Source organism: Protopterus annectens, chromosome 3.part1, assembly GCF_019279795.1.
Source record: "Protopterus annectens isolate FY-2018-M chromosome 3.part1, PAN1.0, whole genome shotgun sequence".
NCBI lineage: Eukaryota > Metazoa > Chordata > Ceratodontiformes > Protopteridae > Protopterus > Protopterus annectens.
In genome coordinates this window covers 560,832,525-560,904,613 of record NC_056732.1, presented here as the reverse complement: position 1 = coordinate 560,904,613, position 72,089 = coordinate 560,832,525, and positions in this window count along the sequence as shown.

Sequence of the window (72,089 nt, the reverse complement as noted above, 5' to 3'; positions counted from 1 at the left end):
AAAAGGGACCCAAAGAGGGAACGACACTAGGGAAAATAGCCAGGGATGTGCAGGAAGGGTGTAGGGAAGGTCCATTGCTACCCATTTCTTCTACAGCAACAGCTGTGCATATACACTGAATTTGGAGGTACGTTTGGACACTCAAACCCCTGGGAGAGGGATGAGGACAACAATATTAAGGTGTGATGCCAATTAGACCATATTACATGTGTCCAATGGACATGTGTGCAAAATGGACAGCTATGTATGGGGTGAGATTTTTTTGTGGGAACAGATTGCATTTTTTTTTTCAGATGAAAGTGGGATGTTGGGGAGGTAGGTTGGGTAGGTTAACAGGCAAAACAAACAAGATGCATACAGGGGCAGTAAATGACACATATGGGGGGTAAACACCTTGATGGGGAGGGGTGTTGGGATATCAGAAGCCCACAAGCCCCCTAATGGTAACAGTGGGACTGAGGTCCCCACCTATTGGCAATCACCACTGCACCTTCACAGCCCCAAAGGTGGCTGTGCTGGGGGCTGAGTCGCAGAGCCAGGCTGACTTTCTAATCATGACACACATTCCTTGAGCTGGCATAGAAGATCACCAAACTGCTGGTTGATCTCTCTACGCACAATGACCCCGACCTGGCGACGGGTGACAGGTGCCTGTCTGTGCCCACTCCTGGGAGGGGCGAGCCCTATCCCCTGAGGTAGTTCCACCTGAATGTGGTGCAGGAACAATGGACAGGGAGGTTCTGGGTTTGGCTCCAGACATGGTGGTGCCCGGTGCCACGGCCAGCTGAGGTGGGACAGGTGGGTCCGCTGGGACCGGCCTTCCCAAGCATGCTATAGTGTTTAGATTTCATCATCATTTGTGGGTTAGTAATAGTCAACACATTCCAGGGTTAGGTATAACAGCATGCATAGATATTCCCATTAACCCAGACACCAGATACTGAACAGTTGCATAGCCAACAGAACACATGCATACATGGGACCACAGTGGTAATAAGAACAGCATGCAGGTACATTGATGGCACCATGCCACCAATGTTGGAATAATTCAATATAGCACATGCATGGGAGCCTTCAAAATATTTATCAAACAATTGGACATTAGCAGAACATTGGTGTCATTACATACCGGTTGGGGTGGGTATGTTGATTATTGTTGGAGATATGGTGGGGGGGGAGAAAGATGTAAATTAGCAACTAGTATATTCCTGTAGTCCACATTACTTTCCTAGTCAGTGCTGTTATCTGTACCTTACAAGTCTTAATACACTACCTTATAGCCTTAGTTTGGACAGTGATATGGCTGTCATCACCATTGCACATGAACCGGTTTTACCTGCAGTATACACCTAGCTGTAGAGGGAATGTTTGTTAACACTAACTAACTGTTTGCACACATACTCCCGGATTCCGGGTTGTTGTTTTGCACATAGCTACCCAACTCTTTCTGCACAGACTGTGGCCATGTGTTGACCACATGCTGGTGTGCCAGGACATATCTAGAATATTGCCCTCTTCTACCTTTAGTGACCTGACACACACATATACATGCTCTCCTACACAGTTATATTATGTAGCACAGTGTGGGTGACAGAGACCAGTGATACTTTATTATTCAGATAAACTGCAAAACTCACAATTCCCTACAATACCAGAGTGAACAGTACCAGTACAGGTTATAATGGTCTGTATTTCTCAGCATAGTGTTCATATCTAATGTAGCTGTGGGAGCAATTTTTGTTAGCACTACCTGACTGTTGCCACACAAAAGTTCCAGATTACACATTAGTATTATACACATACCTCTCAGTCTGTTACTGTACACACTCTGGTCACTGCTTGACAACATGGGAGCTAGGACATACTTGAACTATTACTCTCCTAACAGTTTTGGGGGTTGCTACAGTGACAGGTGTGTTCTCATGATGTTTGACAATCACTTGTATTCCCTGTTTGCTGGCTAAACATCTGGGATCATCCCACAGACTTACCAGGGGGACAGGGGAACAGGCAGCAGATATGGGCACATATACTGAACATTCTGGCCTCATCTGTACAGTTGTGGGGTATGAATCTGTATGCAGCCTAATTCCACTCCCAGGATTCAGACCATGGCTGTGTCTGCTACAACTTAAACACTGTCCATCATAGTTGTGTCTGCTATATAGATATTGCTGTATATCTCCTATCTGCTTTCTGTCTTATTAATCCCCTGTGCTTCTGCATCCTGACCTTGTATTACAACACTCATATACAGATTTCTTAGACAGTTATGTGTTGTAGGACAGTGTGGGTGACAGTGATGTGTAATACCTGCATATCATTCTTGTATTTCTGGGCACAGTGTTGGTATCTGACAGACCTGTGGGAGGAATGTTCCCACACACAGTACCAGATTCTACATTACTATTATGCACATGTATCTCACTCTGTTACTGTCCACACTCTGGCCAAAGCTTGACAGGTTGGGGTGTAAATGGGACATACGTGGCCTCTTAGTCACATAAGGTATTGGGGAGTTGCTAGTGTGCCAACTTTGTTCTCATAGCTGTGTGCCAATCAGTTGTATTTTCTGTTTGCTGCCTTATACGTCTAGGATCATCCCACTAATTTCCCAGGGGGGACAAGTTGATAGGCAACAGATAAGGGCCACTTTACTAGACATTCTGGACATATCTGTACAGTTTTGGAGTATGATTCTGTATGCAGATTGCTACCATTGGCAGGATTTGAACCATGGCTGTGTGTGTTAAAAAACAACAGTTCACATCTCAGTTGCATGTACTATTCAGATTTTGTTGTCTGTATTTTCCCTGTTTACTGTCTATGTGTCTCTCAGTTGTACTAAATGACCTCTGGGGATTACACCCGTCATACAGGGATTCCTACACATTCAATTTATGGTGCAGAGTGTGGGTGATAGTACTTAATACTACAGTACTATTACATTACTGCATATCTACATTATCGTATGATAGCAGGATATACACATACAGTCCAGCAGTTAGACCTGTTTTGTCAGGCTATTACAGTTTTATTGACTTACAAACATTATAAGACTCTTCCTGACATATTCTCTAGTGTATGCAATACTTGCCTTGAACAATACATGTTTTATACAAGCAATTAATTTACTACTACTTTTATTTTTATTTCCTATGACAGTAAATGCATGCGTATTACTGACCTGCCTTGTGTCGCAACCTTGTCAGGCGACTGATGTGGGCCTCCTGGTTCACGGCCCACTCCACTGCAGCTGTGGAGGACATAAGTGGAATATTTAGCCATACCTCTCCATGATATACCTGAGCTGGCAATTATTACACACATACTGGGGTGATACTTACACACAACTGGAACATCCCCTGCTGCTCTTGCCTCCTGGAGCCATTCCTCCAATAGGTCCCCCTTGCACTGCTTCAGGTCAGCATAGTGGTGCCTGACCTGCTCACCAGTTCGGGGTATGCCAGTGGCACTGGTGAGGTTGCGGGAGAGACTGTCCCAGGCCTCTGACTTATATTGGGAGCCCTGGTACTGACCCTGCAGCAGTCTCTGTACATGGTCTTTAACTTGGAGTCCTGCCATGACCTTGGACTCCTGGATGCACCAGCGCTGCACCCAGAAGCGCACTCCTTCTCCCCTTACTGCCATAGTGCCTGCAAGGGGAAGCTACAACCAGTTATGAGATGTATTCCTGCCTCTTGGGTTTAAGTAGGGCCAATTTTCCACACTTTTCCTTGAGTGGCCAGTTTTGAAAAGGCTAAACTATGGGCAATCCTGCTTAACAAAGGTTGGCATTGTTTAAAGGGGTATAACACTGGGCACATTGAGTTAGCTGGCCTACACATTGCTAACACCTCCTAAGCTGGCCTGTGCAATGCTTAGCATTGCTTACATTAGACCTTGCATTATTTTTTCTTTTTGGCATTGATTCTTATTCATTACATCTTATATATCTGCCTGGTATCCATGATTAATGTGTAAGTACACTGTGTGGGGTCCTTGTGTTTTATTGGGGACTTCAACACTCTGTTACAATTACACCTCACTTCTGGGCTTACTGCTGTACTCCAGTACACATATTTATGTTATCTAGTTGGTTATGGAACATATGACTATATACTGATTCCTGTCACAGGTTCAGTTTGGTTTTACTATGGTGAGGACTTGTTTGCTGATACCTCATTCTTCTGTAGTTCTGTGATGGCTTGGTGGTTAACTACTGTGACTATAGTGTATAGGGTCCTGGGTTCGAGACCTACATGGTTGTTTATTTTGTTGATGGCCAGAACAAGGGCCGTTGGATACAGAGTGATTAAGGCACTTTTGAGCAGTTGTAAGTGGGCTTGCACGACGCCAAGCACTGCTAACCTGCTGTTACATCTGCTTACAGAGAGTTAGCTTATAAATTGCTTAACCAGTGTAGGCATTGGTTACCGCTACGCAAATGGCCTTAAGCCCACTTACTAATGCTTAAATATGCTTACTACTGCTTATTTGTGCTTAAATCTGCTTACTAGTGCCTTATTCATTATGACACTGACACCTCACATGTGCATTTACTGCAGTACTCCAGTTCATGCAAATATGTTATTTAGTGGGTTATGCAACATAAATATTACTCATAACATGCTTTGCCATGGAAAATGGAATGTGCTGCAGTGGGACTTGAACCGGGAATGCCTGCTCTGCCAACTACACTATTGCCATACTGCTTAATTTGCATATATCTTCCTTGTTATCTGCTTCAACCATTTAAGTTGTATTAACCGTAGCTAAGTGATGGGCACAATTGCACACCTACGGTTAGCTTTAATCGAATTTAAAAAAAAAATTAAGGGTTTCTTCATTTTATTTATGTATACTGTTGCTGTTGTACACAAGGGGGACTGTTGGTGGGGATATGCAGTCACCTGTCAGCGGTCTTGTTCATTTCATACCCTTTTTGCTGTTCTTCCTTGCAGGGGCATGTTTATTCTGAGAGCTCTGCTCCCAGACACGCCCCATGCACTCTTACATGCTCCGTGTAAGCCTAGGAGCTCAGGCAGTGCACCTCATTATTATGCATGGCACACTGCTGTCCTGTTCCTAAATGGCCACCTCCGTGCAGGACTAAGCTAGCTCAGCATGTAGGAATAGTAAATCCGGGGGAATGTCTGTGAAAGGCATTATTGTCATCTTTAGTTTTAATAGCATAATTGTGTTTTCTAACACGCTTATTCAAATTTCTCGTTGCTATGCCTATATAGAAGGCAGAACACCCAGAACACAAAGCAATATAAACTATATTACTAGTAGAACAATTAAATCTACCAGGAATACTAATTATATGCTGTAAATGATCTAAATTAACAAAAGGCCCTCGTATGCATACCTGCATGTATTACAACTATGACACTTATACGTGCCTTTAGATGTATCTGTCTTAGGAAGTGGTATTGAGGCATCATCCATTTCTAACATTCCTTTTATACTATTACTTTTTTAAAAATGCTCTTCCCAAAGCAGTGTATAATTCACTATTACCTGTGATCATTTTTCAATTATTTTGAATTGTAGACATAATTTTCCTACTATCCACAGTCATATCTATTACACATCTGGGGTAACTTCCATCTGATCATCACTGTTAGTTGTATTTTTGGCAGTCAATCCTTTTTCTAAAATAGGAGGCAAATCTCCTAACCGCCTATTCTTAATGTCAGTATAAAGCAAGGTGAAGTAGTAGAAGGTGTTTGCATTGTCCTTACCTATGTATTCAGTATTGAAGGACATAAATACATAAACATTTACTTTATGTTAAAGCATTCCAGTATGTATTCACATATGCAGGACTGGTTCAACAACTACCTCAATTAAAGGACATACAGCAACAAATATGGCAAACAGTACTATGTCAAGCACACAGCTGATAAAGAGCGCACCAAGGATCCCTTTGCCCCTTCTCTTTATTGTCTGAGTAAAAGGGATAAGCCTGAATGAGGCAAATTTCAGAGAGTGCCGAAAGCAGGTAATGTTACTATCCTAATCATAATGCAGTAGAGACCAAACTAAAAACTATCCAACATCTATAATGCAGTGCAGATTAAGCCATACAAAGGATTCTCCACCTTTCAATGCTGTATCACAGAATCACTTATATCCTTAACTTATAAGTAAGACAAACCTATAGTTCTGTAACCTGTACTGTTTCATTCAGCAATCAGCAACCTCTTTAAAAGAGCTCCAACTGATAAAACAGACTGTGCTAACAAATTAAAATAGCTAGGAATTATAATAGATAACACAACTACAAACAAGAATAATAATTAAACAGCGGCTTGATTGTTTAAATTGAGTGGCAAAGCATTCTTATAACTTTTATTAGATATCCCATTCTCACAAATGCAACCATATCCAGTGCAATAAACTGCCAGTGTCTAAACTGTTTGTAGAAGGCTTCTTTTCAAGGAGACATAATCGGTTTCCCATTAGTTTGTCAGGATATTTTCACCTCACAAAGCTGATGCATGGTTATTTGGTGATGTTAAGATGTGCCAGAAGGATGACGTAAAAACAGGCAGCACTAATTACTTTGCCTCCTCATTTTTCTGTTTACATGAATGAATGGATTTTTATAATTTACTTTATATGGGCCATTTTTAAATCAGTCCATTCCTAATAGCCACTACGCATTGAATGACTCAGATTTTACTATTCCTACAATCCTGAGGTTTAGTAATACAGAACTATTTTACAGAAAGATAATGCTGATTGTTATGAGTCACTCTATAGATATAAAATTATGAAATATCCAACAGAAATGTAACCTTCCACAAGCAGTGTGACGTATCTCTAATGTATTTATTTATTTATTGAACAACAAAATGAGATATACTTAATTGTATGGTAATATACTTGGATATGGTCACTGAAGATGATGCAAGGAACTGTATTTTGATGGTTTTGTTAAATTCAAAACTGTTCCTCTCACTGATGGAAGTTTATAGTTAAATGATGTAAATTTCAAGTTATTGAGTGGTTTTCTGTTATTGATTTTTCCCTTATTTTCCAAATCACATTCCTCTTTTTTGTATACATTGGAAGAAGCATGAACTTTAAAGGGGAGTCTTTCAGTTGAAAATAATGATTTTTTTGTGACGCCCAGTATGGCAAAGTGTTCATCTGAAAACCACTTTGCCTTTCCTCACTTTTATTTAAACATAATAGCCATTGTTTAGGGATTGGGGGTGGGTCCCCAGGTGATGAGAGCAAGACCTTTGCCCTTCCTTGAAAAGAAGCATTTGAGTTGAGGGTAAATGTAGTTTTCAGCAGAAATGCTTTTGGTGAGTCAACATTGTTCCCTTTAGAACACCCATCCAAATTAAATAGAGCAGTATTATTAAAATGCATTCCAAGATATAATAAAAACTCCTATGACAATAAAATATGTTCCTAGCCATAAAAAAAAAACTACTGTCACAATAAATTATACAACAAATGAATATTTGTTGTTTTTGTACTGTGAGAATGAGATATCTAATAAATATGATAAGTTACCCCTAGCTATTTTCTTAAGCAATTACAAAAAGATTTTAAAAAAATCACGTCGATAAACAAACTATCACATGCTTTACCTAGTACAGATGATTCTTAAATTGCATTGCATATAGACTTGGGTCAGCGAACATTATAATATTTATGCTTTATGTTCTAAACAGCATATGATTCCATGACATAAAGACTGATGTGAAGTTGTCCTGTCTCATCTTCATTCTATAAATGATGGGTTCAGAACCGATCCTTGATTTCGACTCGGCTGCTTACTAAAGCTTGAGATCTGAAACTAGCTTGTGGCTCCATCCCTATCCCATGATGCTGCAGTGCTTTCCTCAGATCTTGTTTGCTGCTGAAACAGATCGGATCTATGACTACCTCGGGCTGAGTAAAAAATTGTTTTTTCTTTTGTCAAACTTGTTATAGTTAGCTAAATGTTCTGGTTTTCCTAGTTAGATTGTGTGCTTAGTGTGTTTACGTATTATTATAATAGTTGTTAGTCATTGCATAGTTAGAGTGTGTTTTTTTCAGGCCGTTGTGTTTAGGCCTTTATTTTGATAGATAAGCTCTTTCAGTAGTTATTTAGATATATATTACTAGAAGTTGTGTTCTTCCGTGTGTTTTTTGAGGGTCGTTTGTACTTAACCCTCATATCCCTACTCTCTCTTTATTGGCTTGCAGTATGTTGTATAGAACTGTATATTAGCTTAGTAGTTTTATATATATATATATATATATATATATATATATATATATATATATATATATATACATTTAAATTTGTTTTGTTTTCGGATATCTAGCTTCACGTTACCAATAATTGTAAGGCTACCTGAAGTGTTGCGTGTGTGTGTGACCTTTTGATTTTGCTCTAAGGCTTGTTTAAGTTATAAAACCTTCCTTTGAGTTCGCTTCCGTTTAAGTTAGAGGGTGTCTTAGTGTGTGTGTGTGTGTGTGTGTGTGTGTGTGTGTGTGTGTGTGTGTGTGTGTGTATGTGTGTGTGTAGAGCATTATTACCATAATGTCAAAGCAAAAAAAGGGGAAACCATCTGGTTTCAAAACATGTCCTAAGTGTTCCCAAAAAATGTCCATCATGGATGGACATACAGACTGAGTTTATTGTTGAGGAGCAATCCATCTGCAGGAAATATGCTCTATATGTCATTCTTTTAGCTCTAGGGTTTTACAAGAGAGTAAGAATAAGTTGATTTTGAGAGGCTTAATTAAATCCTCTTTTGAAGAAGCATTGGACAAGACTCAAAGTTCACCCAAACCTCATGCAAAGAGGTTGTCTCCTTCTTCTTCTTGAACATCATCAGAGACATTGACAAAACAGCCCAGGATGTCTCCAACGACCTCTAAAAAATCTGATGAAGACAGACCTACCATTTCAGTTCCAATGGTCTTTACAGTCCAGAGCCGCTATGAGCATTGGAGCCGGTCTCCCCAACTCGTAGTTCTCCTCTGCTCCAATCAGTGGCATCGGCTCCATCTTCCAGATCCTCCAAGAGCTTATCAGAATTTGATGAGGATTGTGTGGTGCAGAGGTTACTGCAGACAGCTGCGCTTGCTAAATTGTTGTCAGGACCCACTCAGGTAAGCTTGGATATGACGGTGTCCATTCCTCTAGGTTCCATTCCTCCTCTGACTCCAGTTCAAGTTTTGGAGCCAGAAAGCTTGGCACTAACAGTGATGAAACCGATGGAACCGAGATCTTCTAAAGATTTTTTGATTCCAATCGCTCTGACTACTTCAGAGCCCTCCAACATATCTTGTAGCTGACACTCACCTGTCAGGTCTGGGGGGGGGGGGAGTCAGACTGAAACTCTTTCAGCTCCGACTCTACCCCTTGGAGCCTCGGCTCGAGTAAGCTCAGCTCCTACCTCGGCTTCGGAGCCAACCCCCATGGTACCAGGGGGATCATCAGATTCTTTGGAACCTGGGATTGTCTTGGGTCATGGGATGGGGGGGCCTTCGCAGCCACAAGGAGAGCTCTGTCCCCACGGAGGTCATCTGTACTGTGGCAACCAAGCATTCCATCCCAAAAAGCACTGGTATCTGTCTCTGCACAGGCAATTACCCAACAGCATAGAGATTCTGAACCTCAGAACGCCCCATTGGGTAAGACCCTTTCTTCCAAAACCTCTCCGGAATGCCCCACCGAAAAGGTTCCCTGGAAGAAAACATGCAATATGAAGCATATAGACTCCCCAGATGAGTCTATTACATCAGACATGGACCTCGAGGAATCAGAAGGGTCCCCATGGCCACCCTCTGAAGATGTATCTTTTGAGGACATCTTGGAAATCCTTAGACAGAGAGGTGGCTGGAAGCCCATTATCCCTTCTGATGAGGAGTCCATGTACCTGAAGGCTTTTGGGTCTCAACCTTCAGCCACCCGGGTGTCTCCACCTTTCAGTGAAATGATGGAATTAGTGTCTCAAAAGGTGTGGGATTCTCCAGATACAGTGCAGCCTGTCCCTTGGAGGCCAAACAAATTTATTACTGCATCTGATAACAAAACCTTTCTAACTAAAGGAGTACCTGTAGATGCTATGGTGGTGGCGGTGGCCATGAAGAAGGAATTATCTGAGACTTCAACATCTGTCCATCACCCGAATAAGGAGTCAAGGACCATGGACAGGTACGAGAAGCCCATGTTTTCCTCAGCGGCCTTCACCCTTAGGTCCCTGAACTACCTCATGCATTTTACAAGACTTCAGAGAGATCTCCTGAAAGAGCTAGGAGATACTCTACAGGGTACAGTAGCTGCAGGGGTAGCAGACAAGGTTTCCTCACAGCTTGCCATCCTAAATTCAGTGGTCAACTCATCCATGAGGCTCTTATCTTATGCAGCCGATGGAGTGAGCAGGTCACTTGTGTAATTTTGTGGAGCCCTTTAAGTCATACTTTGTCAACACCCTATTTGATGGCTTGTCCTTGTTTGGGCCTAAAGTAAAGGAAACACCTGATGTGAACAAGAACAAAAGACTCTCGCTGCTGTAGGAGTCCATTTTTCCACACCTTCTAGACCCTATTCCAAGGGCCAAAAGGGAGGAAAAATGTGGTTCCAAAAATCCCAGAGGGCCTTTCAGGACACACAGGGTGAACCTTCCTTCAGGGGCAGAGGAGGAGGTAATAATGGAAGATGCTGTCCACGCAGCAGAGGGGGTTTGCAGAACCAGTGTGACTGCAGTTCTTACTTCAGTAAACATTTTCAGCGCTCATGAAAGGAGGCCCAAGGCCCATATGTACATCTCTGGAGGCAGTCAGGGGTCATCTTTCTTTGTATCGACATGCCTGGCTAAGCATAACAGCAGACAAATGGGTACAAAGCATTATATCCAGAGGCTACTCAATCCCCTTTTCAATGCCACCTTTACAAACACAATAAATCCCGGACATTCCACCCAGTCACAGGGATCAAGCAACTATAGAAATTCAAAAGTTGCTAGAAAAAAAGTCATCCAATCAGTCACCACAGACCAGATAGGATCCAGAATTTACTAAAGATTTTTTTTAGTTCCAAAGAAAACAGGGGACTGGAGACCCGTATTGGATCTCATCAAACTAAACAAGTCAGTAAAGAAGACGAAGTTCTGGATGGTCACGTTGCAGTCAATACTTCCTTTTTTAGAGAGACAACTGGATGTGCTCGATGGATGTGCTCGATAGACCTCCAGGATGCGTATTACCATATCAAAATGGGCAGACCATCCAGGAGCTATCTGCACTTCCGGCTGGGAGCCAGTCATTACCAATTCTGAGCTCTGCCCTTTGGTCTCACTACAGCCCCCAGAGTGTTCACCAAATGCATGGCACTAGTCACGGCTCACCTGAGGCATCAGGGATTCTAGGTGTTTTCATATCTAGACGACTGTCTCCTAACCACCACCACCACCAAGCACCTACTTATTCAAATGAAGGACAATACCTTGGAACTATGTGCTCAACTTGGCATTGTAGTGAATTACAAAAAAATCTGCCTTATTGCCATCACAACATATCAACTTTATAGGCACAGAAATAGACACAACAAACATGATGGTCAGGTTGCCTCCAGAAAGGGTCTAAACTCTTCGTCTCCAAATCCAGGACCTCCTCTTCAAGCCCAAAGTACAAGCAAGGACAGTCCTAAAAGTGTTGAGCACTATGGCATCAGCAATAATGGTGATTCCCCTAGCGAGATTACACATGAGAATCCTCCAGTGGATGCTGTTTACTCAATGGTCCATGCAAGAGCTACCCATGTACCATTTGATAACTCTGATGGAAACCTGCAAGAAAGATCTTTATTGGTGGCTTCATTCAGATCAAGTAATGATGGGCCATCCCATAGTTCCCCATGTTTCGTTAGCTACAGTGACCACGTACGCTTCCCAGATAGGGTGGGGGGGGCATTATCAGGGAAGAACAGCTTAAGGCACTTGACAGGACCACAAGGCTCATTAGCACATCAATGTAATAGAGATGAGAGCAGTGCTCATGGCTTTATTAGCATTCCAGGACTCTTTTCTGATTGGTACAATTGCAATACAAGCAGACAATACGTCAGTAGTGTGGTACATAAATAAACAAGGAGGAACTGGATCTTACCTACTCTGTCGAGAGGCCCTGAGAGTATGGCATTGCATGATGTCCTCCCAGCATTTTCTGATAGCAATGTACATCCTGGGGAAATCCAACATGATAACAAACTAACTAAACAGAGCCATTCTGATGCCACACGAGTGGTCCCTGAAGAAAGAAGTAGCGGAAAGGATATTCTGCAGATGGGGTCAGTCTTGCTGTGACCTATTCATCACAGCCACAAATGCAAAATGCAGCAGCTACTTTTCCCTGATCCTCCCTCCGGAGGAGTCTTCGAGGGATGCACTTGTACACGATTGGCTCCTGGGGCTCCTTTACACATTTCCACCCTTTCCTTTACTACCCAAAGTTCTCCAGAAAGCTAGCAGTCTGGGAAGGACCCTAATTCTAATAGCTCCATTCTAGCCTTGTCAAGTATGGTTCCCCTTCCTGAAGCCTCATCTCCTGGAAGAACCATGGATTCTGGGCCCAGTACCAGACCTACTGACACACCCATCGGGAACTTCCATCCATCTCTTCACTCTCTAACATTGACAGCATGGCTGCTTCAATTCCCAATATAGCCAGGCTACACAACTTTACTCCAGAGGTTCACCACATATTAATTTCTTCTCATAAGATTTCTATGAGGAAACTATACCACAGAAAATGGAAAAAAGATCCTCAATCTGGGCTTCACAGCACCTCACTGACCCGTATTCAGCACCCTTAGCTTTCATTTTAGAATTCCTAGCTAAGCTTTTTAATGAGGGAGCTACTGCAGCAATGGTACAGGTCCAGCTGGCAGCAATATCCAAGTTTCATATTAGGAACGAAGGTGTAAACATCATGTCTCATAAACACTCTAAAGATTTCCTGAGAGGAACTAATTTGCTAAGACCACCAATACGACCACCTTTGCCATCGTGGAATCTTAATTTTGTTCTTTTTCACACAATCCTACCGCCCTTTGAACCAGCATCATCTTGCGACCTGAAATTTCTATCTTGGAAGACACTTTTTCTTGTGTCAGAGTTACAAGCAGTAACAATCAAACCTCCCTACATGGGTTTTCATAACAGTAGAGTGTCATTACGTATGACCCCTTCCTTTCTACCCAAGGTATGCTCAGAGGTCAATGTAAATCAGTCAGTAGAACTACCAGTATTCTTCACTAAGTATGGCAATAAGGCAGAATACATGCTTCCCCAACTTGATGTTCACAGTTACGTTTCTACTTGCATAGAACAAAAACACATAGGAAATCGGACCAAATTTTTGTCTCTCTTTCTGAAAACAAAAAAGGTTTAGCAGTAACAAAGACAACTTTACCCAGAAAGTTGTCAGATTGTATTTCATTTATTTATCAGTCAGCAGAGAGACATTTGCCAAATAAAGCAAGGGCGCATTCCACTAGATCCATCTCAACTTCTCAGGTCTTTAAAGCAAGATTGCCGTTACATACCATTTGTGCAGCAGCAACATGGGCAAGACCTCACACCTTTATCACTCATTACAAAGTAGACTTGGCCTCCAGGGACAGAACCTCCTTTGGGTCCACTGTATTGAAGAATATCCTCCTGTGATCCACCCAGGAAAGATGGTGCTAGGGATGCTGTCCCATCAGTATAGAATGAAGACGAGACAGGACAACTTCACATAAAGAAGTTATGTACTCTCCATAATGTTCCATGTGAGTTGTCCATCTCATCTTCATTCTTATGTCCCACCCTCCAACCCCCATCCTGTTAGCTCCTGGAGGATCAAGTAAGTCTTAGTGTTAAGTGATATACTTTGGTCCTTCTCCAGGTTTGTAAATTTGATATATATGTACATCTGTGTGCAGTTATAGAGTAGAATATAAATTTGCCAACAAACAATATCTGAGGAAAGCACTGCAGCATCATGGGATAGGGATGGAGCCACAAGCTAGTTTCGGATATCGAGCTTTAGTAAGCGGCCGAGTCAGAACCGATCTTCCGAACCCATCAGTATAGAATGAAGACAAGATGGACAACTCACATGAAATGTTATGGTGAGTACATAACTTCCTTTTTTCAAAGTTGTCAATAGTACTTTACAGCAAACATTACCTTTTTCATTTAAACTACAACTGACAAAGAGATAGAAGAAAATGCCTGTCTTGTTCTCTCCTTAGATGACCTCTCATTATACTTTTTCCCCTAATTGTATTAGTTATTGTATATAGGTAGACTCTATAATTGACTATTGTGTTCTGTAATATTTCTGGAAGGCTTTATGCTGCAATTTTAGTTGGGCTGACAGATTGGAGCATACAGCTTTCCTTGTGTTAACTGTGACTAGACATAGTTGGCTGGTAATATTCTGTGAGGAAATAAATATGTTATCAGTCACACAGGCCTTGTAATCATTCCAAAATAAATAAATAAATAAAGATGCAAATAGTTTAAACACTGAGTTTTAAATGTAGACCATCCCATATCCTGTAGTAGCGGAAATATTTATTTGTTATATAACGTGCAATTCTTCTCAGAAGTCAGAAGTAAAGACTTTGAAATTATATACATTCTGCTACACCCAGTTATGATTAACACTGACTACCACTAGACTATGTTTTCCTTGTTTTTTTTTGACAAATGCTATTTGTCACTGCTGCATACACTGTGTTTCAGGATACTGACAATTGTCCTCATTAGCATCCATTCTCTTTAATTTGTTAAATAAGTAAGCAGTCACTGCATCTACTATCATTTCCTCTAAATCTCTTTACTCACCTTTTTCTGTAAGGTAAGATTTAAAAAGGTTCATCTCAAATGCAGTTTGTCTCTTGTATTTGAGATTTTTTGTTTCTGTTTCAATAACTATTCCCTTTCATGATCAAACACAGTTGATTGTGCTTTCCATCTTTGCATCATTTTACAGTTGCTGAGTTTTTTTTTTTTGCAAAACTTTAGCTTTCGCTTTTCCACTCATGACTAGATCTCATTTTGTTACTATATAACAAGGTATGTATGTTTGTTGCAGCCTTTGCAGCATCATTACCCAGGCTGTAATGTTGAAACTGCACATTGGTTATTTTGCTGTGGCAGAGGCTTTTCATCTACTACAGTTAAAATTCTAATTAAAATATCCTCGAATAAATTGCTGACAAACTGCATCAAACAGTTTACTAAAGCCCTTGTATGGTCATACTTGACAAACTGCAGTAATAAACTGTAAATTCTGAGCTCATGATGACTTTTAATCTAAAAAGATTTCTCATTTTATTACAATAGGATCCAGTCTAATTTTGCAAGCTGGAAAATGCTGAATTACAGAACTTTATATGTTGGAACTAGTTATGTAACTTTCTTGTTCTGGTTACTTGAATGAAGACATGACAGATCATTTGAATCTAATGTAATTTTCAGAAGCTTTTAAAGTTTTACCTTCCAAATCTTGACTTAAACGAGGCATACAACATGTATGCTTTATTACAATGACACTTTTCTTCTACATTTGCTATAAAGGAAAAGGTATGTATGAAGGGTTGCAATGTTTTTAATATCCATGTGATATTTTCAAGCTACCGCAGCTCATTAAAGCTTTGTTCCTCACCCATCTTTGTTATGGTCATTATAAATATCTCATGTACAGAAAAAGGGCTTATAATGAATATCACTTGTGCACATTTCAAAATGCATTCCAAGACATTTAGGTAATCTATACTTTTTTTAGTCAACACAGTAGTGAATTTCAGATGTCATCCTTAATGATACAGAGGTTCTGCAACAAAATATTAAGGCACTTTTTCTAACAAACAAATCGTTAAACTAATTTGTTTAAGGGTCTTCATGTTCTAGACATCTTCAAAGCTGATGATTAAACGTATTCAGCAGCAGGCAGCAGTGTAAGCCAAGCTCTTCATTTACCCAATTTGTCACTTTAACAGTGACCTACATGGCATGCTTTATTTTAAAACAAATTCTGCTGGTTTTATTTCTGCAGTTTTAGACTGGTGATGGGGCAGTAATGCATTAACTATAAAGAGCTATACTGCATTTATAGGGCTAGATTCCAAAACAATTTATCTTAGCAGTAAAGTGCTTGCACTGAGCTGTCTGTTGCTAGAGATATTTCTGTGCCCTGTTTCATTAGTGCAAAATTTCTTATATACTTGAACTTTAAAAGGCTCAGTTGGTACTTGTCCCCATGAATTGTATTCCCATATCATTTATTCAAATCAAAAACTTAAAAAGTCTAAAACCTAGGGAGGTTGCAAGTTGAGAAGAGCAACACTCTTAAGGTAAAAAACTATACTTTTTTTCAGAGTGTAAGCCTGCCTGCTCCCCCTGTTGTGGGAGTGAAGCCCCTCCAACATCAACCTTTATATATATACTAACTCCATTGCTATGCAACTCAGAAAAAGGAAGGAATTGAAAGAAAAAGAGAAAGAAAAGCAGCCCGTCTCCCTCTTCTATGAGTTCAGTGCATCTCAAATAATGACGCAGTCAGTCTACAACATAACCAGTGCCAGTGTATTGAATGACTGACAGCATCTGATCTTCCTACTTTGACGTTTTGATAACTGGTAAAGCAGAATGTGACAAAGCATGTGTTGCTGTTACTTAACTGCATTCTGTTGTAGATGCAGATTGTGCTAGTTCAGTGTAATGACTGAGCAGTATTGCAACAAGTGATCACAGTGTTTCTGCCACCTTCCTTTCTCCACATTCTTGGGTTTGTCATACCATCAGGCTCAAGGCAATGATTGCTTTCTGTGGAAGCCCTCTGATATATTACTCTGATTTTTTACAGATATGGCATAGAAATGTTTTCCAAAATACCATAATGAGTTGTGATATTTACTAAGCTAACAGACATGTAGTTATGAATGGATTGCAAAGTGTCTGGGGTAGCATTGCAAAGAATTTCCATCACCATGCAATGCTATCCCAGACCTACACCTCTGATCTTTCTCCCCAGGAATGTCATCATAGATTGCACCACCACAGTACTGGACACTATGCTTGGTATTGCTGCTTCATATGTTGAATTTATTTCATAGACAGGTAATGGAATTCCGAAGCCATCTGTATTTGGTCATACTACTGCACAAACGGTAGGGAAAACTGTCATGAATGAGATAATATAGACACAGCGTGACTGACAGCATGCAGTGACTGTGCATAAGTATAGAATACAACATTTCAAGTTGTGAATTGTAATTACAGTTATTCCCTCTATAAAAAGGGGATGACTATAAGTACAACATTCCTTCACATGCCATGGCAAAGAACCTCGAGGTCATTCCTGTGTGCTCCTCTCCCTTTCTGTCAGCAGTGTTACTACCGGTCTATGGGCTTTCACTAGTTAATGCCTACAGTTACAGTACAGGCATAAAGAGGGGCATGTCTACTGGGGAAAAAATCTCACTGGAGTCAGGGGGCTATACCACTGCACTGTAACTATACACTGGCATGTTATGTCAGTGCATACTTCTTCCTTATGGCAGAGTGGTGATGAACAACTGGCCTTTACACAGGAAATCTCTATGACTCCTCAGTAACCTACACTACTTGACAAATTGTAGAGATCTTATTCAGTAATCTGATGCGGATTGACAGCTGTGGTCGGCACACCACCCCATGTATATGTTTTGTTTTTTTAATCCAGCCTATGGTCAATACTGTGAACAACTTTTGTTTTTTATTACATTTCCATTTGTTATAACTTTCTATATCATTTGATGCGTATAAAGCATTTACAAACAGTTGCAAACAAATGTTAATCCACATTTTCAGGATGTCAATATTTGCAAATTCAGTCTCACTTTGATAATATTGATGTATTATTTTGATTAAACATCATATTAGGACAATACAAACACATTACAAGGTTCAAATACACACACACACACACACACACACACACACACACACACACACACACACACACACACTTTCTTTTACTAATACATTTGGTGTGTGTGTGTGTGTGTGTGTGTGTGTGTGTGTGTGTGTGTGTGTGTGTGTGTGTGTGTGTGTTGATGTATATATATGTTATATGTGTGTTCATGGGTCTATATCACTTTATCGAATGGGTATTAAGTGAATATCCATTCATCAGACCCGTATTTGTCGAAGCCACTCTTCACTGAATGGCAAATTTTAACTAGGGCAAATCAGTGGTTGGCCAACTGCTAATCTGCCCTACTTAAAATTTGCCATTCAATGAAGAGCGAATAGACGTTTCATAAAGTAATATCAACCCGTGTGTACATGGTACAACCCTGCTCTGTTTTAACTATGTATAACCTCAGTTTATCAGTTCTTGCGCTACAACACTAACAGTCTCCCACATTCTCCCCTCAGGCACACTGTTTGGCCTTGTTGAAGGACAGGTATTGGTTGGGTTGAGGAGTGCCTGTCATATAAATTTTTGCATGAATTTGTAGTTATTCGGTCAGTTTATATTATTGACTTATATGAAATACTTTTTATTCTTGTATTTATTTATTGATTGATTTATTGATATTTGATTACCTGGAAAGTCCATACTGGGTAAGTGCCCATTTTCAGGGAAGGCCTATGGAGAAAAGCACAAAATTATTTCAAAAAAATAAGAGCAATAATTTTACAATCTTCAGAAGTAATAAAAAATCTGCATTTTAAATAATTATACCAAGTAAGACAGTGAAAACATTGGTTAAGGTTAGATGTAACTGATATGACAATAATTTAATATTTAAAGAAATCTTAGCAAGTTTATAGAGAAATTAAAGGTAAGTTAGTATGACAGAAACAGGAAACGCAATATGAAGTGAGAGAGAAGATAGGATTATGACATATTTAGAAAGAGAGTCAGGGAGAATAATAAACTGAAGTAAGAAATTGAGTGAAGAAGGGCTAGCAAGAAGGTGTAAGGTATGAATAGGTACTTGTTTGTATTTAGGGATTTAGTTTACCCTGGGGTTGAACAAGATCAGAGCCAGATTAAAGGACTAGAGGGAGGGTATTGACCTGATGGATACAATAAGGAGTTCCAGGCCTTAGCAACATGGCATAAGTATAGACCACACCCGGCATATTTGATAAGTTGATAGGTGTTTACTAGGCTAATGTCCACACGGGCCTTTTCAAGCTGGGCAATGAATCCCAAATCTCTGATAAGTTCTGGCACTCTTGCTAAGTGTAAACAGGGGCCTGGGAGATGAACCATTTACAGGTTACCTGTAGCCATTAGTGATATAGGTGCCAAGCAAGGGAGGAATTTCCTGTTCCCCATACAATTGTCCAAGTTACACTTGAATTGGGTTAGGGAGGAACTCTGCTTCACATGGATGAGGAGCCTGTTCCAGAAATGGGGCAGTCTCTGGGATACATACTTGTCTCTCCAGCAGGTCCTATTTGTATAATAGGCATGGTTTAAGTCTTCTGAATGGGTAATTCTGGTGCTAATTGTTTTGTGGATATGCAGCAGGTCCATCAGAGTGGGGTCTTACAATGCCCTATATGCCAGGCATAGATCTCCCCTCGACAGTCTGTAGGAGACAGAATACAGGGATAGGGCCTTGAGGCAGTCTGCATAGGACATTTTACTAATGCCATGTATTCTTGTAGTGAGGGACCTATATGGATGTTCCATTTGTTGGATATGCCTGGTTAGGTACGTACTAAAGCAGGTATTGTGCTCAATTATATATCTGATGAATACTGAATACAGTGAAACAATGACTTCCTTGAACTTTAGACACATGATGGTCAAAGGCTAGATTACTGTTTATGTGTAGCCTAAGTCCCTGCTTACTGAGTCAAATCTAAGGGGTGTGTTGTCAATATGATAGTTACCAGTGTGTATGACTTCCCAAAGGATACTGTTATGCATTTCTTGACATTTAGTTTTAATTCATGGGTCTGACACTTGTTGTTTGTCTGTGTCAGCCCTTCCCTATAGAATTTTTGTTTTAGTACGGTATTCAATGACAGCTCCTAATTTTCAATTATCAGCATATTTAGTCAGCCAGAGACCACTGACATTAGCCTTGATGTCAGAGAAGTAAATGCAAAAAAGGAGCGGTCCAAGGACCGATGACTGAGGGACTCCACCTGTGATTGGCCTCTTTCTAAAAGTGGACTCCCTCTGTCAACAGAGAGGAGTTTTAGGTCATTGGATCATAATGACCAACTGGGAACATGGTTGTGTAGAATGGTATGTAGTTCTGGACAAGGAGATGGATGCTGGATAATTTTGTCAGCAGTAAGAAGCTGTGTATATGTTAGTTGATGGGGTAGTTTTAATCAGTTTAGGCATTTTGGAACTATACAGTGGTGGGTTGTGGCATAGGTATTTGTTGCAAATTTAGCCAATTTATTACAGCCTTGTTCATGTTTTGATTTTCGTGATACATGGAGGTTAGTAAGGATGTAGGCACCATAAAATAGTGAGGGGAGGAGGCATGTAATAGCAAATGTAGTTTTAGCTGAGTTGCTGAGAAAGTTTTAGCTTTGTAAAGCATCCCTAGTTTTTGGTGAGTTTGTTTTCCCCACAATTTTGTATATGCAGGAAAAATTCAATATTACCATCCAGTATCATCCCTAATAATTTACTATGAGAAGTAGCTTCAATGGTTGTGTTATTAAGAGAAAGGATTTTAAATGTTGCTTTTTTCATGAGAGAGGGATTTAGGAAAAAAGTTTTTTGTTTTTTTTTGGAGGGGGTGCATAATTTATGACTTACAAAACCATGTGGCTTTTAAAGCTTCCAGAGTAGTTTTTGGAGATGTTCCAGGTTGTCAGATGTCCATATGAATGTGGAATCATCTGCATACTGTATTAAAGAGGCCTGTTGTGTGGATGTGTGTTGGGTGTTGTTGAGAATGTTAAAGAGAAGGGGACCAAGGATAGAGCCTTGTTGTGCACCGGAGTTATGGAGAGATGGTGTAGTACTGATTGATACCTATTAGACAGGTAGCTTTGATCCATGAAAAGTTGGGCTGAGCTAGACCAAGTGAGGACATCTGAAGTAGAGGTTTGCTGTGACAAACTGTGCTGAAGGCTTTATACAGGTCTAGAAATAAAGAGCAGACTAGATTGCTGTTATTTCTAGCTTTAGTGACAGTATCACTATAGATTAGAAATGCAGTGTTAGTACTATAGGAGGGATGAATGCCATGTTGTGTGGGGGACAGGAGTTCTTCCTGTAGGAGATAGTTTAGCAAATGTTTCTGAATACATTTTTCAAGTATTTTGGAGAGGGGGATAAGATTGCTATAGGTCTAAAATTAGTAATGTCTGTTGAATTTTCTCCTTTTTAAAGAGGGATAATGTGTGATTTTTTTTTCCAGAGAGAGGGTACTTGGATTCTTGGATTGCCCATTTGCAAGAATTGAAAAAGGATAGGCAGTGCGATTGTCTGCTGTTTTAAAATACTCTCTTTGAAGGTCAACAGCTGAAGTAGAGCATGGTTTAGGTTTGTTTAAGAGTAGTTTTATATAGGATATAAGGTGAAAGTGGATGTGGTGATATATGGCTGCTGGGTAGGGTTAAGGATGGATGTTGGGGAATTTATTGCAATGGTGATTTATTGGGAGAGGGATTATGGTTGACTTTTTAGCCAGTATGTAAGATTTATTTAATGGCCGACCAGAATGTTTTAGATTTGTATTTGCTATTTTCTGAAAGTTGTTGTCCAGGCCTTAGGTCAGGTTTTACAGAGAGCAATCAGTTTATAGCCAGTAAAAAGCAATTAACAAGGAGGCAAAAGAAGAAAAAGATTTCTTTCATTTACTGAAGTCAGAAATTGGAAAGCTAGGGAGACTAGGTAACTGGCATGTACAGCATAATCCTTTGCCTGAGAGAAGGAATAATGATGGTCCTGAGAGTGTAAGGACAGCTCCTTTGGGGGGAATATCAGAGCCACCTTCCACCATGTGGCAGGCATGTACCTGACTAGTTAAATTTAATATACAGGAAGGCTCTTTATGCTAAACTTGTTTACACTGCAGAATGACAAAGTTCAAAGTAAAAACTTTTGTGAGTTGGGCCTTGTGGCAGAGCTCCTGCTGTATCTGGTCAGGACTGAATGTAGTGATAACACGCTATTGCACAATGACAAAGTTTGTGACTCACGTCTGTATTCCAGAATTGGCAAGTTAGTCCTTATTTTCTTCCACGCATTAGCTGAGATGGCCTTACTCCTGTGACACTAAATGATGGCGGTCAGTATGACATGAGAGATGATGGAGCTCAGTATGACATGAGAGATGATAGAGCTCGGTATGACAAGAGGTCTGGTAGGATCAGTCTGTCTGAAGGTAATTTTAACCATTTTCTCTGCTCCCTCACTGTCTCCATTTATTTAAAGAAAGAGAGAGCTTCACACAGTATGACTAGAACCACAGCCATCACGAACTGTTGGAATTCAGTTCACACAAACTGTGTACTATTGTCTGTGAGCAAATCAAATGGCATTGCATATCTTGTGGACACGGTCTTGAACCTTGATGTTAATTGTTGGTGACTCATAGTATAGGTGATACTTGTGTGTCAGAAAAGAAGTCACCTATACTGAACAGCTTTAACCCTCAAACTTTACAAATCATCAGCTATGTTTTGCCAAGAACCTCGTGGTATGTTGTAGGCAATAAAGGATTTCTTCAGTGAGATTGTTTATTGCAACACAAAATTAATAACGACTCAAGCTTTACAATGCCCATGTTAATGATCGGCCACCACAGTAATATCTTGGCTCTTCTGTGACATTTTGTGAGACCTTGTCTTTCATATATTTGTCTTAAACCTTAAACGCATTGTCATGAGGGTAATACTGGTCTGTCATACTGTAGCTGAAAGCCATCGTATTCTGATAGTTTTGCTCTAACAGTGCAATACCTGTTGGTGAGATGTTTTGTCTATGTCTGGTGGTTGAGACATCCATCTCATAAAAATCTGACAGCAGATTGTAACTCATGCTTATTTTTGATAGCTGCTTTAACTTTTTTAGTGTTTATTCAGTCACTGATTGTGTTGTCATTCTGCTCTGCACTTAACTGCCAACACCTTCTTTGGTATTTGACTACATTTGATTACATGCATGATTCCTTGATATAAATATCAACTATGATCAGTTGCTTCTCAGCACAAAGATTGCTCTGGCATTGAACCATCTCAGTCTCATGAATAATCTTTGACATATCTGTGGTACCTTGTCTAGATTGTGTTAACTGATGAACTGATTATTTATGGTAAATCGGAAGATTGAGACTCTCTAGCCAAAACAGATATGTGCAGAATCTATTGCATGTTCCCACGCTCACATGGCTCTCCTTCTCAGTCTGTTAATATGTCTATTCAGCATCTATTAGTATTATAGAACAATAACAAACAGAATGTGACACCTGTTCATCCATTTGGAGTAGGTTTGAACCTAGACCTTAGCTACTAGCATTGGCACTTTCTGTTGTTGCTTGTTGGCATCATAGTAGGCCAGCATTTAAGCCATTTGTATCATTTCTTTTAATCTGCTGAAGGCTTGGGCTTGGCATTTTCCCCATCACAAGGGTTGTGTCTTGCTTTAACAAGTCTGTCAGTTGACATTCCACAGCAGACAAATCTAGAACAAATTTGCTAAGAAGTTTACCTTGGCAATGGCTTGTTGTAACTCAGTCACACAAGTTAGATTCTTTAGCTCTGTTACTGTTCTGACCTTGCTTGTATTTGTTTTTTATTCCATGAGAACTTATGATGTACAAAATATCAAAGGTCGGTCTTCCCAAAACACTAATTTCCTTTGTTTAGTATCAAACCCTAATTTCTTAACAGTTTGGAGGACTATCCTCCGTCTCTTTAGCAGGATCAAGTACCAATATGTCATCCATGCCAGCAACATCACCTTCATGTCCTTTTAGCAAGACACTCTTTTAGGTTGATATATTTTTAGTGTTTAGGTTAAACCAAATGAGTTTCTTAAAATACAACTTTCCCCCAGGAGTAATGAAGGTAGTTACCTTTTTCACTATGTTCTTGTAAAAGTATTTGCCAAACACCCTAGACGCATCTAATGTGGAAAACACTTTTGCATTGATCATTTTAATTTCTATGTCTTCGAGAGTAGGTAGAATAAACCTTTCTTCTGTGACTGAATTATTAAGCTTCTTTAGATCAAAACATATTTGAACACTGACATTTTCTTTTTGTGACTGGAACCATTGTTCTCCACAACTCATTCAGTTCAGTTATACTTTGTATCTCACCACGTTCTTGCATTCATTTGAGTTCTGCCTTTTACTTAAGACAGCATAGAAAATGGTACTGCTTTGGCTACAGACATGCCATTAGAAATAGTGAGTACATGATCAATAAACTCCACTCTGTTTTACCAAAGATAACGGTTACTAAAATTGACTAAACAAAAATAAAACCTCAAATAACTGTTTTTGCTGGGTGCAAGAAATCTGGACAAAGGCCAAAAAATAGGGACATATTTTAAATATTGCTCTTATAAACTTAGAAAGTTGCTATAGTAATATGGTTTGTTTTAACACACATTTTCTGAAGGATTTGAAGTCTGAAACTCAAATGCATGTCATTATTTAGTGACTTCAGTCGTCAGGTCATCCTAGTAAATTGCCAGAAAGCCACACATTTTATGAGGAACAGACCAAAAATACAAGCCAAAAATCTGGACATTCTGCAAAAATCTCTACAGTTGAGAGTTATGTGTGTGTGTGTGTGTGTGTGGGGGGGTTAAATGTAGGGAAAGTGGCAGGTTTAAAAAAAAATACACTACTGGCCAGTATAAGAGAGTGTATGAGATGCAGAGTGAGAATACGCTTGCAAATTTGACACAAGGTGTAACTATTATCATGTTGAAGTGGGGTAGTGTACAACAGGAGCCAGAAAGTATAAGAGATGAAAAGGCTGGCATATTTTGCTGCTGTTTGTTATGACTAAGATAATTATAGAAGTTTCTTCTGAAAATGAAGCATAATGGTCTTCATAAAACATTTTCATGGGTTCTGGAAATATTATGCCTAATATTAAATCAGACTGGCAAGTAAAATTCCTTATTCAGGGAACTTCAGTGAGCTTTAAGACTGGTATAGTGGCCAATATTATTGTGATATCACCTGCTCCCTATGAAAACATTTCAAAGCATACACAGTTGCGTGAAGCAGAAGGGGGGGGGGGTATGTAGTTCTGCAAGCAAACTCAAGTGCATTGGTAGATTTCTACCCAGGCCTGAGTGGAAGGGACAGGAATATGACTTCTGGATTTATATAATGGGTGGTCTGTAAGTAAATAAGCAAAATCAATGTAGATGTGATTGTTGAAGTTGATCTGCTAAACAATGAAACAATAAAGATAACATAAACCAATATACTGTACTGGTAACACCATCAATGCCTGAATGTCATTGTATTTGAATATGCTCTGATGTGACTGAACTTGATGAAGAGTATGCAATTTGAAGAGGGTCACTGGAAGACTGGCATTTTTGTAAGATCACTGAAAAAATTGTGGAGATATTTTGTGTTTGAAATTGTGCCTCCTTTATTCTGTACCTCTTTTGTAAATTATTTGCTGATCACAACATCACCCTATTAAGCCCTGCATCAAATACACCATGCAAAAGATGAGGAAGTGATCATTTTACTGTGCATGAGGACAGCATATTCAATTGTCTTACTCTTCCACACAAAAACATGGCATGATAGTGTGAATAACCTTTTTGTTTAATTTTATTTTATACATCTGTTACCCAGGTAAGCACACTGGACTCTTCAATGGTGATCAGGGTGTATTGTCTAGTTAAGTGACTTTCTCAGCGTCACACAGTAGGCAAATGAGGGAGGAAGATATTAAATTGTGTACCGTAGACTACTAGAAGCAGCTTGTTAATAGCTCAGGGCATTAATTCTCTGTGATAAATGCCAGACAGACAGTGTGGGTAATCTAAAAATACTACTCTCAAATTATGATGTTTTACTCAGTATTTATATCCACTGTAGAGGCAGGAGGTGCTCCATTTTATTCACATCACTATTAATGTGAATTGATTGTTGTTTTTCTTTTCTTCCAGCTGCCCCCATTAGAGGTTGCTGCAGTGGATCATCTGTTCATAGGTTGGTACTAGGCTATCGGCCCTAGGGCCTATACAAGCCTAGCCATAACAATTCCCTGGCTATTTCTTCCCACATTATTTACTTCCATGAACCCCTGTCTAGCAGGGTGACTGACGTGATCCCCAGGGTGAATTTCCTTTCTCCCATTCAATCATCAAGGTTCCTTTTGAAGAGGGCCAAAGAGGCACTCTGCTTGACATTTGTGGGCAGTCTATTCCAGAGCCTGGGGAGTCTCTTGGTCAGGAACCTATCCCTCCAGCATGTTCTGTTTATTGTGATGACAAGGTTTAGATCTCTGGAGTGTGTGGCTCTGAGGGATTGGGATTTCTTTAAGTGTAGCATGTCCAACAGCTCTGGGTTTGACATGACCTTGCATGTTAAGCAGAGATTGCCTCGGAGTAGACGATATGTGACAGAGTATAGTTGGAGTTTTTTAAGGCGGTCAGCATAGGGCATCTGCTTTAGGCCTGTGATTCTTTTAATGAGGTATTTCTGCGTCCTTTGCAGTTGTTGCAGATGTCTTGAGAGGTACATACCAAATGAGGCATTGTATTCTATAATGGGTCTAATAAGGGATGAGTACAGTGGGATAATGACCTCCTTTTCTCTGGATGAAAAGCCCTTAGTGATGAGGTGTGCCACATAGAAAGATTTCCTGACTGTTGTGGCGATGTGTTTATTGAAGGTGAGACCACTGTCCACCTGTGTCCCTAAGTCTCTAATCACACTTTTGGTGTTTAGTGTACTGCCACCTATGTGGTAATTTACAGGTACATGTTTTTTTCTCAAAGGGGATAACTATACATTTCTTGGCATTGAGCTTGAGCCCATGGCTCTGGCACCAAACATCTGTTTCTATAAGGCCCTTTTGTAGAGTATGGACATCATTTGGGGATTCAATAATGGATCCCAGTTTGCAGTCATCTGCAAACTTTGTTAGCCAGAGACCCTTAGTGTTGGCCTGTACTTCAGAGAAGTAGATGCCAAACAAGAGAGGTCCCAGGACTGAACCTTGAGGTACTCCACTTGTCCCTTGTCTGGAGCTGGATTTGGAGTCAGCTACTTTTACAGTGTCGGTTCTGTTTCCATTTCTTCCTGCCCTCTGTATCTTTCTTTGTCACAGCAACTACCTGAATGTGCTCTCTTACCACAGCCATAAACCTTTTCTTAGGTTTTGCTGTTTTGCTCTTACTTGGCAGCTCCATCCTTAGCATCCTTTTCCCAATATACCCAGCATCCCTCCTCAGCACATGTAAAGCTGGAATAGTTAGAAATATGTGGGGCACTGTTCTAAAGTTATGACAATGAATGGAGGCTAGATCTAAGAAGGTGGACAGCTGGACTATTTTCTTATTTGATTATGAAAATGCATGTGATCTAACTGAGTAGAGGATTATTTTCTATGTCCAAAGGAAATATAATATGAAGGAACAGTTGTTGTCAACTCCAGTTAACATTGATGATGGTACTTCAGTGGTAATGAGGACTGCATTTTTGTCCTTGAGGCAGGTAGTAAAAACAAGGGTGTATCAAGGTTATTTCCTGGCTTCCTTTCACTTTATATTGGTTTGCACCCTATAGCCCAAGCATTCTGGGATCATTGCCTGTAACTAGCAATCTCCATGAACAGTTGCAAACACCAGGAGGTGAAGTGGTTCTATTCACTTTTGACTTGGTCATCTTCTAAGAGACTCATCTTCAATTATCCAACAGGTTCATAGGTTCATAGGTAGGTACTAGGCTATCTGCCCAAAGGCATTTATAAGCCTAGCTGGAATGTGTTGGCTTTCGCCGCCCCCTTAGATTAGTTCCATGTGCCTCTGTCCAGCAGAGCCATTGAAGTTATCCCGGGGTAAACTTTCTGTTTTCCATCCACTCATCAAAGTTTCTCTTGAAGAGGGTTAGCGAGGAGCTCTGCTTAATGTAGATTGGAATCTTGTTCCAGAGCATGGGAAGTCTCTGGGACAGGAAGCTATCCCTCCAGCACTTCCTATTTATTGTTGTGGTGAGGTTTAGATCCCTGGAGCGTGTGGCTCGAGGGGATATGGTTTTCTTTAGGTGGAGCATGTCCATCAATTCTAGGTTGGACATGGCCTTGTATGTCAGGCAGAGATCACCTCTGAGTAGGCGGTATGCAACCGAGTACTGCTGGAGTTTCTGCAGTCGAGCTGCATAGGGCATCTGCTTGAGGCAGTGATCCTCTTGGTGAGGTACTTCTGTGGTCTTTCCAGTTGTTGCAGGTGTCTTGCAAGGTACATCCCAAATGGGGCATTGTACTCTATGATGGGTCTGATGAGTGATGCGTAGAGGGGCCCAATGACCTCTTTCGATCTGGATGCAAACTCTTTTGTGATTAGGTGGGCCACATAGAAGGATTTTCTAACCCCTTTGACAATGTGATTATCAAAGGAGAGGTTACTATCTACTTTGATCTCCAGATCCCTTATTACATCTTCTGTATTTAGGGGGCTACCACCTATGTGGTAGTTTGTGGGTACTTTGTTTTTTCCAAAGGGGATGACTATGCACTTTTTGGCATTTAGCTTGAGGCCATGGTTTTGACACCAGCTATCTGTCTCAGTGAGACCATTTTGGAGGATGTCTGTGACAGCCGGAGAGTCAGTTATAGCCCTTAGTTTGCAGTCGTCTGTGAAATTGGTCAGCCATAGTCCTCCTGTGCTTGCCTGTACTTCTGAGAAGTATATGCCGAACAGGAGGGGTCCTAGGACTGAGCTCTGGGGAATGCTACTTGTAACCGGTTTAGAATCAGACCTAGCTCCCACAACTCTTACCATGTGGGTTCTGTCCATGAGCCAGTTGGCAGCCCATCTCATGACGTAGGGGTTTATGTTCAGGCTGGTGAGCTTGTCTATAATACCTGAGTGGGGAATGATGTCAAAGGCCTTTGTGAGGTCTAGACAGGCTGTGTGGACCACCTTTCCCTCATCTATAGCCTTGGTAACTGTCTCAAAGAAGTCCACCAGGTTTAGGAGGCATAATCTGCCCTTAACAGAGCCAAACTGGGTAGGGTCCAGTGTTTGGAGGTTCCCAATGTCTCTGTTAATGAGATCCATGATAATGCGCTCCATAGCTTTGCAGACCAAGCTAGTCAGGCTTATAGGACAATAGTTCCCAGTGTCTGTTGTGGCTAAACCTTTGTGGAGTGGAATAACCATTGCTGTGCACCACCCTGTGGGCATGTAGCCTGTGGAGAGGCTGAGTTTAAACTGTGTGTTAAGGGGTTAGTTCATCTTTGAGATCATGTAGGATGCAGTCTGGGGCACCGTCCAGTCCCATTGCTCGGACCATTGCTGGGTTAGGAGGACACCCATGGGTTTGGTCAGCACAAAGTGTATCAGTTACTACACACAGTGTATTAATCTAATATTCTTAATTTTAAATAAGATTTTTAATTCAAAATACTGGCATGAAACTCTGGAGTTTTGTGTTATTTTCCCACTTTCAGTTCATAGGTTCATAGGTTCATAGGTTCATACTAGGCTATCTGCCCAAGGGCATTTATAAGCCTAGCCCAGAGTTTTTGTGGCTTTCGCCACCCCTTAGTTTGAAGAAAACTATGCCCATTGTTTTGCCATGCCTCTGTCAAGCAGAGACACTGAGGTAATCCCTGGGGTATATCTGCGATCTCCCATCCATTGGTCAAGATTTCTCTTGAACATGGCCAGCGAGGTGCTCTGCCTCACATGTACCGGGATTTTGTTCCACAGCATAGGGAGTCTTTGGGTGATGAATCTGTCCCTCCAGCATGTCCTATTAATGACTGTGTCAAGGTTTAAGTCTCCCGCCCTTGTAGTTCTGAGGGATCTAGATTTTTTGAGGTGAAGCATGTTCATCAAATCTGGGTTTGACATGGCCTTGTATGTCAGGCACAGGTCACCTCTGAGCAGGCGGTAAGCGACTGAATAGAGCTGAAGTTTTTTCAGTCGGGCAGCATAAGACATATTTTTGAGACCCTTTATCCTTTTGGTGAGGAACTTTTGGGGCCTTTCCAGCTGCTGCAGGTGTCGGGTAAGATACATTCCGAATGGAGCATTGTACTCAATCATTGGTCTGATGAGTGATGAGTACAGGGGGACGATGACCTCCCTTGATCTAGATGTGAATCCCTTCATGATCAGGTGGGCAATGTAGAAGGTCTTCCTAACTACTTTAGCAACGTGAGTGTAAAACGATAGTTACTGTCAACCTGAGTCCCCAGATCTCTGATAACTTCTTCTGTGCTCAGTGGATTGCCACCTATATGGTAGCTAGGGGTAACCTTGTTTTTCCCGAAGGGTATGACTATGCATTTCTTGGTGTTTAACTTTAGGCCATGGCTCTGGCACCAGTTATCCATTTCTGTGAGACCCTTCTGAAGGATATCTGTGTCAGATGTGTTTTCGACTATGGCGCCCAGTTTGCCGTCATCTGCAAACTTTGTCAGCCATAACCCTCCTGCATTTGCTTGTACTTCAGAAAAGTAGATGCCGAACAAGAGTGGGCCCAGGACTGAGCCCTGTGGGACCCCACTTGTGACAAGCTTTGAGTCTGACATGGCGCCAGCAACTCTGACCCTGTGGGTTCTGTCACTTAGCCAGTTTGCAACCCATCTTGTGATGTATGGGTTTACATTTAAGCTGATGAGTTTTTCGACGATACCTGAGTGGGGTATTGTCGAAAGCCTTTGCCAGGTCGAGGTAGGCTGTATGGACTGCCTTTCCCTCATCAATGGCCTTGGTGACTGTTTCGAAAAAGTTGACCAAGTTTAAAAGGCATGATCTGCCTTTGACAAAGCCAAACTGGGTTGGATCCAAAGTCTGCAAGTTCCCTATGCCTTTATTTATGAGTTCCATTATGATCCTCTCCATGGCTTTGCAGATCAGGCTTGTCAAGCTGATGGGGCGGTAATTTCCAGGGTAGGTGGAGGCACCGCCTTTGTGAAGTGGGACCACAGTTGCCGTGCGCCACTCCTTGGGTACGTATCCTGAGGTGAGGCTAAGATTAAACAACTGTCCTAACTGCGGGTTTAATTCCTCGTTGAGTTCGTGGAGCACACAGTCGGGGACACCATCCGGTCCCATGGATGCTGTGTTTTTCGCCTTAGAGAGAGCAGTTCTCACCTGGGCGTTAGAGATGTTTGGGGGGCTACAGTCCTCTGGTATAGATATCTCTCTTTTTGGGGGGGAGTTTGCACTGAACCTGTCAGCCAGTATATTGGCAATGTCTGTAGGTTCAGTAATTTTCACATCATTTTGAACTAATTCTGAGCATATTTGGGAGTTTCCTCCCAGGTTTCTAACATAGCTAAAGAAGGCCTTATGATTGTCTTTTGAGTCCTTAGCGATTTTTCTCTCAAAATTTGCCTTGGATGATTTTATGAGAGCTCTTAGTTTTTTACTTATAGTGATCAAAGGTGTCTTACCTTTTGAGGATTTTGCTCTATCTTGTAGTAGCTTCCTCCTTTTGTTATAGAGCTTGTTTATGGCTGGGGTCCACCAGACTGGACGCTTGCCTTTGGTACAAAGAGTCTTTGTTTTGTTTGGGATTGCCTGATCCATGCAGTCCTGTAGGTGCTGGTAGAAGGCGTTTGTAAGTGATTCAGCGGCTTGGGTAATGTTTACCGCCGGCTCGGGGGCCTTAAAGGAGACCACACTAGTCTTTAGAAATGTGAAGTCAGCTTTTGAGAAGTTCTTCACTGTGGTCTTTTTTATCTCAGGTGGGGGCGGGATGAGGACCTCTAGTGAGATTAGTTTATGATCTGATCTCACCAGTGAGGGGTATACTTCCGGTGTTGAACATTGTGATCCCATGTTCGTGATGATGAGGTCAAGTATGTTTTCACCTCTTGTGGGGATGGTGACTAATTGTTCCATGGCATTTGAGTTTATGAACTCCAGGAATCTTTGGGCTAGAGTGTTTGGGCTTGAGTAGTGATCCCAGTCTATAATAGGGTAGTTGAAGTCACCTAATATGATGGTGTTTGGAGATACATTTATCCTCTCCAGTGTTTTCAGGAAGGCTATGTGAGTTTCCTGGGTTTGAGAGGGTGGCCTGTAACATGCTACAAATTGCAGAGCAGTTTTGCCTATGGTTAATTGCACCTGGATGGTCTCCGATGCATCGTGCGTTGCCACCAACCTTGAGGTATGGGTGTCCTTGATGAATATGGACACCCCCCCTCCTTTCTTGGTGTTGTCCGGATTTTGGGGCCGGAACGCATGGTATGAGGTAAAACCTGATAGTGCTGGGGTGCTCTCAGGAGCCTTGAACCAGGTTTCAGTCACAGCACAGACATCAATGTTCTCCATACTGAGAAGGGCCTCGAGTGCGTGCATCTTGAGGTTGAGACTTCTGGCATTGAGCAGCATTACCCTTAGTTTTTTTTCCTTTTTTGTGTTCTAGGGTGGTAGGTTTAGAATTTGAGCCTTGCCTAAAAAAGGCACTATAGGGGTGGCAAGAGCCTTTGCCAATATCTGGAAGCCCAGGGGTGACAGGTGCAAGCCGTCCCTTGCGAAACAGCATGGCTTGTCCAGCATGTCATCCCAGGCAGACAGACATTGGATCCCCTTTGAATGACACCAGAGTTTAAGCCAATTATTAAAGCTGATCATCTTATCTTCGTATTGTGGCATCATTCTTGGTGAAGGTAGGATACTGCTCAAGGTCAGGGTCATACCTGCCTGGGCTACATAATCAGAGAGCTCCTCAATGTCTCTTTTCATGTAGTCCAAGGAGGTACATCTCAGGTCGTTTACACCAGCATGGACAATGACTGATTGACTGAGTCGTACTTGTACCTGCTTTTGAGAGACCTGAGTGCTTGCGTTATGTGGCAGATTCTAGCGCCCGACAGGCAGCTTACTGTGACCTTTTCCTTACTCAATCTGGTAAGCGGGACGTCAGTGTGTCTGACTATGGAGTCACCAATGACGAGTGTGTCTGGCATTGTGTTTGGCCTTGGAGTGGAGTGGAGTCCCCATCATTCCTCAGGCAAAATAAATAATAGTTCCTTTTAAGAAAATATGACACAGGGTTCAAAATTTGGTGCCCCCTTACTGGGACTGGAATAACCTTTTAATTGGTGATCTTTGGAATAAATCTGCACTGTATTATGCTGGTTATTTTTGTTACTATTGGACTTATTACTGTTTGTATGACAAGGTCAGGGAACTTTGCAATCTCCTAGTCCTGTCTCCCATTCGCTGATATTTTTTTTGTAATTATATTTGGTTGTGGCAATACATAATCCAATAAAATAGCAATTGCAGTTACCAGAATCTGTCAAAATATCAATTTGTGGAAAGTATTTTTCCCCATTTTCCATGGTTTGTTTGACTTCGGCATTAGTTTTATAAGTTAACAAGTGTGTTGTGGGGTGAATCCACCCACAACTGAGATTTTGGATTTAGCCAGAAGACAACAAAAATACTTTCCATGAAATGTCAATTTGGAGAAACTACACTTCCAGGAAACTGCCGTCTGGCGAGTGTAGGGGTTACCATGATAAATATATCTTGAAATTGTATATGATCTTGAGAAATGAGATTGGAGAGGCAGTTAGGGAAATGTGACCTATTTCCATCAGGTATGAGGGAGACATCTAATAATTCCTGAGTACAAAACAGATAAGAGATGGTCATGAAGGCATCATTCTGGACAATATCTCTCCAGGTGAACTCTTTTAATAATTTTAATACTGTCATTCAGCTATGTATTTATTTACCAATGATGTAAGCATTATCATAAACATATTTCAAAAGATTCATTATTTTGCAGCTTATACCACGTTTCCATAATAGCCAAAGCACACAAATGCCTAACCTGAAATTACTTGTTCATATCCAATTTCAGCAATCTGCCTTCTGATTTTTGTTTTGCCTTTTTTATATATATTTTTATTGATTTTCAATGAGCAACAGATAACTTACTGAAAACCAAATGCTAGCAACCTGTAGAATTCAAAATAACTTCAATATAACCTGAAATAACTGTACAGTATTATAAAAAAACAGCACATCAACTATTTACAGTGTACAGTCATATTACTCATGAATGGCAAAAGATAAAGGAACAAAGAAAACCAAAAATTAACTTTTTTATACAATGGTATCATTTATTAAAAAATATACTTTTTATAATACAGAGCTGTTTTCTAAAATTTAGTATGTAATGCAAATGTCTTTTGAGAAAAAATGACAATGAAATGTATCACAATCAGCTGGTGGAGGGTGCTGCTGTAGCACTTCCACGAATCTGTAACAAAAGGGAAGAGCATCCATTTTATGCCTATTAGATGGACATTTCTATAGAGTCCAGAGAACACCTAGTGAAAAGTCTACTTTTCTGAATAAGCTATATTTTCAGTCTGTCCACTGATAGTTTAGTGTGAGTTTCCAAGCTGAGGCTTCAAATTTTCTAACTACATCAGAGACTTGCAATAACCAAATTCTCTCATTTGCCTTAAATGTGCCCTTGCTGTCTTATAACCTGTCCACACAACCTGGAATTATTTGAGAACAGTTCTGCAATATATAAAATGTACAGAACTGTTCTCAAATAATACCAACTGAGGGATTCAGATGCTTTCTTGTAGTCGACAATCAATGACTGGGTTTGTTCAGTTACATTTGTAAGACCTCAAAAATACAATGTGGAAGTATGTAAGTGATCTTCACTGGTCTGTCCTTTAATGATGCCAGACTCTGTGTCTGTGATGAGTTTGAGTATAACCAACTCCAGTCTTTTTGTAAGAGTCTTTGCATAACATTTAATATCTGCATTAATATGAAAGCTAGGTCCATAGTCTGTTGGGAGTGCATTGTCTTTACCTAGTTTAAGTAGGATCATGATGGCAGAAATATTAGAAGACTGTTGTTCCTAATATAGCAGATAGGATCTATAAAGTTCCTCAGTCTTTTATATGTTTATACACTATTCCCAAACCTGACCCAGCAGGAAAAAATGCTTGGAGACCAGTTCTTGATCTTTCATTCCAAAACCTGTTTGTGATAGTCCCCAAATTAAAAATGATGTCATTTTACAATCTGTAACACTAGACTTGAAAGGTGCTTATCATCATGTTCCTATTCATCCAGACTTCAAGTGTTTCTTCAGGTTTTGTGTGTCTGGATCACATTATCAGTTCTCAGCCCTTTGGACTATCCACTGCACCAAGAGTGTTCACAAAGTGTCTTTCTCCAGTTATAGTTCATTGCAGGCTACAGGGTATCCACATTTTTCCATATTTAGATAACTTGCCTATCTTTGCAAAGTCCTTTTTCAAAATGTCATGAGTCTGTCTCTTGGCTGAGAGATGTCTTGCTCTCGCACAAACTGGGATTCTAAGAGGAGAACGTTCAAAAGTCTTTCTTGATTCCCTCAGACTGGATTGTGTTCCTAGAATGTCAACTGGTCACCTCAGTTCAAAGAGCTTTTCTTCCGCAAGAAAAAAATGTATCTCTATCTAGCTCTTTTTTTAAGGTTTTCTACTCAGATTTTGGTCATTGTGAGGAAATACCTCAGAGTTTTGGGTCTCATGCCATCTGTGATTCTTATGATATGCCTGGCATCTTCACACTGGAAAGATGTAATGGTATCTGAAATCTCTTTGGTTCCAGCATCAGCACCATTTATGTATTCAGATCTCAGTACTGGAGTTAGTCAGAAGAGAAATGCTTTGGTGGCAACAACAGATATCCTTAAATCCAGGTTACCCCTTCTCCTTCCCTGTTCCAGAGCAGTCAGTCACCACAGATGCTTTGAACTTTGCTTGGCGAGCACTTTTGGGAGGGATAAAAGTGCAGGGGGTGTGGGGCATCAAGGACATATGCAAGCATATAAGTATCAAGGGAATGCTTGCCCTAATCAGGGCACTCAATTCTCTGAACCGTATTTGGACTCTGAGACCTCTTCAAGTGGTTACAGACAATGCCACAGTCATTTGGTACATCAACAACCACAGCAAATAAGGCAAAACAATGTACCCAACACACTAGACATAGGTGACTCTATAGTCAGGCCCACTGATGTCCTACTCACCAAGCTAAACAAGGAGAAGGTTACTGTCAGCTGCCTTCCGGGTGCCAAGATCTGCCACATAACCCACGCACTCAGGTTACTCCACAACAAGTACAAATATGAATCTGTCATTGTCCATGTTAGTGTGAATGACCTGAGACGTACCTCCCTGGACTACATGAAAAGAGACATGGAAGAGCTCTCCGATCTTGTAGCCCAGGCAGGTATGTCTCTAGCCCTGAGTAGCATTCTGCCATCGCCCAGAATGATACCGCAGTACAAGGACAAAATGATTGACTTCAACAATTGGCTAAGCTTCTGGTGTCATTCTAAGCAGATCCAGTGTCTGTCTGCTTGGGAAGACATGGTCGACAGACCACAATGCTTTGCCAGAGATGGCCTGCAGCTGTCCCCCCTGGGATTCCAGATACTGGCTAAGGCTCTAGCCGCCCATTATAGTGCCTTTGTTAGGCAACGTTCAAATGACAAATTCACCACCGTAACAGGAACAAGCAAGCAAAAACTGAGGGTAATGCTACTCAATGCTAGAAGTCTAAATTTCAAAATGCACTCACTCAAGGCACTCCTTAAAATGGAGAACATTGATATCTGTGCAGTGACTGAGACCTGGTTCAAGGCTCCAGAGAGCACCCCTGCACTACCAGGCTACAACTCATACCACACTTTTCAGCCATGTAACCTGGACCGAAACACCAAAGGCAGAGGTGTGTCCATATTCATTAAGGATATCCACACCTCCAGGCTAGTTGCTCAGCATAATGCATCCTAGGTTATCCAAGTGCAACTAACTCTAGGCAAAACTGCAATCCAAATTGTAGCTTGCTAAAGATCCCCCACCATGCCCCAGGATTCCCACACCTCTTTTCTTGATGTACTGGAAAATATTAGGGTTCAACCAAACACACGAATAATGGGCAATTTCAACTACCCCACCATTAACTGAGAAAACTACTCATGTACCAACTCTTTAGCTCAACGCTTTCTGAAATTCATAAACTCCAATGCACTGGATCAACTTATCCACACCCCCACCAGGGGGCAACAATATCCTAGACCTAGTCATTACCAACATGAGTGACCGGTATTCCACACCTGAAGTCAACTCCTCATTGGTCCGATTGACCATAAGCTATCCACATCCCGCCCCCACTCCTAAGAAAACCATGGTAAAACATTTCTCCAAAGCCAACTTCATGCTTCTTAAGACAGAAGTGGTGAACTTCATGACACCCATGCAGATGGACAGTACAGTTACAACTGCTGAATCCTACACAAATGCACTCTATAAGCACTTACACGAGTGCATGGATCGTGCTATCCCAAACAGAACCAAGATGCTATCCTCCAAAAAAAGGAAGCCAATCTGGTGGTCCCCTGCCATAAACAAACTGTACAACAGAAGGAAGAATCTGTTGCAAAAGAGAGTAAAATCCCATGAGTGGAGGAGCTCCCTGGTCAGCTTCAGTAAGAAGCTGAGATCCCTTATAAGGTCCTCCAAAGCTAGCTATGAAAACAAAATTGCCACTAATTCTAAGGACAATCACAAAGCATTTTATAGCTATGTCAAGAATCTAGATGGCAACACCCAGATCTGCTATGAGTTACAGCACAACGGCACAAAAATTAATGAACCAACTGATATTGCCAACATCCTGGCAGATAGGTTCAGTGCTAACTTTACCCCCCCCCCACCCCCTAAAGGGCCCATATCTATACAGGAAGAATGCAGAGTCCCTATAATCACAACTATGCAGGTAAAAGCTGCACTCTCTAAAGCCAAAAACACAGCATCCATGGGACCGGACAACATCCCAGGCTGCATTTTACACAGACTTCAGAACGAACTGGCTCCCCACCTAAGCACCATGTTCAATAATAGCCTCGCATCAGGCTTTTTGCCTACTGAATGGTGCACAGCAACAGTTATCCCACTCCACAAAGAGAGAGCCACCACTGATCTTGGGAACTATCGCCCTATTAGCCTGACAAGCCTGGTCTGCAAGGCCATGGAATGTATCATCATGGAACTCATAAACAAAGACATTGGTAACCTCCAAACTCTGGATCCCACCCAGTTCAGGTTTGTGAAAGGCAGATCTTGCCTTCTGAACCTGATCAACTTCTTTGAGGCAGTCACCAAAGCTGTAGATGAGTCAGTATCCAAGAAACAAAAGAGGCTCACCACGACCACTTAAAAATACTGTTCTTTATTCCACTGCAGTAAAAGTAAGCGCTTTCACATTGCCAGAATGCTTCATCAGACTTCAATAACTACTATACAAAATGAGTAACTATATATAGTGTTCAAATAGACACACCTTAACAATTAAGTCTTTAATAATTGAACCAATTAAAAGATTTTCTTTAAGAAGAAAGAACCTAAAAAATACCCTCATATATATATATATATCTCCTGTACCTATGTATAAAATAACAATAAAAACACATATAAATGTGGCAAGAGATGTATACAAAAATCTGTATACAAAAAATATATATAAAAATGTATATAAAAAATGCACCATTAAATATTTTATGCTCTTAAAATAATTAAAAAACAAACTAATGCTTATATGAACGAGCAGCTGAGAAGGGTTTTAGGGTGACCCTTTCATTTAAACCATGCCCCTTAAAACTTATTATCCATTTATTCTCTCTTTCTTCAGTATAATTCTTAATGTTTCCCAATCTGTTAGACTTCTTTATTAACTCAAGTACAGTGAACATAAAGGTATGTTGAGTGCCTTTTTGCAATACATGACAAGCTAGGGCATTTGTTTCATTTTCTTTGTTAATAGCATAAATATGCTCCCTAACTCGTTCCCTTAAACTCCTGTTGGTTTTTCCCACATGAAAACATGAGCATGATTGGCACACAGCAACATACACCACATCACATGATTTACAGTCTGCATAGAAATTAAAATCATATATTTGTGTAGTATCAGGATGTCTAAAATTATTCATATTAGACATAAAACTACAGTGATTGCAGTTCCTGCATGGTAATGTCCCTTTTCTATCAGATTTAACCAAATCTCTACTATTATTCTCATAACATAATAGTCTCTTCAAAGATTTGGTATTTTTATATGAGAAACTTGGTCTCTCCCCTACTATCTGTGTTATCCTCTCATCACTCGTTAGAATATTCCAATTCCTATTGATTACCTCCTTAATCTTAGAATTCTGATTGGAATAATGGATAGTAAGTCTCTTATATGCATGTACATTCTTATTATTATTTACAGTCTGTAAGCTTCTATCAGCATTCATATAATTATAAAAATAATGGTGCACAGCAACAGTTATCCCACTCCACAAAGAGAGAGCCACCACTAATCTTGGGAACTATCGCCCTATTAGCCTGACAAGCCTGGTCTGCAAGGCCATGGAATGTATCATCATGGAACTCATAAACAAAGACATTGGTAACCTCCAAACTCTGGATCCCACCCAATTCAGGTTTGTGAAAGGCAGATCTTGCCTTCTGAACCTGATCAACTTCTTTGAGGCAGTCACCAAAGCTGTAGATGAGGGTAAGGTGGTTCACACAGCCTATCTTGACCTTGCCAAGGCTTTCAACACCATACCCCATTCTGGAATTATAGCTAAACTCACTAAACTAGGTATAAATCCTTACATCACAAGATGGGTTGCCAACTGGCTCACTAACAGAACCCACACTGTAAAAGTTGCAGACTCCAAATCTGACCTCAAACCAGTGACAAGTGGAGTACCACAGGGTTCAGTCCCGGGACCTCTCCTGATTGGTATCTACTTCTCTGAAGTACAGGCTAATACAGAAGGCCTCTGACTAACAAAGTTCGCAGATAATTGCAAACTAGGAGCCATAGTCAAGTCCCCAAATGATGTGGACATCCTACAGAAGGGCCTTGCTGAGACAGATGCCTGGTGTCAGAGCCATGGCCTCAAGCTCATTGCCAAAAAGTGCAGTGTCATCCTGTTTGGTAAAAACTCTGTTCCCATGAACTACCACATAGGCAGCAATCTACTTAACACCAAATGTGTGATAAGAGAGCTTGTGACCCACATGGACAGTATTCTCTCATTTGATAGTCACATTGCCATAGTAGTCAGGAAGTCCTATGTGGCACACCTCATCATAAAAGGGTTGTCATCCAGGGAAAAAGAGGTCATTGTTCCCCTCTACTCGACACTCATTAGACACATTATAGAGTACAATGCCCCTTTTAGAATGTACCTCACAAGACATGAGCAGCAGCTGGAAAGGCCACAGAAGTACCTCACAAAGAGGATTACTGGCCTCAAACAAATACCCTACTCTGACCGTCTCAAAAAACTCCAGCTTTACTTCATAGCATATCGCCTACTCTGAGGTGATCTCTGCCTAACATATAAAGCTATGTCAAACCCAGAGCTGTTGCACATGGTACACCTAAAGAAATCCCAATCCCTCTGAGCTACACACTCTAGGGACCTAAACCTTGTCACCACAATAAACAGGACATGCTGGAGGGATAGATTCCTATCCCAGAGACTTCCCATACTCTGGAGCAGGCTACCCATCTATGTCAAGCAAAGTTCTTGAAGAGTGCTAATGAAGAAAAATCTTGATGAGTGGATGGGAAATAGGAAATACACCCTGGGGATCACTTCTGTGTCTCTGCTCGACAGTGGCACAGGAAAATAACTTTCTTGGGTGGTGTAAGTCAGGGAACCTTGTTGGCTAGGCTTATGTAGGCCCTTGGGCCAATAGCCTAGTACCTACCTATGAAACTATGAACCTATGAACAAGAAACCAGGTTAAACCACCATTACAGACTATCCAGGGTAGCTTGGGATATAGCTTTACAGCACAATATCACTCTACAGGCATCCATCATTCTGTCAGAGCAAAACTGTGTGGCAAACAAGCTGAGCAGGATCAGGGCACAGCTTCAAAGAAACTAGATTGGGGGTCTTCCAAGATTTACTCCATCTGTGAGGAGTTTCTCAAGCAGATGGCGTTGCCTTCTCTCTGAACAATCAACTTTCAAAATTCTGTTCAAGGACTCCATGCAGAAAGATGCCGTTTATTTTATTTTCTTTGGACTGAAATGTTCCTGTTTGCCTTTCCATATTTTCCAGTAATATACAGGGTACTTCTGAAGATACAGATGGAGTACCCCCAAGATCATTGAAGTGACTCCCTTCTGTCCCAGGCAACCATGGTTCTCCCTTCTTTTTGAAATGGTCCAGGGCAGTTAACACAAGCCTCCTCACAGAATGGATCTACTCACACAAGAACAGGGTATTTGATACACCCCAACATCAATCAACTTCAACTGAGTACCAGAATGATAGAGTCTTAATTCCTTTTAGGCACCTGTTTTCTGAGGATATGCAGCAGTTATTAAGAGAGGCAAGAAAGCCTGCTACAAGAAAATCATGCATTAGCAAATGGAAAAGGTTTTCTAGATGGTGTCAACAACATAACTAGCTCTCTTTTCAGGACTAGTTGTTCTCTCATTTTACAGTTATTTGTGTAAGTTACTATCCTATATTCTTTCTTATTCCTCTATGAAGATTCATTTATCAGCCATTTAAACATGTCTGCCCATGGATCCTCCTCTTTTAAGGCAGTATCATTTCAAAATGGTTTTGAAAGTGATTTTCTATAAGAGACCTCCAATTAAACAGTTGCCCTCCTTGGGATCTTAATTTTGTGAGAAAAGTTAACATTTGCTCCATTTGAACCAGGTAATCTGGCTGCCTTGAGGTTCATAACATGGAAAACAGTTTTACTGACTACTCTGACCCCTGCAAGAAGAGTATCTGAGTTTCAAGCTCTTATGGCAAGTCAACCCTACCTCGTTATCCATAGGAACAGGGTTTCTCTGAGAACTAATCCTTCGTTTATGCATAAAGTGGTATCCAAGTTTATTTTAAGCTAAACTGTCGATCTACTCATTTTCATTCCTGAACCTACAAATGAGGGAGAAAGGATGCACCATACCTTGGATGTCCGTGGACAACTAGGGTATTATATTGACAGGTCCCTCCCAACCTAGACTCTTAACCCAACTATACTACCGCCACTACTAACCACAGTCACAATTATCTATAAAATAAAACCAAACAAAATGAGCCACTAAGCCACTTGACAGAACTTTATTTTGCCACATCCACAGTAAGTGCTTTCATCCACTAGGGACTTCTTCAGAATGCGTAATGTGTAAGTAACAATACAATCACTTAAATACATTTAAAAATCACATGATTAGGATATTACATGACGTAACAGTCAGAATTAGCTAGTTGTCTTTACATACTTTAAAATCTTGTCTGACAACTTTGTTACTAATATGATAAAAAACAAGAAACTATCTTAATTTGCAACATTTACTGTATATACTGTTGATAATCAATATCTTGTTATTGTATTAAAGCCAACAACCTGTAATGTTGTTTACTATTGCTGCAACTTTGTATCTCTATTTATCATGGACATGATGTGGAGCTTTTCTCCCCAGGCATCCGCTGAAAAAGGACCTGCGTCCAGTCGGAATTTCCCAGTAAACAAATGTTGTTGTTGTTGTTGTGTCTTGAAGCTTTTCCCGGTTAGTGGTCGCCACAGCGGAACTCCGGTCCGCTAATGATTGGCAGTTGATTTTTGCATGCTGAGTTGCCGGCCCTAATGCTCAACCTTCAACGAAGGTGCGCCCATTCACGCATGTCTCCACAGAAGACGCTGTAGCTGGAATCGAACGGGACAATGTCTTGCTGTGAGGCAAAAATGCTACTGCAGCACCACCACCGCATCCCAGTAAACAAATGTAAATAAATAAATAAATAAAATAAATTGACAGAACTAAATATTTCAGATCTTCAGATCAATTGCTCATTTCTTGTGAAGATAAGAAGAAGGGACATCCTCTGTCAAAACAGACTATTTCCAAATGGTTGTCTAAGGTTATTTCCTTTTGTTATACTCACCATGACAAATCTATTCTAGGTAGGGTCAAGGCCCACTGTACCAGGACTTTGAATTCATCTATTGGTTTTTAGAAAGGAATAGATTCTAGAAATATTCTAGAAGTTGCTTGCTGGTCCCCTGTACATACCTTTACTAAGCACTATAAGCTTGATTACTTCTCTAGGTCTAGATCAAGTTTTGCTAGGACTGTTCTCCTGGACCCTTCTCATTCCTCCTCCCAAATATAGTTAGCTATGGTAATCTGCCTATGTAGCTGAGCCCACTGCAGCAGTGATCAGTATGAAGAACATAGTACAATTGTCTAAGCTGAACTTTCAATAACAGTAGATATTCAAATCGTCCCTGCTGCAGTAGCCACTCCCAACATCCCCGATGTTTTTTGGAGTGTTTTTATGCCAGTGTGTGGACATATCATTTTTTGTTATTCTTAGAAGTGATCTTTCAGGGGTCAGCCTTTATCTCCCTGATGTCAGAAAAGCTCTGAAGGGCTTTGTGCCCAGACTTGTCTTTTAGTCAGCTCATCCCAAAGCTTGGGAAGCTGGCCTGGTGTTAGATCAGTGATATATAACCCATACAGCTAAGGTTACTGCAGCAGTGATCATTCTAACATTTAATGTTATGGTAAGTTCAACTTACACAACTGTGCTTTTTCATTTTCCCTCCTACCCACCCTGTTGTAGTTGTGCTCTTAAACCCAATGCATCTGTCGTTGCCTGCCCTTATGATAATTTGACAACATAATACCCTCCCTCTTCTCATTTATTGGCTGTTGACAATAGCACATATGTATCCCTTTGCAAAGCCTCTCCCCTTAAACTACTGACCAGACTACCTTTGATAATATTTACATCAGTCACCAGCTTTTGATATCCTTTGATAAAATTGCTCAATATTGAATGTACTGATACTGCCTGCCCTGATTTTAGTATGACATAATTAGTTTACTGGTTCTTGCTGGTGAAGATTGAAGATTAAATACTAAGTAGCAAGTCCACACAAATATTATTCTAAAACCAAACTCCAAGCAGATATAGTTGTCCCTGCCCCAGAGTCATTCCTGTCAGTATCATGGACTAGCTTTTCCCTAGAACTTCTCTAGCCAGCCTGATTGAGATGGTTACCTTGAAGCATTGTCAGAATTGCCTCATCCTATATGATGATCATGCATTACTCAAACAGCATACCAGAGTGTGTGAGAGATGTAATTATATGGTATGCTTGGCAGTAAAAATGTGACACACAGTAAACTCAGAACACCAAAATTGGCACCAGTACACCACACACCACACCTCTCCAAGGCCATTGCAACACACATAATCCTTCAAATGCTGAGTTTTAAAGATTAAATTGCCTAAATATCAATGATCTCCAAAGCACAACATAGACATAATGCACATTCAGCATATTAAGCCTAATTCCTCACATAACACAAAGAGTCCCAAAGTCACAGATGCTGAGCCCATAAGGCAGGTATGTACCCAGCCAAACATTCTTTTTGTAGGTGACTCCATTGTAAGACATATGGGTGTGCCTCTTACCAGGCTGAGCAAGGAAAGGGTGATGGTTAGATCCTTATCTGGTGAAAAGATCCATCAGCTCACACATGGACTGAAGTCCTTGAACAACAAGTACCAGTATGACTATGCTATAGTTAAATCTGGTATCAATGACTTGAGCTGTACCTCCCTGGATTATAAAAAGGGAGACATGCTGCAGCTCTCAGACTGTGTCCAAGTCAGGTATAAACCTGGCAATGAGCAGCATTCCACCTTCTCCACTGATGATGCCACAATTTGAGCAAAAAAGAAAAAAAATTTGAGTGTAATAATTGGTTTAGTTTTTGGTATCATTGAAATGATCCAATATTTGTCACCTGGGAAGATATGATCAACAGACCATGCTGATTCACCAGGGATGTCCCACATCTCTCCCCTCTAGGGTTTCTCTTATTGGCAAAGACATTGTCCACCCCCACAGTGCCTTTTTTAGCCAATGCCAATCTGATTGTTTCATTGTGTTGGTAGGTTTATTAAAGGAAAATATGAAGGTATTACTGATCAATGGTAGGAGCCTGAACAAGAAAACGTTGACAATCCGTGTAGTGATTGAGACGTGGTTTGAAATGGCGGAGTGCACTCTGAGCTGTGCAGGGCTATAATGCCTTCCACAAAAGGTGGAAATGTCTAAGTCTACATTCAGAGAATATTCAAATTGATGTTGGTAAAGCATCATGATGCACTAGGGCTTCTTCATGTCCAAACAACCATCAGAAAAATCCCATGCCATATGTTAGCTAGCTATAGAACTCCCGCTATGACAAAAGAAAGCAACAGAATCTATCTATAGGGGGTCGATATTATATGTTCGAAGTTTGAAAACTTTGAACGTTAAATAATCGAATTTAAATGTTCGAAGTTTCAAACATCGATAATAAAAAAAAAAAAAAACAAAACGGAACTTACCTGACTAGTGTAGGCAAGGGGCAAGCCCCCCTGCACCCCCCACCCCCGATCTTTAAATATACCAACTCTTAAATATACCAACTCTGAGACTGCACTATAGTGTGGTAAAGGGAAGATTTTCCTTACTGTACTGTAGTGCGGTCTTGTAGTTGGTATATTTAAAGAGCGGGTGGTGCAGGGGGGCTACAGCCATTAGTTTTGGATTTAGGTTTTATTTTTTTTTTTTTTATTACTTATGTTCAAAGTTATAACTTCGAACATTTAAATTCGATATTTTAATGTTCGAAGTTATAAAACTTCGAACATATGATATAGACCCTATCTATATGAACTAGAATCACTCTATATTAAACTTAATAACATAATCATAGGTGATGTAAGTATCCACCTATAGACTGGGAAACTTTCACCACCAGTAGTGCACAAGCACAGAGATTCCTGGACTTTGTCAATATAAATGCCCTGGAAGCATTAGTCAGAGTACCAACTATGGAGAATAACATCCTGGATCTTGTGCTTACTAATATGGGAGCATCTTGCACCATTTCTTGTGTATTTTCATCAATTGTTCGGTACAACCACAAAGCAGTCTCCTTCAAAATAAAAAAGAGATCTCTTTCACGCAGGGTACCTTTAGAAATTTCTATAAGACAGGCTACCTACTCCTAACTGATACATTTTCAAGTTTCAAAATCCCCGCCAAATCCAGTTAACTCCACTGAGAATGCAGAAATGTACCCCACCACACTATAGCAGTATAAAAACAGCTGCATAAATGCAGCTGTACCCCATAGGAATAACTGCAGCGCAAACCCCAGAAACAAACCCACATGGTGGAACTATAATATCAACATGTTTTATAATAAAATGAAAAAAAATATATTTATAATTTAGCCACACTCATAACAATACTGTTCAGTCTTAGCCTCCAGACAGGTTTTGAACCAAGCAAATGGAAAACAGCTGTAGTCATTTTCCTGCAAAAGGGAGGACCTTCCACAGATCCAGGCAATTACAGACCGATAAGTTTTTCCAGCCAAAGCCATGGAAAGACTTATTATGGAATTAACCAATCGGGACATAGCGAACCTCCAAACAATAGACTTGTTTGGATTTGTCAAGAGCAGATCATGCTTACTCAACCTGCTGAATTTTTTTGAAAAGGTCACAAAAGCAGTGGATGAAGGCAAAATGGTACACACTGCATGCCTCAATCTGGCCAAAGCTTTTGACACAATTCCCCAGTCAGGCGTAGTAGAAAAGCTAAATAAACTAGGAACAAACTGCTATGTCACCTACTGGATTGCCAATCGGCTCACAGATAGAAAACAGATAATCAAAATAGGGGCAGTTACCTCCACAAATAGACCAGTCACAAGTGGAGTCCCCCAGGGTTCTGTGCTGGGACCTGTCCTATTTAGCATCTACATTTTTGAAGTAAAATCAGCACCAAAGGGGCTCTGGCTGGCTCAGTTTACAGATGACTGCAAACAGTCATTAAATTCCCAAATGATTTAGCCATCCTACAAATAAACAACTGGGGTCAAAATCACGATCTGAAACTAAATTCCAAAAAATCATTATTATATCCTTTGGTAAGTCATATACCCCAGGGAACTACTACATTGGCAATAAGCCCCTAAGAGTTGACCCAGTAGTTCAGGACTTGGAATCTTAGCCGGACTGTAACCTAACTTTTAACCAACATGTGTTTATTGTTGTAAGAAAATTCCTCTGTATTACTTATTTATTGAGCCACCTTCACATACTCATTTTCCTTTCCCAATTCATCGGAATGATTATCCAAACCAGAGGGGGAACAGAAGAGGGCATGCCTGTCCCTCTTCTCTGCCCACCAGCCTGACCAGGCTGTTTCCCCCTCTCTCCTAACAGACTTTCTACCTAAAAGCTCCTTAAAAAAAAAAAAAAAAAAAAAAAAAAAAAAAAAAAAAAAAAAAAACAACTTCATTTAGTGTACAGCATCCTCTCTAACCAAACTAGATCCATGTTGCCACCTCCCAAAGTCCTAACTCATAAATAGCCAAAGTAGCAAACTGCCTAACTGGCTAAAAGTAACCCCCCCATCCCTACAATGCTAAAGTGGCTAACCATAACCTCATAACCAAGCATAGCCTCTGTATATTGCTAAACTCACTTACCTAGCCACCAAAAGTAACTTCAAAATGTTTTCCAGATCATTACCTGTGGAATGCACCACCAAACACTAAACTCATGCCAGGCAAAACCACACCAGAACATTATACCACCAAAGCTCCAAGCCCAATAACACCCAAAATAAATACATCTAATTGCATACCCTTTCTCCTCCCAACGAATATACTAATGACCAGAATGAGATTTCATTTCTAATGGATCAATCACCAATAATTCTGCCATCAAACCCACTATTATAAGGCAAGAAAGCATTGGCAACAAAAAAACACTCTGTTAATGACATCAGTACCTCCATGAACTTTAAGCAGACAAAATATAGATCGATAGCCCTCCATAAACCCACACTAACCCTTGCAACTGACTTATTTTTACAATAGGCAATGTCTGCCAAACTTCCCACTATCGAACCTACCCTTCCAGCATGAGGTACTGCCCAAAATTTAGTAAATTAACCTAACCCTGCCACACCATGGAAATGAAGTACTGTAACTGCAGCTAAAAGCTCCTTGACCAACTGACATGTCCCAACAAGTTCCCATGCCTGAACCAAATAACTCAAGACTCTGTCCCACCAGTCTCCTAACCCCTGGTGGCTGCAACACAATATGACCAACCTAGCAACATCATTCCATATGCTTTACTTCTAAAAGCTACTCCAGAATCCTGCCATACTCATCTAAACCAGCCTGACATGCCTTGGCTGATCGCATCAACAAACCATAGCACTGTCATTTTGACCAAGTGAAAAGGTACCCTATTCCCCCAAATTCTCCTGATACTACTATGCCTGCTAAACTTGACCCTACTGTATGGCTTCTTTATTAAAGGTGCACCAAACCCCTGCCTCACAAATTTAACTAACCTGGCCATGCCCCACCGTAAGCCTCCCATGTAAAAGGTGCCCCAGACTCCCAAAACAACCTTAATCTTAAAACAGCCTGACACCTTCTCTAACAGGAACACACCACCCATACCACTGTTATATTACTCAGATGAAAACAACTCCTAATCCCCAACAATTCCCATTAAATCACCTACTCCATATTAAATTGAAAGTGCAAATATTCAACATCCCCCCAGTCATTCTTCCGGGTCACCCGTGCAAATATACCATTCTCAAATAAATCATGCTTGTCTAACTGAAGTGCCATACCTTGTTCCCAAACCTGACAATTAAAATTTTCCTATCAAGTTCCTTCCCAAAGGCAGCTGCCACACAAAGTAACTAGTCTGGCGAAGCTTTACCCTACCCCACCACAACCAACCCCCCCCCCATATTATTCCCCCCACCAATTCCACCCATCACATTTGTAAGCTAATGCAGCCTCCCCATGAATAAACCTAACCATCTGCTGAAAGACCATACCTCCAAAATGCACCAAAAGGTGCCACCTTGCTAAAACAGAACAATGTATAAACCCAAGAAAACTGAATGACATGCAATTCTGGAAGCCCAAGAAGTTGAACAGCCTTAATCCACTGATTGCCCTTAGCTTTCCCCTCAAAGCTCACTTCCCATGTGTGAATTTGCCTCTGGTAAAGAATTAAACATGGTCCACATGTGCAAGGAATCCCAAAACAATGCCCTGCTGAGGGCCACAATTCCTCACCCATCCCCAAAACACCCGCACCTAGAATGGCCCATCAAACCCTTCCTGCTCTTAACAGTCATACATACACTACCCCCCCCTACTATCATCCCAATGTACCAGTCAAATGGCACCCTAACACTCAATCTAAAAACCCTAACCTGGTATATGAAATTAATAGAACCTGTTTGCCAGATGAATTAGACCCAAGAAGACACCACTCCTTTAGAAACAACCCCCACTTCATGTCAAACAGAACACCTCATTGGCCTTCCTGAAAACACAACTGAACCACTGGATAGGTAGCCGTAATTTACCCCGTCTTCCCCCCATATCCCTCTTGGACAAGGGCACCAGCTGCTGCATATGGAATAAAAGGTTGAACTAGGCTAGGCTGTAAAAGCCTTAAATCCATTAACCTATTAAATTCCTATGATTCAGTGATTGTTGGGACTCCACCTCACCAATGGGAAACCCAGACTCCCTATAAGTGATCCCCAACTTTGCTTTACCCAGCCCCCAACATACCTCCTCCTCGTCTGCTCCTACACTACTCCAACTGCATCAACACTGATATGCCTTAATGAAACCGAATAAAGTAAGATAACCTGTGACCTTATTGTATGCCACTCTGGCAACCAAAACTCCACCCCAGCAGAATCCCTTACCTTTCAGATCCACATCCTTTAAGCCACTGACTGTTGCACACTGTGCACTCCCCCATCTGTGACCTCATCAGGCACCACTTTAGCAACCAAGGAGCCTCCACTATAAACCCCTTCATCACTTTCCAGATTCACTTCCTTTAGGTCATTGACCAGTACCCATGCTGCACTTCTCACCTGCAAAAGAAAGGGTAAACTGTCAAACTTTTAGAGCAAAACTGTGAACAAAGGTATAAAGGGTAGAACAAAAACCCCAACCAAAGGGGAATCACATGTCCCAGCAGCCATCCCCTCCTCCGAAAAGTATTGTAATAAAGGTTTCAGACACTGTAGTTAGAGGAAACCTGGGCATAGGTTCATAAAGTAGGCCTGAGCTAACTGCCCTTGCGGGCTCCTTTTAACCTAGCCAGTTCACCCTGTGAGAATCAAACCCTGCACCTTATGTCTGTAAGGCCCATATCGTACCCCTGATGCCAACCTACTTCTGGCAAAATAAACCCTTCTGTCAGGTATTGCAGCTAGACGACACAACAACCCCTTACAAGGAGATAATAGTGTAACACAAGTATCCCACTATCTCTGTCATGACCTGCTAACCTCAGCCTTAAGTGAGTAGCCTCTACCACCCACAATGCTATGACACAAAAACCAAAATATGGACATGCTGCAAAGCTCCCTCTACCTCAAAGCATAGATCCATGAACTGAAATATGGACATGCTACAAAACTCACCCTACCTCAGAGCACAGAACCATGCACCTTCCCTCCATTTTCCCATCTTTAATACAGCAAAGAAAAAGCCACTCGTACTAGACCACCACCTATTAAACAGGAACATCAAGCCACAAAGAAAAGAAATGCAACATACCCATGTTTGCATCGATCAACAGCACACTATCAGCCTCTTGTAGGACCAGCCAGTACCCGAAAACCATGCTAGCCTGCAGCATAGGGAAAGAAATGAACAACAAAATACTAAGCTGAGCTGATTATGTTCCTCTCCTTAGCACACAAGTCCTGAAGCTGAAAAGTGTGACATGATTAAGTGACTTCTATCCTCAATAATATTCCAAAACCACCACTCTCAACACCCAGGGTCCAATCCCTACCTCAGGAATAGGAAATAAGATGATTGTCATTATTTAGTAACTTTATCCTATAAGCTGGACAAAAAAAAAAAAAAAAAGAATTTATTTAGGAATACCCAAACTGGAGTTTTAGGGGTCACAATCTGTCAAATCATAGAATAACTTGGCATCTAAAATCATTGTGAACCATGTCAAATAAAATCGGATCAAAATAGTAATAACATATGCTGCCTTTTCTCATCTTATAGTAGTACCAAACTATTGACACTTTTTTTTGTAAAGTGGTGAAATCATATTTACCTATAAAACCATGCTATTTCACCATCTTTAATATATTTAACATAGGTTCATATATTAGTACTAAGCTAACTGCTCTTGTGAGCAATTTTAAGTGTAGCCAATTGTCCCTTGTGAGACTCAAACCCTGCACTTTATATTTGCAAGAGCAAACACTTTAACCATTAGGCCACCCTCCCAATCCTCATCATGTTTACTTGTCAAAACTGACTTTTAATGTCCTTTCAGGCATAGAAATCTTTCTTTAAGGAATATTTAACTGATCAGCTGAATCACTTGTTCATATTATTCATGCCCATTGAGCGCTTTCAAAGACAACTGCTTCCCCACTTGCACCTTTTTTTTTGGTAAATGCTATATGGGGGAAGATTGAAACTCTGTACCATTAGTACATATGGCTGAAACTCTGTACCATTAGCACATACAATCACAACTTTGGAAGATACCGCGCCTCCTCATATCATGTTGGTAAGCTTGCCTACTTTCCAAGAAATACTTGCACAAGTTCCTACAGTGCATGCACTGTGACAGTCATTTTTGTACCTCACCCAGAGCCTGCGAAAACAACCCGCCACTGCAGGGAACCGTTAGCTTAAAAACTTAAGAAATAATATCAGGCCAACAAATGGTAGTCTCCATCGGTAAATAACAAAATCATAACCAACCTCGAGCCAGGAAGAGTCTTGGTAGTGTACCCTCACCAATGAATACCAAACCCATCGAGAGCATGGAACAGAGCTTCCTCACAAAACTTGACTAAAGTATGCAACACCGGGAAGTGCCACACGATCCCCCACCAGCACTACCAACTACCCTGCCATGCAAGAGGCCAGACAACAAGGATCAAGCTGCAACCAACCAGGTGACAGCCACAAACAACAAAATTAATGGAACTGTCTGCCTCTATCATGCTGTAAAAACAAGCATAAGCTAGGAGAAGTTACTTGGCAGCTTGAATGCAAGGCCGAGCCTTCCTCCTCACCTAGAAATAACAGTGATGGCTATTCTTGGGTAAGGAATACCTGTTCAACAATTACAAAGTAGCAATAAAACAATTGCAGTGATTAGTATAATACTAATACTAAGCTGTAGACATGGCAATGTAACCTATTCCTAAACTCTGCCTTTTACTTGACCTCAGTGCTGACATTAAACTAACTGACTAATTTAACTAAAAGTCCTCATTCTTGCTAACTACCCTTGTGATACATCACTGAAAGGGCTACTTTTATTTGAAAGGCACCATCCCTTCTTATACTGTATGTTACCCTGCACCTTGCTTTGCCTACCCACCTTTAGATAATACCTTAAGGCAAGTTAACAGTACAAAATTTACAAATCAGATATTTAAGTGGGTCAAAATGTGAAACGTTTTCCTTTCATTTTAAGAGTACCACTACCAACTCACCCACTCCACCACAAAGTACTCAACCCCCCTCGCTTTTAATCCTAACTCACTAGGAAAGATAAGAAATAAATTACAATTACCCAACTCCCTGCACATAATTATTAAACCAAGGCCTACCCTGATCCCTTACTACCAACTGATCGTCATGGACGTAAGCCTGCACTGTAGCAAGTTCATGCCAAAATGTGACTCCTTACCCAGTTACACTTGCAAAAACCTCTTAAGCTCCTCCCTACCCATACCTCATTTCCTCCCAATCATCCTTCTCCATTTAACCCTTTCCTCCCCCTACCCTCTTATTTATTTTATTTATTTTACATTTGTTGACCGGGCTAGTCTAACTGGATATATTTCCATTTTCAATAGAGGCCCGGGGAGAAAAGCTCCAGTAGTAGACAAATTGATTATAAAATTTGAAATAAAAATACACGTGATGCAAATCATGGTTGATACATGGTAAATAAAAGTAGTTAAGTAAAGATGCTAGAAGAAGTACTCTTAGTAATATATTTATCTAACCCCACTCTGAAGATGCCCCTGGACAAATTGGTTTGTTACCAAACCTCATTTAATCTACACTTTTTCTTGTACTATAATTTTAAAAGTTACTCTTATTTCTATTTCATTTTTGAATGATGACAGTCTACAATTAGTATTAATGAGCACTTGAACAGCAATAATCCCTGTAACCTCATCTTTTTGCTTAGTTAACAAAATAAGGGTTATGCCACCCTTGGAAGTGAATGTCATGCTTTTGCCATCACACCCTTTGCAGAGCAAATATTGTGGCTGTATCTGAATTTACAGTGAGATTAGGAACTCAACTATCAGACCACCTTTATATCTGTGCTGTCTGCCTTAGTGAAGGCTTAGCTTGTGTCATACCTACCCTTCCAGTGACATGAAAATATATGGTCAATCCCTTATACTCTCTATTTTTATTTAAGAGGTATGTCTCTTCTACTATAGGTTACAATTGGGGCTATCTACATCTAGTCTGTTATTTAACGACACTGTCTATATTTTTAGTCATGGTAGCATTGTAAATATTGTTTTTTTTTTGGTTATTGCTGTTAGTTAGTGTACTATGCATACTCCTGCTTATGTTTTCTTTCCTCCTTTTCCAATGTACACATGTTCTTATGGCCTTTTTTTGGCCTATTATCAATATTGTAGATACTATCTAATTAATATTTGTGTAAATCTTATTGTCTGTACCTCCACATGTATGTATGGTTTATATTATGGAAAATAAAAAAATATTTGAAAAAAAAAAAATAGATGGTCAAATTCCTTGAAAAAGGGGACTGACGATTTTAAGCCAAACAGCCATGGTAATTTACATGTACTAACTCAAATATATCAAATGACACCTATTAACAGCCACAGACATCATGGATTAGTGCCTGCAAAAATACCAACACTAGCTGCCCTCATGATAGCCTTATCTGACTCTATTTTGCAGTTTTGGGAAATAGGCAGGGAATATATAAGCTAAATAATTATTGGAAAGATGATATTCGGTAGGTAACAGGGGCCATAAAAGAATATTAAAAATTAGTGTAAAATAATGAGATATGAAGCTTTCCTTGCATTTTGGCAAGACAGGAATCAGTGCAGCTTGTACCAGATGTAAGAAACAAATCGGTCAGGGCTTCATCTCCATGAAACCTGTAAAAAGTATTTTTTAGCAGAGTAAGCCCGTCACTTACTTTCCATGTATGGACTTTGTACTCACACTCATTTTTTATATATACTAATTCCATACTTGAATAACTGTCAGTATACACAGTCAAATAACAATGGCAACAGGTTCCAATAGGAAAAGCAATCTGAGAGTTCAGTATCAGAGGATAGAATTCAATGAGTTTAAAAGTCATTGACTTTACTCTTGACCAAGTACAGAAAAATATTTCTCAGACATTCATAGTTTTACTGAAAAAAACTCAAAGAAGAGCCAGCCAAATAGAAAGGAAACAACAGCTTTAACTTTAATAAAACAAATAATATTAAAACATGGGGTTTGGAGGGTGGCCTAATGGTTAAGGTGTTTGCCTTACAAACACAAGGTTCAGGGTTTGAGTCTCACAAGGGATAATTGGCTAGGGTTAAAATGGCTCACAAGGGCAGTTAGCTTAGTATGAATCTATGAACCTACGATACAAAAATGATGAGCTATATTGCACCAAAACATCATCAGATCTAAAAGCAAATCATCTGACTGAAAATCTTGAAATTAAATGGAGTTTTTTTACTTCAAGCAACCAGGAGCAAGGGTTTAAATGACTGTATTCCTTTAAGTCCTGCTCTGAAATCACAAGTAGATTTGTAGGTATTTAGGTTTGAACAGATGATTTGCTTTTAGATCTGAAGAAGCACCCTGTTTTGGTGCAATATAGCTCATCATTTTTATATCACATGTTTTAATATTATTTGTTTTATTAAAGTTAAAGTTATTGTTTCCTCTCCATTTGGCTGGCTCTTTTTTCTGAGTTTTTGTTTGCTTGGTTTTATTATTGAGCCAGCTTTTTGCTTCTACATTTGGTTTGTTTAACTTTAATGAAGAAATAGCAATAACAATCTTAATGTTTCAAACAGAAAGAAAAACAGTGAATTACTTTAAAGTAAATTTGTCATTAAAATGCAGTTTACAGAAAATATGAAAAAAAATGCACTCTGCTTCCATGTAAATGCTCAAGGTTGAAATTGCTTGAGCGTCAGTAGCCCACAGGCAAAAAACTGAATAACATTCCCCCAAATGATTTTCTCATAGAAAATCATTGTCAGTGCAGTTTCAACGTATACACTGGTAATGGCTCAGTTTTGAGAGAGTTTGCCTTTCTTTGAGTTGGTAAGACTGTGGAGTTGATATATATATACATACATATATATATATATATATATATATACATATATATATATATATATATATATATATATATATATATACACACATATATATATATATATATATATATATATATATATATATATATATATATATATATATATATCTATACATATACATATATATATATATATATATATATATATATATATATATATATATATATATATATATATGTATATAGTTTCACTTCATAATCCCGAATTGCTGAAATATCGTATTTCAGCAATTCTTGTCCATGAAGCTGAAACTTCAAAATAACGAAAGTGCATAAGTGTGAATAGGACTGTTGAATTCACGCTTATGCATTTACGTTATCTTATGGAAGTGTTTGGCTGGGATGGTGTCTGCAGTTTAAGGTTAGTGAGTGTGCATGAGTGTTTTTGTAACTTGTACGAGTGGTTTAGGGTACGGAGGTGGAGGTACGAGTGTGTGGGTGTTGGCTTTGTGTGATTTTTTTTTTTTTTTACTGTTTGTGCAATTTTGGAGTAGTATATATAAGTAGGGGGGTGCAGGGGGGCTTGCCCCCCCTGTATTTGTGTAGTGTAGGTGTGTGTCTGTGTGGTGTTTTGTTGTATGTAATTGTTTTATGGTGTGGATGTTATGGTTTGTGTGCTGTATGCTGTGTGTTTGATATTGTGGTTTCGTGATTGTGAAGTGTCGGTGTTGTGATGGTTTCGTCTTTATACTGTCGAAATGCTGAAATTTGATATTTCAGCATTTTGGCAATATGAAGTGAAACTATATATCTATATATATATATATATATATATATATATATATATATATATATATATCAGTTCATGGTGGGGGCTTGCATCCCAGATTGGGTTAGCGGGGGGGGGGGGCAGTGTATTCCCTTATGGAAAAAAAAAAAAAAGACTTTCACCTTTTTGTATTTCAAGCATTTTTTTCATTCTTTTGGGACATCAGCTTTCAGGATGTCAGTGTTTCACAGTACAGCCAAAACATATAATGACTACAGTTACTGCTGGAAAATATTGCATTTGTTATACCATGATGGAATTACTCAAGATACCGCTATATACAACGGTAGTAACACTTCAGCAGTTATGCTATGACCATAACAATACCAACAAAAAAAGAGATTACAGACTATGAACACATTTCTCCACAATATTCATAGTCTTTCATATAATTTTGTAAAACTAAAACTGATCTCAGTACAAATACAGCTATGCTTATACTTTTTCAGTGAGTGTTTATACAGCATAATTGTGTAATTATATAGACCAATGCATATGCACTTCAGTTTGTATTAAGCTAATATTATCAAAGCTGAAATGATGTTCTATTTCTGTGACAATCATTTAGTCCCTTAAAAATGCATACAGCATATTGTTATTCCACATTAAGAGAGTGACTGCATCTGAATTAACAAATGGGTCATGCTCATCTGTGCGTGGATCGTTTGGTTATTCATTATAATGTGTCTGATTTAAAACTGTGTAGCACTTTTAATAACGTCCCTATGGATTTTCTCCAAGAAATGAGACTGGCCAAATTACGCATAATGAAGTGGGATCAGCGGTATAGGTTATGCACTTTTCACTAACTGCTGCAACGTAAATTCTGAAAACGTAACATTAGAGGTTTAGGTTTATCGAGAAATGCAATTATAGTGTTACTTACATAATTAAAGTAGAAAATAAATATCCTGATAAAACTGGTTAACTTGACGTGTTTCTTATTCTTCCAACTATGAGTTTTAGACTATAGGTTTAAATGGGTAACACAGGAATTTAAAAAATTAACAGAAATATTTATTTATTTGTTTTTTTGTTTGTTTTAAGTAAAATTCCATTACGCTTTCTTTACTAAGCACATTTTCTCTTGAATTGTGTAATGCATGCAATACTTGTGCAGTATTTACAACCAATATAATAATAATAATAATATATTATAATACAGTTAGTAATGTATCTGTGTACTAAAATTGTATTTATACTGCTACACTATATATACCTTGAACTGTTGACTGCTATGCATGGATAGTTTTGTCTATATCTGTGGAATTAAGACAAATAGTGGCTATATATTTTATAGAATTATTTCATGTGCAAAATGCTTGGTTGAAATCAATATAATTAAAATTAAGCAGAGAATGAAGCTAGCATGGACAAATTGTTGTTTACCAAGAAAAAGAAAATATCTAGGGATATAAACGATTATTCAAATAAATGTGCCTATCCTAGACGTTTTCAAAAGGTACAAACAGCTTTTAATGACAATATGGAAAACGGCCATCAGAATGGTAAGGTCATTCAACCACTTACTAGCAATATCCCTAATGATTTTGGTGAACAAAGACAGGCCCCTAGAAGGAGCCCTAGACTCAATAATAACAACAACAATGTTCACAATTATAGGAACATGTCTGATGTTGGGTCTAGGGATAATAACCATTTCCAGGATTCACAGAATCCCCCTGTTGAGGTCCCTAACCAACAGGACCATCAGGATTTTCGCCCGGTCAACAACTCTCGGGGCAACAATCGTCCCCGAGTTCAACCACAGAACAACACGAGGAACAAGAGACGAGCCCGCAGGAGATGATAGACATTTTCAATTTTGGTTTACAACCAAAATTATATAAGAGTACCACCTGTGACTTTACTGTGTATAATTACACAACCTTGGACATTAAACAGGACATGGTAGATTTTTTAGCTAAGGACTTTACTTTTGTTCCCGGACGTCATATGGACATAGGGAAAACTATTATAGATTTGAAGGTGTTTGTACGTAAACTCAATTTAAACTCATTAATGGGTAATGACATCAATACAGTTAAGATCTTAAGAGTTTCTAGTTCATATAATCCACCACTCCACCCTATTTTAAACACTTTTGAAAAAATATGTGAGATGGATCTATGGGCAATCAAAAATCAAGTAATGTATGGTAACCAAAGACATTTAAGTAACATTTCTTCACTAGAATGGGATTTCATACACTTGTTGAACGATTGCAATGTAAGAGCTATGAAACCAGATAAGGGTGGGGGTGTGGTATTTATGGACCATTGTAAGTATGTCGAATACATGACAGAACACCTTCATACACCAGCCTATAAACCTGTTTCTTTGAACGAAATACATGTTGCATATAAGAAGATCAACAACATTTTGGGTGATCTATTCTTAGAAGGGTTTATAGACACAGATGTCCATAGATACCTGACTACGGCCGCTCCAAGAATTCCAGCCCTTTTCAGAACACCTAAATTGCACAAATGTTTACATGCACCCCCTTTCAGACCCATAGTAGACGGGAGGGGGTCCATTACTTACGCTTGTGCTAAATTTGTCGACAGTGTCATCAAACCCCTTATTGAAAGTGAGGTCCATATATGTAAAGACTCTTGGTCTTTTTTAGAGAACATAAGCAAACAAAAGTATGTATCTGACGCTATATTTTTGACTATAGATGTCAAAGATCTGTACACTGTTATACCTCAGACTATTGGACTCACTTGGGTGAGGGATTATATGTCAGCTAAAAATGTCAAGGATGACACCATCTATCTTGTGGAGATCTTACTGGAGTTAGTACTAGCCAACAATTTTTTCGCGTTTGAGAACCACTTTTATTTACAAACATCAGGGGTAGCAATGGGCTCCCCCTGTGGTGGTACATTCGCGAATGCTGTTATGGCACACTGGGAGTCCACTTTACTATTTAAAGATGAATGGTTTCAAAAATATGTCACCTGGTACACTAGGTACCAGGATGACATATTCTGTATTTGGGAAGGTAACAAGGAAATAATCCCCTCTTTCATAGATAGGATTAGCAAAATGACAAATTTTTTGGAGTTTACGTTTAATTTAGGAGACACCGAGATTAATTACTTGGACATACTTCTTATCAACGATAAAATCAATCACAGATTTAAAAGCCTAATTTATAGGAAACCCACGTATTCTAATTCTTTGTTACACTTTTCGAGCTATCACCCATACCACCAAAAAAGAGCTGTCATAAAGGGTCAGATTGTAAGGGCGGCACGTATGGTGACATGTTCAGGATTTCGATGCTGAATGTATCAAACTAATGAATATGTTCAAATCAAGAGGATACCCAGTTACTTTAATTTCAAGTATCATAACTGAGGTGTCTCGTAAGAGAGAAGAAGGTCATTTTTCTCCTTTATTATCTAGACAGGATAGCAATAATAGCACTAGTGTTCACCAAGACATTCCGGATGTAGGTGGAATTGTCGTGGCGAATAAGGTAGACAAGGACAAGTATTGTACCAGTTTCTTGTACACATTTTCTCTAGACTATTATAAGATTAATGAAATTATTAATACAAATTGGGACATCATTAGAAATGACAGGAACCTTTTCAGCCTCTTAGGTGATAGGCCTAAAATCACTTATAGGAGAGGTGACAATCTGAAAACCATTTTAGAGAGGACAAAGAAAAAACCCTATTCAAACAGACCAAATGGTATGTTCAAGTGTGGATCATGTGCACAATGTAGGTACATTAAAGTTGGGAATCACTTTAGTATTAACGATAAGGAATACAAAGTGAATAATCACTTTAACTGTGAAACAAAAATTGTCATCTATGCAGCATTGTGCAATTCTTGCAATGCATTCTATATCGGTAAGACTGAGCGAAAGTTAAAAACTAGAATATACGAACATCAGTATGCTATTACCAAGAAAGATGTCACAAATGCTTTGGCTAGGCACATCATGGAGAATAATGGGCATAATTTCAGTTTCATTATTTTACAACAAAGGGATCCTGACATAAGTGGTGGCCCATGGCAAATTCGATTGGAAATTGACGAATTGCTATGGCAGGTACGTACTAGGGCACACCTCATGCCAGGTATCAATGAAGCTCTTACCATTAAATGTGTATTGAAGTGGCTTTCCTATAATAGGTAGGCATGTAACACATAGCACTTAGATTTGTTTCACAAGTATAAACACACCACATTGTACATGAGTTGTCCTTCTCATATAAAGCACATATAAAAAAAATTTTACTTCGTGTTTTTGTTGAGTTTAGGTCATTCACAATATTAGTGCGCATGTCTCAAAATAGATTCACACAACTTTTTTCCTCATAGAAACATTCAACAACTTGTTCGATTAGAGATCATCACAGGTTTTAATTGTCTTTAATAAGCAGTATGATTATTGTTCACTATAAGGTATCCTGTTTTATTCTATCTTTTCATTATGGAGTGTTGGAGGTGATGTAAGATTGATTCAATCAGAACAATTATGTCGAAATATCTGCAATAACTACACATACGTACATCATTTAATGCATACTTAATCCAGTATTTTGGTTTCTAAAAAACGATTAATAGCACATATTTTGCTATTTTATATGACCTTGTATTTCACGATACCACTAAGGTTTCCAAGCTTTTTATCTTCAAATTTTGGCGGACCCTTTTAAGGTTCCCTTGGTAACTCCTCATCAAATAATGCAACTATTTGGATTGGATCACATTAATTGTACTTTCAGTATAAAATGTGTATGATTGTAACATCTTGCTGTTTGTCTGATGAAGGCAAAACACTAGTTTTGCCGAAAGTGCTCATTTTTACTTGTAAAATAAACGTCGGTTTTTATTTCAAGTCTGCTCTAATTGTGTTCCAGCCTGCCTTTTAACAGTTTTTGTGTTTTGTGCTTTTTGGCTTATAAACAATAAATACTCAACTCACTGCGACTAAAATCTCCTGCAAATTCAACTCGAAGACATCTAAGGTAAATCACTTACATCCAAATATTCATTGCCCTCTGCAGAGTATTGTGAACGACCTGATTCTTGGCCTCCTGATGTTTGAGCGGGTCTCTACTGGTGGATGAACTGTAGATCCTCAAATGATCATCTTGTCACAAGACCCTGAGTGCAGAACATTGATCATTACTTACCTAAGGAAATGATCGCTGTTGTAATTTCTAAGGATGCATCAGCAGTGATAAAGATTTTAGGGAAAGTTTATGAGACTCTGGAGTTGCTATATATATCAGTTCTGAGGGTGTGTGTGCATGTGTCGAGGGGGGGGGGGGTTGTCTCCATATTGAAGAGTCCAAAGGTAGCTTGCCATTCGCAAACAAAGATTTGCAGTTAAGTTTTACACCCTGCTGTATTTCATTTATTAGGTTTCAGCATTTCTAGACCTTTAGGTTTTGGTGTTCAGTATTTCATTGTGGAAATGTCAGCATGCTCATACCAAAGCATTTCATTGGAAATTACATGCACTGTGTTATGTATGATTTAAATACCATTCAGCAAACACAAATCTTGAAACAACTATACACCAGGTAATGATGGCAGTGCTGCAGACACTAAATAAAAGTGGATTACACTAGAATTATAATGATGAACTAAGTGTAGAAGGGACTGTATGCATGAGATTACCTCTGAACTGTATTGCCCAGGAATCGGGAAAAAAAAACAAAAATAATAAAGATCAACATTGCAAAATCAGGGATAATTTTTAAATACTGTTCATATTTACCTTCAGACTTAATACATTTTGCATCACACTTCATTTTCTGTTCTGTTGAATAAAAATTATGGAACTCTTAATGTCTGGCATTATTGGCTAACATGAATCCTCAATCATTTTTTTTTCTAGAAAATAAACTATCTCCCTTTCTCTCTCTCTCTCTCTCTCTCTCTCTCTCTATATATATATATATATATATATATATATATATACCTATGGGTTCACTTTATAATCTCGAAATTCTGAAATACCGAATTTCAAAATATCGAGATCATAAAGCCGAAACACCACAATCTCGAATGCTCATAACCGAGAAATTCAAAATCCCGACAATTACATACACACACTCACATACGCACAACTGCCCCCAACACACAAAGAAAACAAACCTACACTAGAAACAAGCTGGGGGGCTTTGACCCCATGCACCTCCCATGTGTGGGGTCTGTGCCTCCCACCCCCCCACTTATATATTCTAACTCCGAGACTGCACAATCACGCACACAAAGGCAACTCACACGCATGCATTTCACAGCTCCTTGCACACACACATCACAACCTAAACACACACTAACATACACTACAGCACATAACCTACACACTCATACAAATTTACCTGCACTTACATCCATTCATACACCGCAACACCAGAAGCTCCAAACTTCAGGATTTTGAATTTCGCGCTTCTGGTGTTTCGTGATTCCGAGCATTCAGGATTAGAAACTTGGTAAATTAAAATTTGGTATTGCAGTTTTTCGAGATTCTAAAGGGAACATATATATATATATATATATATATATATATATATATATATATATATATATTTATATGTGGATCTACCTGACTTTGTCTAAATCCCATATTATCGAATCTCAGTTTGTCGGCACTCAAAATGTTGAACTCCCACTTAATCAATGCAGCAAAATAATGACAGACTTACTAGGGTAAGTAACCTGTTGTGCAAGATGGTGAACTTTGCCCTTTTCCAACTGTACTGTGATCTTGGAGTTGGTATATATTTAGTTAGGGGGGGGTGTGGGGGGTGCAGCTACCCATACTGGAGGGTGTGTGGGTGTAGCCTCCTACCTGGGTGGGTTAGGGATGGTCCAGTTTGTGTTTTGTTTCTTTTTGGGTAAGTGGTTACTTACCGTGGAAAGATCCTCATTGTTCTGCTGCTTTGATGAAATGGGAGGTCAATATTTTGAGAATTGACAAACTGAGATTCGATAATATGGGATTTCAATGAATTCAGGTATATATATATATATATATATATATATATATATATATATATATATATATACATATATATATATGTGTGTGTGTGTGTGTGTGTGTGTGTGTGTGTGTATATATCATTACTAGGACAAATATATGAGGTAAATCACGGACTTTCTTCAAAATCGTGGACAGCTGAGACGTATGTTAACAGGACACTCCTAAAAAATGAAAGCTCACACTGTCTACTTCAGCTCCTTGAATAACACCTGAATCCCTTATTACTGCACTGCTGAGAAGTCTGATACCTATAAACAGAAGAATTAAACGATCCTACTTCGCAGAAGAGCATATGCATTATTATAATAAGCTGGATGGTATAACATTACGAAGATTATTTTAATCTTATTATGATAACTTTATCTGCTCTTTGCTTTCTTTACCTTTTGCTCTTTTCTGATCACCAACCGCTGAGCACCCAAAAAAGTACATAAGCATGCTTGTTCCTTAGTGTAGAGGATCATCCTTAGATCTACTGCGGTATGAGCCTAAACATGGGACCATCATCTAAGCAGATACTGGGAAAATTTTGCTTTCACCAGCATCCCAGCAATGAGACCATTTTCTAGTAAGGCCATAACCCTTGCTCTGGTGGTGCTGTGTATACTGTGTCACCTCTGGGACTACTAATGCTCTCCCCTCATGCAGTGTTCATGTTCCTTCACATGCAGGATGGGAGCTACAATCTCAGGCTTAGGTAACCAGTGTGCACTCCCATTCCTACACTGTCTCATCTTTCTGTACATATTGGTTGGCATCCCGCAACACATAATTTGCCATCAGACATAACTTAGATCTGCCCCCAGGATAAGCATTCATCTATCCTGCCAGCACTGAGAGCTGTAGCATGTCACCTGTGCTATAGTCAGACCTATATCCCTCTATACCAGTGGACTGTTAAATATATTCTTAACTTTTTTGCCATTGTCAGCACAATCCATACCTTAACATAGCAGCTGCATAAGAACCCTGTTTTCTCCATGTAGCCCGACTCAGTTCACTTGATGACTGAGACCTCTGCATCATTCTCAAAATTTTATATTGCAATAAAGCTATCTATCTCTGTACTTTATGAAGAGATATTTTGCCTAGGTTGTGACATCATTCAGTTCAGGCATATGTAATAATTCATGATATATACCAGTAATTCACATGCCCTTTTTTTTTTTTTTACAATACTTTTACTTAACTAAACTATCTAATATTTAAAGTACCTCTAAGGACTACACCCTACCACATTTTTATTAAGATAAATGTTAGATGTTGCATTCATTTAATTTTGCTTTAAGACTGTTAGCAATCTGTCTAGGGCAATTTTATTGCAATACCACTCAGGATAAAAATGCTGAATTATGAAAATGATGATGTCATTGTCTTTGGAAACAAATATAATGAATAACCTTTTTAGCTCTGCCATTATTGAAATTTCCTTTATTTCTACACACTATGTTTAATTTTTGCTAGCTACAATTTGGAGTAGAAACTGTAATTGGGTAAAAACATTGGCTCATCTAAATGACATAATTTTTTTCTAATAAGCATTTATTAACTTTGAATAACAACAGAAGACTGCATGGGAGGAAAGGAGTGAGATAATATGGCATAAAAAAAAAGTAAGTAAGGCAACATCAAAAAAATGGTATTTGCAGCAAATAACTAGTTTAGCACATAAAGGGGACATAAATGATTCCTAATTAAATACATTATACATGAATAACACAAAATGGGTCCAATGCCCAGGATAAATTCACTTAAATACAAATAATTATCAGTAAAAGCTATGGTATGTAAGACAGGTGAACTGTAGCTTATCTGATGTCAGTCATATGCTGCATATGTAATTAACCACTGAAGTTCTAGAACAGACTAATAAGAAGCTGCCATGGGGTCAGTATTTTAAGGAAACAGCAGGGATAAGAATAAGCATAATAGCAGGAAAATATCTCCAGTCCCAATAGATTCTGTGGATCTAGACCATGAACTATCACTTAACTCTTTTGGCAGAAGTTCTTTTATGTAGAGATACAGCCATAGACATTTCCCATATGTACAGTAACTGGAATCTCTGACTACTAGGTAGCCATCTTAGGAACTCACTGTTTCTATGAGAATGTAACAGACAATATAAAAAGTATAAGTCTAGGAATCATATCATCACATGGTGGTAGTAAATCAAAAAAATAAAATAAAAAAAACAAAAAATGGAAAATAGAATGGTTCACCCCTTTCATCAAAAAGAAATCCAGTCCCCTGTTAAGTTCTCAGCACTGAATATTTTAACACTTGGCAGAATGAACATCACTTTCTATTCTTGAATGAACTGAAGGTCTACAGATGCTAAATCTTATATAAGGATTTTTTATGGAGGTTTATTGTGTTTAATTTAATGAACTTAATGATAAATGGGGTTAATTTTATGAAACACTTTTTAACTGTAAGAAAACAAGTATAAATTTCAAAACAAACGTAATAGCTTTATTTCAAAATCATAACAATAGACATGCATTCACGTTGCAAAGATGTCCCAGTAAATTTCATTCTGGGATCCTAAAGTATGTTCTCCTGATGACAATTAAGATACCTGATGTAGTTATTTCAAATGCCAGGAAAGTCTGACATGGAACAAAGCCAATTTTCAGCCCAGGGAGAAATGCTCCAGATGCATGTCTTTGTAACATGGGAGGAAACCAGAGCACCTGGAGGAAATCCACACAAATGCAGGGAGGACATACAGACTCCATCCAGAAGGCACCCTAACTGAGAATTGAAATGGAGAACCTTTTGCTGTGAGGTGACAATGCAACCGCTGCACCACTGCGCCATCCATAAAGACATGATAAAAATACATACATACATATGTACATAAAAATGTAACATAAGTGGTGAAGAAAACGTACAATTTTCTTCATAAAAAATTTTGAAGTATGAAATAAATATATCTTGGAAGTTTAATAAATATACTAAAACTTCTAATTGACATATCTATTTATTTGCCTAAGGCATTAGACCATGTCCTCTAAACTTATAATGATTATCTGGATGAAACTGCATTGGTCCTCATTGTTAAGAAAGCAAACATTTAAACTGCAGGAGTTCTGGTTAACATTAATCATCTCTAGAGGGATAAAGTCACTATTTTAAATTGTGCCTCGAATAATAATTGCACTGTTACTGGAAATTTAGTTTATATTTATGTTGCATTGCTGAACATGATATGACAGCAGGAGTCTACTAAATGTCACTAGCTAGCTCTAGTTAGAAATATACCCTAAACTGGTCATCCTGCTTCAATAAACAAAAAGTTGTTCAGCTCTATTTCATAGGTTCATTTATTAAGCCCATGATTTATTGACTTTCAAAAAGCTTGATATGTTCTACGTCTCATATGTGCATGCATACATATGAACATTAGTCTCCTGTAATTTCTCAGAGGGTTCTTTTAAACAAAATTTTCTTTGCTTGGAAACACCATCAAATGGACATATTATCAAGTTCTGGATTAGCTGAATGCTACTGTTATTGACTGGAGTAAGACTGGTTATGGCAAGTAAGTGTGGGGTTTCTGATGTTAATGCTGAAACTTAGGGGTATACCAAATTTTTCAGTATTGAGACTTAGGAGAGTGTGTGGGAGAGTATTTACAGGTTAGGGCTAGAGTAAGATGACACATTTAGTGTTGTGTGAGTATTTAGGATTAGTTTAATGCCTAGGTGAGGGTATACATTTAGTGTTGTGTGAGTGTTTAGGATTATTTTAATGCCTAGGTGAGGGTATACATTTAGTGTTGTGTGAGTGTTTAGGATTAGTTTAATGCCTAGGTGAGGGTATAGATTTAGTGTTGTGTGAGTGTTTAGGATTAATTTAATGCCTAGGTAAGGCTATAGATTTTGTGTTGTGTGAGTGTTTATGATTAGTTTAATGCCTAGGAAAGGGTATAGATTTAGTGTTGTGTGAGTATTTAGAATTATTTTAATGCCTAGGTGAGGGTATACATTTAGTGTTGTGTGAGTGTTTAGGATTAGTTTAATGCCTAGGTGAGGGTATAGATTTAGTGCTTTGTGAGTATTTAGGATTAGTTTAATGCCTAGGTAAGGCTATAGATTTTGTGTTGTATGAGTGTTTATGATTAGTTTATTGCCTAGGTGAGGGTATAGATTTAGTGTTGAGTGAGTGTTTAGAATTAGTTTAATGCCTAGGTAAGGCTATAGATTTAGTGTTGCTGGTTAATGTGGTATGTGTCTGAGTGTCTCGTGCAGCAGTTTAACAAGAAATCTGGATGACACAATACAATGTTTGTGAACATATCTAAACCTATAGCCTGCTGATTCACCCAGGTATCTAAATAAATTGCCTAGCTTTCATATACTAACGATATCACATTATTTTAGAAAATTTGCAATAGACCTGCTACAAATAACCAGTGCAGTAGAAATCTAAGACTATATCCAGGTATCTGGTAGTATTGTAGATGTTTCAAACCTGCAGCAATTGTGGATCATGTATGTATGGACATAGATAATCTTACTGTAAAACTTACTTTTGTTTAAACACAATTTATGCAAGAATAAGGCAAATGCCATGGTAACAATGAAATAGGTTATATTATATTCTGTTTGCTTAGGGTATTGAGAAAAAGATGCATGACTAAACGACCTCATAAGAAACTTAGTATTGCCATGTAGTGCTTTTCTCCACTGTAGACGCCCACTCCATTCTTATCAATACACCGATGTTTAACACAGCCCATCAGGCATTACAAATAAAGAGAAGAATATATATATAATATATATATATATATATATATATATATATATATATATATATATATATATATACCACAATTCAACAATTTCACAAAGTTCCAAGATGTTAAATTCAGATTCTTCTATGTCTGCCAGGTGTCTATTACATCTTTGTATCATGGACAATGACTCTGAATGTCTGAGTGGGTGATCACAAATATTCACCTGGAGTACATAAGGAAAATGGAATTTGTGGATGGGCACTGTTCATCTCCCATCAATTCTGGGAGTTATAACTGATCTTCTCATTGGCCTCTTTGATCAGCTAAGAAAGAACCTAGCATCATGTAAAACCAAGATTGCATGCCACAAAATGGACGTATATAATGTTAGGATCAGTTGTGTATAGTGTGTGTGTGTGTGTGTGTGTGTGTGTGTGTGTGTGTGTGTGTGTTTGTATAATCCACACTCTAGGCTTTATTGTAACAGAGCAAGTCTATGATACATCATATATATGTATTATAGTTCTCCCTGCAAACAATAATTGCATGCACCATTTTAAGACAGTACCTCTAACAACTATAAAATGTGTCTTCTCATAAGCATCCCTATCTTTAAGCGAGTATATTATAGAACAGATTAGAGAATAGAAGATATATTCTAGTCTCGTACAGTAATGTTTCTGAGAGGAGATAAAATTGACTTCTTTAAGTATAGAGTATGCACGCTAAACATTTACAACCTACAAATAATACAACTTTCAGAAAGAATAATTTTGAGAATTTTTACCACAGAAATAGTTTTCCCTTTTTTACAACATATGCTGATAGTGATATCATGAGAATGTTCCATTGTAAGATATATTTCAGTCAGATAAAATTGTCGGTCGTGTATCATTTCACCTTCAAATAACCCATGAAACAAATTCAACTTTACTTATTTTGAGAATACAAAAATTACCATGTACTATTTCTTATTTTATGTATAGTAACTGAAATGACTGACAGCCCAGAGTTCTATTGAGAAACTATCATGCTCTAAATACTAAACACCCAGGAAACATTAGTCCCCATAACAAAATGAAGAAAATTAATACAACAGATGCATTGTTGTGGTAGGTGCATAGTCTGTTGCAATTTCCTTTGGTGAAACAGGTCTGAGTTATACATGTAGTACAATAAGAAAATTATTTTGAAAACCTTTAAAAGAGAAATTATGTGAATGCAAAATTTCAGAGAAAAAATGTTTAACATCAGGATCTTGGCAACACAATATCAGGAGGATATATTTCCATAAGAACATGATACTTGATTAAGGTGATAGACAAAAAATATAAGAAATGGAAAAGAGGTTGAACTGTGACTTTATAAACTGAAATAAAAAAACTGGACAGAAAAATTAAACATAGTATGAGATAAGAACAAGAAAAAATGTATTAAAGAAATTGTGCTTAATTGGAAACCATTTTATAGATATATAAGAAATGTGGTAAGAATAAAGACATGCAAAAAGATGAACTATGCATAGATTCTAAAACTGTTCTTGTTGTATAAAAAGCTTTATAAAGTCTAGGGAATCCGAAATAATGAAGTCATTGTTTGTTAGTTATATTTGACCCAAACTTGAGTATGGTATAACAATATGGAAACCTTATAAGAAAACAAGCATGAGTAAACTGGAAAGAGTACATAGAAGATATACCAGGGTCTTCCATGGATCTAAAAAATAAATTTTTTTATGAAAGACTATAATATCTGAACGTATACAATGTCTCATATATATTGTTTTAGAGACCTTATTCATGTATATAGGGCATTTAGAAACAACTACCTCTGAGAATGTTTGGGGTTATCAAAAAGTCATAGGAACCATCAAACAACCTATGTAGAATATTCTGTAGGGATGAAAAGAGTACTAATTGGTTCTCTGAGAGAATAGCTGCTACAAGTAATAGACTACCAAATAACATTAAAGCAAGCGCTAATTTAGATATATTTAAGAACAGCCTGGACACATTATATTGGCAGGGTAAAAGGGCATTATTGCCCATGCATGGAATATTTGAATGTGTGTATGTATGCATGCATGTATAATAACCATCCCCTGAAATCAATAAATGCATAAACAGTAAGGCAGACAGGTATACACACACACACACACACACACACACACACACACACACACACACACACACACACACACACATGTTAACAGTATGCTTGCATACTTTTGAATATGCAGTTTGTTTGCTGCTGAAGTTGAAAAATCTCTGTTATACAAGACAACCCAATTTATGGCCCACTGTTTTAGAATCCACTTAAGATTTTGGAAGTTTCTGAAATTAAATATTTGTAGTATGTAGTTTCCTGTCAGATAATTTACACAGAGTCTGTGGTACTGTACAATGTTATGCAACACTGCTTGTAGTGTAGTCCTATGCTACCTCTTGACCTTCCCCAATGAAGGCAGGAGTGTACAGTAACAATTTACAGGAGATTGGAGGTAATATTTGTTGAGTAGAAATTATGACATTTATTTACCTATTTTATTTTGTTTACTGGGGTAGATACTGATCAAATTTGATTAATGCTTACTCTACCAGGGTTACATACATAGTAACAACAGTAAAGACGATTAATAAGTTTAACTAAATTATACAGTGTAGTAACACAACATAGATTTAATTATACAGTGTAGTAACATCCAAATATATGGTGCAGGGCGAACAGAAGACCAGAAACCAAATGAAAACCTCACCAAACAAGCCTGTATATGAACTCCATTTATTGCAGTAAAAACATATCAAGATTACGTGCTTTTGTCTTTCACATAGAAGACTTCATCAGAATAAAGCACACTAATTCAAGAACCATTTTTATACCAGTACATTACATAATAGATAAAATTGAGCCAATGGTAATGTCAAAAAAGTCATATGTAAAATAGTCACATGAGCAATATTAAATATACAGGATGTTAATATTCAACCCAACTTAGCTTTTTACAAATAAAACACTGTTATATATTAAATGCCTTCAGCATATATTTAAAGATGTAGGCCCAGTAATGCATGTAAAATGTTAAAATACTTAAAGTTTCATAGATTTTTTTCTTTCAGGCCTGGAAATATTGTCAAGGAATCATTTATACCTGGTGGAAAATTAGCTGCTAGTCTGAGTTGCCAACCAGCTCTTTTTTACTTAATAAATTCTTCCAGTCACCCTCCCCCCTCAAATCTATGTCCGCAGTATCCAAAATACCAAATTTAAAACCGTTAAAATTACAACACATGAGGGAATGCCTATATAATGCACTTGTATCCTTCTTGTTTTTAACATCATATACATGCTCATAAATTCTGATTTTCAATGCCCTCTCTGTTTTCCCAACATAGAATCCGTTGCACATATCACATAGAGCAAGGTATACCTCTCTGGTGGTAAAACAATTTCCTTTCTTGAATATAACCTTAGATGCCATCTTATTAGCTGGGTGGGTTTGAGGTGCTTTGAAAATATTAGTACATTGGGAGCACCTCCCACAAGATGTAGCACAACCACCTTCTGTTGGCAAATTCAACTTGTTTTCCAAAAGATGTTTAATATTCATGCCCACCTTGCTGATAAAAACTGGTTTATTGCCCATTGCAGTTAACACATCATTATTTACCCTAAATATACTCCAGTTCTTTTATAATATGTTTTTCAGTTCATATGATATAGGACTATATCCATACATGCATGCTCATAAATCTTTGTTTCACCAGGATCTGTG